Source organism: Beta vulgaris, chromosome 1, assembly GCF_026745355.1.
Source record: "Beta vulgaris subsp. vulgaris cultivar EL10 chromosome 1, EL10.2, whole genome shotgun sequence".
NCBI classification, from domain to species: Eukaryota; Viridiplantae; Streptophyta; class Magnoliopsida; order Caryophyllales; family Amaranthaceae; genus Beta; species Beta vulgaris.
The window spans coordinates 53,702,847-53,753,677 of NC_079202.1; the positions used below are offsets into that span (position 1 = coordinate 53,702,847).

At 34.6% G+C, this 50,831-nt stretch overlaps 4 protein-coding genes across 6 annotated transcripts; 2 read left to right on the plus strand and 2 right to left on the minus strand.

The window, feature by feature from the left end:
• Positions 1 to 2,959: 2,959 nt before the first annotated feature.
• LOC104905324 (serine carboxypeptidase-like 13) lies at positions 2,960 to 12,363 on the plus strand. The gene is made up of 14 exons (XM_010693821.4): positions 2,960 to 3,327; positions 3,747 to 3,895; positions 5,535 to 5,638; positions 5,756 to 5,878; positions 6,412 to 6,514; positions 6,962 to 6,999; positions 7,689 to 7,793; positions 10,007 to 10,087; positions 10,346 to 10,420; positions 10,526 to 10,597; positions 10,855 to 10,982; positions 11,422 to 11,535; positions 11,634 to 11,688; positions 12,035 to 12,363. Exons 1-14 carry the CDS (start codon positions 3,191 to 3,193, stop codon positions 12,116 to 12,118), a joined length of 1,368 nt encoding a protein of 455 aa, XP_010692123.1. The 5' UTR covers positions 2,960 to 3,190; the 3' UTR covers positions 12,119 to 12,363.
• Positions 12,364 to 21,844: 9,481 nt separating this feature from the next.
• On the plus strand, positions 21,845 to 28,434 carry LOC104905323 (hypothetical protein). The gene is made up of 6 exons (XM_010693820.4): positions 21,845 to 22,154; positions 23,476 to 23,626; positions 23,754 to 23,847; positions 24,269 to 26,440; positions 27,575 to 27,671; positions 27,888 to 28,434. Exons 1-4 carry the CDS (start codon positions 21,940 to 21,942, stop codon positions 24,532 to 24,534), a joined length of 726 nt encoding a protein of 241 aa, XP_010692122.1. The 5' UTR covers positions 21,845 to 21,939; the 3' UTR covers positions 24,535 to 26,440; positions 27,575 to 27,671; positions 27,888 to 28,434.
• A 404-nt stretch (positions 28,435 to 28,838) lies between these two features.
• On the minus strand, positions 28,839 to 39,439 carry LOC104905321 (nuclear pore complex protein NUP62). The gene is made up of 10 exons (XM_010693818.4): positions 39,113 to 39,439; positions 36,124 to 37,477; positions 33,743 to 33,839; positions 32,897 to 32,981; positions 32,581 to 32,703; positions 31,561 to 31,638; positions 30,908 to 31,011; positions 30,283 to 30,370; positions 30,095 to 30,193; positions 28,839 to 29,452 (listed from the first exon to the last, which is right to left on the minus strand). Exons 2-10 carry the CDS (start codon positions 37,274 to 37,276, stop codon positions 29,363 to 29,365), a joined length of 1,917 nt encoding a protein of 638 aa, XP_010692120.1. The 5' UTR covers positions 37,277 to 37,477; positions 39,113 to 39,439; the 3' UTR covers positions 28,839 to 29,362.
• Positions 39,440 to 42,939: 3,500 nt separating this feature from the next.
• Positions 42,940 to 49,967, minus strand: LOC104905320 (carotenoid cleavage dioxygenase 7, chloroplastic). Of its 3 annotated transcripts, XM_010693813.4 has the most exons (7): positions 49,025 to 49,942; positions 46,948 to 47,076; positions 46,080 to 46,211; positions 45,269 to 45,550; positions 44,463 to 44,548; positions 44,048 to 44,365; positions 42,940 to 43,223 (listed from the first exon to the last, which is right to left on the minus strand). In XM_010693813.4, the coding sequence occupies exons 1-7, from the start codon at positions 49,773 to 49,775 to the stop codon at positions 43,077 to 43,079; spliced, it is 1,845 nt and encodes a 614-aa protein (XP_010692115.1). In that variant the 5' UTR covers positions 49,776 to 49,942; the 3' UTR covers positions 42,940 to 43,076. The 3 variants fall into 3 exon arrangements, with proteins under 3 accessions (XP_010692115.1, XP_010692119.1, XP_010692117.1); XM_010693817.4 differs by lacking the exon at positions 44,463 to 44,548 and having other exon boundaries at positions 44,048 to 44,229; positions 49,025 to 49,967; XM_010693815.4 differs by lacking the exon at positions 46,080 to 46,211 and having other exon boundaries at positions 49,025 to 49,944.
• Positions 49,968 to 50,831: the final 864 nt, after the last annotated feature.

A 50,831-nucleotide genomic window follows, 5' to 3' on the forward strand; every position in this document is an offset into this window, starting at 1 on the left:
TTCTTTTCAATTAACAGTTTTTTTTCAAATATACATGGTGCACTCGGGTGCATAAATGAAAATTGAATAGCGAGTTTTGAGTTGACTTTAGACATGAGAATAAAGACCTAGAAGAGGCGGATTATTACAAGGGCGGGCTTGGGCCTGGCCCCCCGTTGTTACTAAATAAAAATAATCTAGCTGCAATTTATTGTGTGAAGTTTAATTTGGCGCAGCGATAAGTGTTGTTGATGTAGAGCAACATTCACAAATTAAATGGACTAAGTGTCTGTTCTCTCCAGCTTATTTTCAGTTCAGTTCAATTGAGTGCAGCTTTGAACAATACTTTTACTCTCACATATCACCATTCATTTCAGTTCAGTTTAGTTCAATTCAGTTTAGTTCAGTTCAATTCAGTTTAGTTCAATTCAGTTCAGTTCAGTTGTTTTATGCCGAAGAGAACAATCCTAAGTTCGAATCCCACTGAGTTTAATATTTTGTACTTGGTACTTTTTGAATTCTCTTTAAAAAAAATGTCTTTTTCCTCTTTTTTTTTTCCTTATTCGTTCCTATCTTCTTCTTCTTTCCAACCGTGACATTGTTTTCCACTTCTTTTGTAATATTGTTTTGTACTCTTTTTTCTTCAAATTATTTCCAACAATCATAAAAGTCAAATGTACCTTATATTTTTTTTTCTTTTTATTGTGATTTAAGAAAGCAATTATAGTTGACTTAGTTACTACTATTGCCTTTTTTTTACTTGCTAAATTTTCTTATATGATTGTTTTTTTTACTTACAACATTATTTTAACTTTCTTTATTACTTATTAAAAGACTTGGTCCACCAAGAACTAATACTATTATATTTGTTTTTTTTTTCTTTTTCCACTAAAAAGTACTACTTTTTCACCTTTTCCCACCTTATTTAATGTTAAGAGTAGGGATGGCAATCCAATCCGAATCCGACCCTAGTCCGCTCCGATCCGAAAGAAAAAATCCGAGTTGGCTCCGACAAAAAAGTAATCCGACTCCGACTCCGTTTAAAAAATCCGACTCCGAGTCGGAGGAGGGTCGGAGTCGGATCTCATAAAATAATCCGACATCCGAATCTGACTCCGACTTTGAGTCAATCAATCATTTTTTCTTATTTATGTAATGTATTATTTATGTATAATATGACTTCGACTTTCAGCCAGTTGTATTATATAGGCTTTTCCCACAGAAAAAATAATTAAAAAATTGGAAGAAAAATAAGTCGGATCAGGCTCGGAGTCGGATGTTCGGATTTTAAGTCAGATATCCGGATTTTAAGTCGGGTCGGATCTCGGAGTCGGATGTTCGGATTTAGGTCGGGTCGGATTCAGATTTTCAAAGTCGAATCTCGGAGTCGGACTCGGATTTAAAATCCGACTTTCTGTAGGGTCGGAGTCGGATTATGCATAATCCGGTCCAAGTCCGACCCGTTGCCATTCCTAGTTAAAAGGGTTAAAAAGTACCCAAAAATGATTAAAAGGGTCGTCTCTTAAAAACTAGTGAAAACAACACTATAGCAAAAAAATAAAATGGAGAGTAATAAACTACTTCAATTTCTTAAAATTTACGTACTTATAAGTCATTGTTTCAATTTCTTGGAGATTCGACAATGATCAAACAAATAAATAGACAAAAATCCTTCAAAGTTGAAGAATCAAGATTTACAGCAATTATTTATCTATAACTTCTTTATAGCTATTAATGATAGTATATTCATTCAAATTTGATGTGCTTTTATTAATTTTTTTTCCATTAATTTAAAAATTTTATAATTAAACTTTTTTAATTTATCTATTCGGCCTGATCCGCCATCGATTTCAATTGTAGCTGTTGAAAGAAACAAAAGTTTAGCTTTTATCACATACCACTTCCTACTGTCATTGTTTCTTCTATTCTGTTCATATTTAACACCTTGTTAAGATTTTTTCTGCTTATTATTAGGTTGTCTTCTCCATAAGGACACACCAACTTCGTGGAGCTGTGACCGTATCTGGTTGCGACCTGAAATTAAAAACTTCACATCACTCCTTTACTTATACATCTTCAGTATCATTTTTGTTCTTTATATATAGGCAATTATGGACTTTATTACCTTTTCCAAAAATGACACTATTGTGTATTGTGTATCGTGTATCGTACTGTGTACCGTGTTGGATGAATATAGCCTTCTACTTTCTAGGCTATCTTGACCATTTTTTTTTTCTCCGAAGCATTATTAATGATATGATACGATATGATATGATATATGTTTTTAAAAAATCACTCATTAGATTATTTTTAAAATTTGTCGGATACTTTTTTTAAAAAAAATTACCTTATATCACGTTTATTTTACAAAACTACCTTATAAGTGAAAAAGCTTTAAAAAGCAGTACCAAATGTAGGGATGACAATTGGGCTGGACGGGTGCGAAGGATGATACATCCACACCCACACCCGCATAAAATCCCCATACCCATCCCCGTCCCATCACCCATTACGGAGGAAAGTTCCAGACCTATCCCCGCCCCACTAGGTACGTATTTAAATCCATCCCGCCCTACCACTGCATGAGTACCCGCACCCGCTTTGTACCACTTAATACCCGCACCACCACCCGCATGGGTACCGACACCCGTTTCGTACTCGCGTCATACCCACATATTTATATATTTGCAAGATAAGATTATTAATAATATATGTATATAAATTTTTTTTAATAATAAATATGCTGGGGGAGGGTGTGCAACGAGGCGGGCGAGAATGGAACAAGTAGAGCATAAAATCCACACCCGCTCCACCACCCATTGCGGGTACGATTTTAATCCCCTTCCCTACCTCATCCCCGCCAAAGTGGGTCGAAGATAGGGAGGGTCTCCATCCCTAACCAAATATAATTAAGCATAATTAACTATTCCCTCCACTTATCCTTCTAATATAAGATTACAAAAATACCAATGACCCTAACCACCCTCCTCGTTTATTCCCTCAGTTTTCCTAATCTTTACCAGGTGGCAGGTAGGCCGGTAATACAAAAAGATAACGAACTTGTCTCCCTCCAGGCTCCAGGCTCCACTAATACAAACACAACATCAACATAATTCAATTAGGAAATTAACTCCTTTCTCTCTACACTCCAATAATTTTTTAAAGTGACTTAGTGTTGTTAGAACTTCAGAGTTCAGAGGAAATAAAAGCAATGGAAAAAAGTTCAATACATTTCTTTTTACTTTTATTGATCTTTTTACCAGTATTTGCAACTTGTTCTTCACAATCAAGGGTTGTCAAATCTTTACCAGGTTTTTCTGGGAATCTTCCTTTCAAGCTTCACACTGGGTATGTTCATAATTTCTATATTGTCAAAGTATTCATCTTTTTGCTTCATGGGTTTATTCTCTCTTTAATGATTTTCTTAGAAATTCTGATTGAAATTAACATAATTTGACTTTGTGCGCTATATTCATTGTAGGTTTTTTTTTTTGGAAAAGTTGTAAATACCTTTTATATATCACTTTTTGCCAGAAAAAACCTTAACCTATTTTCAGGTGTTGACAAATTTAGCTCTTTTTTTCTTTGAGATGATATATTTACTGTATGGAATTTAGCATGTTGAACCACAATTACTTGATTCTGTTCAATCTTTCATACAATTCGCTTAATTGGTGATTGTTGTGAACATTACTATATTATGTTACTTAAGTTCACAGTTTTATGCTTGATTTTGCACTTTACATGAACCATAATTATTATTGTAGATATATTGGAGTGGGGAGGGCGGAGGAGGTGCAGCTGTTTTACTATTTTATAGAGTCAGAGCGAGACCCGGAAACCGATCCAATTATGCTTTGGCTCACCGGAGGACCTGGTTGCACATCCTTGTCTGCAATTTTTTTTGAACATATTGGTAAAATTGATATATTCTCTGTCACTGTTGAAGTTGAAATGACCTGTAGAATTATTTTGTGAAATGAGTGACAATGTGTTGAGTGATCGAAAATGACTAACAAACAAATAAGCTAGAAAACTTTACTCTCTCGAGTTTGTTTGCTAAATGAATTCAATTACCTTTGAAATTCCATAACCCTAGAAAGGATTAAGCAAGCGCACTAGCTAGTTCAATTCTTGATGTCTCGAATAGTTTTTACGGCCCGTTTGGTTAGTGGTAATAAATAGTGGTAATGGTAATGAAATTTTGTGTTAATTTGTAAAGAAGTTTTCGTGTCAATGACCATGGGAATGAAACTTTATCACAAAACATGGATTTCCCTTTATAAATTTCCATTATCACCCAATACCACCTTCCCAAGTGGTAATGGATATTAATGAGATTTTAGGAAGAAAATGGATATCTTGGGATGAAATAGCATTACCATAGGTAATGACATTAGATATTTAGTACAAATTTACACTATAATGCATTATCATTCTCACCATTTATGGCCCTTACCAAACGGACCGTTAAGGACATGTGGGGATTGCAACAATTAGGACTTGGACATAGCCACCTAGGTAGGGTTAGGGTTGAGGTTAGGGGTTGGGGTGACCCTAACCATTTTGCTGCCCATTTATCTGCTGAACAGGGTGGGTGAGCTGGGTTTGGCCTATGAGGAAGGTGTTTTTTCTTTGATGGGGATGGAAATGTGTGACCAGGGCTCCAGGCAAATAAGCTATGGTTGACATCAAATCGAGGACTTGAATCCCACTTGCTGTCTTGGACTAGCTGACTTGTTTTTGGTGTCCTCACCTCCTCGGCCTTCAAAGGAAATGCTCTTGGCAAGAGCACATTGCATCAGGAAGATATTTCCAAAAATGATTGACAGAATTACTAGATTTAGTCTAGTTACTTGACGTGCTATGATTGGCACCAAATTCAGGACTAGACCCCCACTTTCCTTTCAGTATTAATTTACTCACTTGTCATTGGCCTTCTAATGAAATTCTTGAATTGCTATTAGTATAGAAGAGTTGGTGAAAATTTCTCAGACATAAAGCTCTTGGAAAAATATGAGGATGACTTGTGGCTAGGGGCTGAAAGGCCAATCAAGGTCAAATATAGCTAGTGGCTATGCTTGAAAAAAAAGTTATACATCCGGTCACAAAACAATTTTTAATTAAATGAAATTGTACTGACATAATTGTAAATTCGTGATAAATTAAATCCCTTATAAGCTATAATCACTTCCGGCCAAATTTTATAAGGGCCATAGACATCTTGACGTGTAGAGTTGCTATCTCCAGTACTAGTCCTTTTCCAAGCCTCCTCTATTGATATGAAAGTCCCTTTTGGATCATGTTTGAATCATGTCTGCCTCATCTTATGCATCTTACTCAATTGAGATCACTCCCACATCATTCTTGATTAATGTTACCTTATTATTAGTTTTAGTATGGCCATATAATTAATGAAACATGCTTCTCTCTGCCATTAAGTGGACTGCAGAGGTAAGTATCTTGATTGCTAACATTATATGAGGTTTTTTGGTGAGGAAGGTTTTTAGTTCTTTGTTTAATATGTAACTGTTGAACTGCAACAATGTATACAGGTCCATTATCTTTCAACTATACAGGAGTATATTTCAACCGTACTACGTCAAATTGGGAGACTAATCTACCAGCACTTCAATTAAATCCCTACTCTTGGACCAAGGTATAGATTTAAAAGATATAATTTTTGTCGTTACCATGTAATGTTAGAACACATAACTACAGAGACGTGATAATGGATTTTTTTTTTCTTCCCTTGTCTTCTATTGCTTAAATCCAGGTTGTTAATCTACTATTTGTAGAGGCACCTGTTGGCACTGGATTCTCTTATTCATCGACTGCTGAATCTTACTTGACTACTGATATAATATCAGGGAAACAGATCTATGAGTTTCTACGGAAGGTTAGTGAAGTGGAATTCAAAAGTAACGAGCTCATTGCCTTGTATTTCTTTTCTTTGGGGGGTATGTCGGGTGAGGGGGTGAAGTATACCTCAGACCTTCTTCCAATTCTACAGTTGAATGGACAAGATTGATGCTTATATATGAAGTCATTATTACTACTAAATATAGTTTGATAGTACAAGAAAGGATCAACTTATGGTGCATTATATAATTACTCCTCCCTTTGTCATGTTGATACTTTAATTTGAACTAATAACATGACAACTAATTTAAGACGGAGGTAGTATTTGACTAGCCCACCGGAGGACTGCTCATCCTGTATATTTAATTATTAGATTTTGTAATTCAGTTCCATAATGAACTTTATTTGTTGGATTATGGCATCTAAGTTTTATACTTAAAAGAACCTGGTGCCTTTTACAGTTAACCAACAGTAACTGTTGGCTCTTATTCCAGGGAATGATGAAACTAACACTAGCTTCAATCTGGTAATTTTCGTTCATTTCATGAAGTCTTACTTGTGTGCTTGCAGTGGCTTACTGAGCATCCTCAATTTGCAACGAATCCTCTCTACATTGGTGGTAGCTCGTATTGTGGACTTATTGTCCCTTTCATCACACAAGAGATTGTTGAAGGTACTGGACTTCTGTTAATTTCAATCTATTATTTTAGGAATAATTAACAATTAAAACTCAACCTCAAAATACCTGAGTACCTGTTAAAAGGGAAGAGTACACGTGTAGTAGTATATACTAAATTGTGTTGAGAGGGCAGTTTTATAAATATGTACCAAACTTGTGAGTTGTGTGTCATTTATTTCTATATTTAGCATGTTACACCCTCTGTTTGTTTCATTGTGACTCTTGCCTTTTGAGGATGATTCATATCAAAAAGTATACATATACTCTGTAGTATTGAGGCTTACATTATAATTCTAATCCAATTATGGTGAGAGAAATCCATGATCGAAATTTGATTTTCAAAAGCAAAAGTGATATTGATTAAGAATGCAGAGATATACCGGCTACTTAACTTTTCTAACTTCTTTTATCCTTACTCATCTTCAAGTATTTGTCATCTAGGGAATGAAGATGAAACTGGATCACAAATTAATATTAAGGTATGACATTACCTTCAAAACTTCTTGTTCCAACTTCGACCAAATCTACATATCTTAAAGCTGACTGGAGAAAATGTGGGCATATTGTGATTTTTACAAAATTATTTCTAACATGAATGTTAATCCAAAAATCATTTAGATATATTTTTATTTTTAGAGCAGAAGATTACAAGTCTATTCATAGTACCTTGGGAAACAAAATTCTCGAGTATGATAAACCTCACTGTATTAGTAACACTATAGCATAACTTTTACACTTCGATTACTTACTTTTTATTCGTCCTGTCTTTAATCTTTATCCACTTACTGTTGAGTTTCCATTGAACCAATTATAACTTTTATGGTGCTTGTATACTTATCCTTTTGATTTCTTATAAGCAACATAAGAAATTCTGCTAGGAAAATAATGTCTATATTTGGTTGATATGCACCTTTATTTTTTCTGTTTATCAGAGGAGTCATTTTACAAGTTCAGACTCGTAAGATCACAACATTTTTTTGGCATTGGTGTACTCTACATCCAGTAGAGACAGTTTATTAGTTTTTTTTTGACATGAGAGTATAAAATACTTGTTAAAAATGATGAAATATATCTATTATTAATTTTTGAGGACATAGAAAATTTTGTTTCATGTGAAATTAAGAAAAAACAGTTATATTCTATTCATCATACCTTTTTATTGATTCAGGGATATATTCTTGGAAGTCCTCTGACTGATCCATATAACACTTACGCAAATGGGCAAATTGATTTTCTGCATCGTATATCCCTATTATCTGATGAGCTTTATGAGGTAATTGCTTGAAACTCAGCATCTTTCATGGTGAAAAACTGATAGGTATATTTGATGTGCAGATGAATTTGATTTCAATAACTTAGCACTAGTTGTTTCAGCTATAAAAGCAGACCTTTTCGTACAATTATAAATCTTATCCGTTTCACCCCTGCTCAAAGCTCGAAATAAAAACAAGTTTGTAAGTTTTCTTGTCCAAAATGTTACAAACCTCAACAATCAACTTAGTAGTGCCCAACAAAAACATCTCAGTAGTGGAATCTGTAGGAACTTCCTTTTGAATCTATCTCTAGATTTGTTTTCTAGAGAGGATTCTCCCTCTAAATCTTTATAAAGCAAGCAACTGTACAGATTATTAATTTTCGAATATATTCTACAAGGCATGTTTAAGAGTTAAGACATGCTTTTTTATAAGAAAGAATAGTTTTCATTTAGATGTAGTGCAAGTCTGGCCATGTCTGAACAAATTAGATTAGCAAGGTATATTATCTTGATGAAGGTAAGTAGTGTTTTATGAGTCTATTTATGTAGTCTTTCTCGGCATCTGGATTCTATGCATCTATCCTAGGCTCCTAGCAGCTACCCAGGTATTCCAAATTCCGTCTATTGCTCCAGGGTAGGGGTCAACTGGGGCCGGATCACCCTATTATTAAATTTGTTCTGAAAAAATACTTCTACAAAAAATAGGGAAAGAGTTGGAGGGAGAAGAGCAAAGCAGCGGTCCATTCTTTTTGGCGACATCCTTCTGCGTTGGTGGCGAGTGGACTGCCACAATCTAACTTTTTTTTTCCATTTAAATATTTATTCAAGCTAGAGGAACTTCCAAATTTGTTAGTTTGAAAGGAATGTTTTGACTTCAAGCCTATTAGGAGTAGTATTTTTTAGTATAAGTAAATATGTCAAATATATGACATATTTACTTATACTAATGTTGAACCCAATGTGTTGTGCACATATGAGTTGTCTGACATCAAAGAAGAGGATAGCAAGTACCAGCCTCCCTTATTAAGCTTAAGGAGTTGGCAATTGGTTTTGGGTTGAAACCTGACTATAAGTGGTACAAATTCTCTTTCTCACTGGTAGTCCAGGATCCAAGCTCATTTTCCCAACTTCACAAAATTTAACAACATTGACAAATATATATCAAGCAAGGTTTGGCCTAGTGTAAAAGGGGTTTGGCCTTATGACTTCAAGATCATGGGATCAAACTGTACTAGGGGCTCTTTGGGGGTGAGGTTTCCCTTATCATCCCCTCTCCCTCCAAGGAGTTTGACCTATGAACCTGGCTGACTTATTTACCTGTGCGAAGTACCAGTTGAGTAGCGTCCTTCATCTTACCTACTCCCTCCGTTTCCTAAAGATCTTCCCTCTTTCCGTTTAAGTGCAATTCCAAAAGATCTTTCCTCTCTTACTTTATTCCTTATTTGGAATTTTTTCCCCTTTTTACCCTCTCATGTCCTTATCATATGACCCACCATTACATTATTAATTCAATTTTACTCCATTTCTCTCTCCTACTTTAATAACTTTTTATTTGTTTATTTATCTTAACCCCTTTCTCTCTCCTACTTTACCCACCCCACACAAGTAGATCCTCCTTGATATCTGTAGGAACAGTAACAAGGAAGATCTTTAGGAAACGGAGGGAGTACCTTATAAAAAAATTGACAAATATATATTGTATACATAATATCATTGTTGTATGTTGATTTAAGAACTTTAGGTTATGCATTGGGTATAAGGAAGGGATAATATAAGAGTGAGGTATAGCCTAGTGGTTAGAGCTTCCCTTCCGGTTCTAGGAGGTCCGCGATCGATTCTCACCCTTGGCAAGTTGGGATCCCCTTTATTCCCTTATTTGTCAAGGTTTCTCCTTACCTTAATTAAAAAAAAAAAAAGAAGAAGAAGAAATAAGGAAGGGATAATATTTTAAATACAAATAATTAGTTTATCTTGTAAGCAAGTAAGATGTCTCTCTATATATATAGGAGTTTAGTGAGAGAAAATGGTATGAAGAATGAACAGTTCATTTCAGTGGTTAGCTTAGGATTGTGTCAAGCCACTCGAATACTTGGCAATCTATCTTTATTTTCTGTAATTTTCATTTCTATCAATCAAAATCTAAATCTGCTACGTCCTTTTTTTTTTTATTGTCCATATATCTAGTTCATTGCACTTTATTGGAATGAACTACTCAATCTCTAATTTTGCAGTCCGCCAAAGTAAGTTGCGCTGCCCCATACTGGAATGTTAGCGATGCAGAGTGCGAAATGAATGTTCAAACTGCATTAGATGTGAGTGAGTCAAAATCATTATCATCATCCTTGGTATATGTTTATTTGGTTGCCAATGGGTCACTGATGGGCTTTCTTTTACTTCTCTTTCTCTTCTTTTTGTTCAGTTTTTTTAAAAAAAAAGAATTCTTAAATTATTCGATTGAAGTTGATATTTTTCGATGCTGCCTATTCTTCTTCCAGAGCTTGAATTTACTACATATAAAGGAAACTGTACAAATTACAAAGTATGGGACTAACAATTTGTTTCTTACACAGTTTATTAATACACTTAATGAAGATCATGTGCTGGAGCCTAAATGCGATGATTCGTCTCCAAATAATTGGTGTCGGGTAATTCCTTTGCTCTTCATCCTTTTTCAAGTCAAGGTGTAGTAGTGTCAATGAATAGCCCTATCGTATCTGCTGTACTCACCTTTCTTCTTTCCTGTGGTGTAGAAAACTGACCATTTGATCATCGACAATTGGGCCAATAATGTTCAGGTTCGAGACGCACTTCATATTCGGGAGGTAAGCACTTGGTCTTTTTTAGTTTTTCTCAATCCAGTCTCTAGCAGTTGATTCTTCTGTTCTAAAAGTGATCTGTAGCTTATGAAATGTAATTTCTTACAATGTGAAACTGAGCTAGTTGCAAGTCCAAGTTTGAGTGTGTATATCACTTTACTAAGCCACGTAAGGCTCTTTTTCGTAAGCCAAAGTACTGTGATTTGCCTGCATCAGTCATTTTTTTCAATTTTATCTCATTACTAACTTTGAACGATGTTCAGGGAACGGTAGGTCACTGGACTCGATGTAACCAAACCGTGAAGTTTCTATCGTACAACATCACGATGAACAACAGCATTGGTTATCATCAATATCTGACAAAGAAGCCTATTAGGGCTCTAATATACGGGTAATACATAGTATTATACTATTATATTTTCTTTTTGACAAATACTTTGAACAATTTGTTATCCTTAATCGACCTAATAATGTTTCCAATCAAATAATGGGAATATGGGATGTTGGTTGTAAGTTGTAACTTATCATTTCCATATTGTGCTTTAATCTAACATTCCAACCTGTTTAAACCAACCTCGTCAATGAAACATTCAACTCCTCTCTCTTCAAAGGGCCGCATTCAATAAAAGAACGAGCCCAGAAAGTTATAACAGATTATTTCAGAAAAATAAGTTCAGATAAATTTAAGTTGTGAAAAGAAACTCTAGTAAGCTCAAATAGGTTATATAGATCAGTCCAGATAACTCAAAGCCAATTGAAGAGACACGCCCTAATAAGTTTCACCTGAGATTTTCATTTCTTATAAAAAGAAGCTCACCTTTGCTTAACAGTGGTGACCAAGAGTTGAGTGCTACATACGTGGGCATACTGAGATGTATTGAGAAGCTAAACGTACCAGTCGTCGATGAATGGAGGCCGTGGTTCGTAAATGAGCAAGTTGCTGGGTAATTTTTCCTTCCAACTTCTTAATTTCTTTTTCTTTTCGGCATTTACCAATTTTTACAGTTGCAATTTTTTGAATATGGAGTATTGTTTTATGCAGATATGTCACAGAGTATTCAAACGGTCACTACAATCTGACATTTACTACTGTCAAGGTATTGATACACTATTTAGTTATAGCATTCTAAAATAAAAAAACTCTGTTTAGCTTGATTTACTAGCTAATGAGATTTTGAGACACAAGTTATAGGCCTTACATAGAGTACAGTTTCGAATATGGCTTACGCTTATAAGACAAAATAATAGCCAAAAAAATTCACTCTTTTAGAACAACTTTGCAAAAAGCAATTTGATTCATGAATAATTTGATCATTTAATGATCACAAATTTGTGGTTGTGGACTTGTGGTTGTTTTATTTTATGGTTATCCTTCAGACAATTACCAGAGAATTATTGCCCCTTTTCTTTTCCAGTACTAATGCTTGAATGTATCTTTATCAGGGAGCAGGACATTGCCCCTCAGAGTTTAACCCTCGCGAAAGTTTAGCCATGATCCAAAATTGGCTTGCACTTAATTCTCTTTAGCGCAGTGAGTAACTCTGTGACATAGACAAGATTACCACAACCTTCAGAAACATGCAGGAAGATTTATTTTTTGCGTGATATAATGAGTGTTTGAGTGATATAGTGAGTTTTTGAATGATATGGTGAGTATATAGTGTTCAGAAATTATGTAGTTTCTGCATGATATATAATATATTTTTGAATGATGTAGTGAGTTTCTTCATGATACAGTGAGATTTTGAATGAGATAATGAATTGTTTAGATATGATGTAGTTTCTGCATGATATAGTATGTTTCTGAATGATATAGCGAAATTTTGCATAATATAGTGGGTTTTTGCATGATATAGTGGCTTGTTGATAAATAATATGTACTTTTGGCTTGGTGCACACTAATGTTAACATAAATCGGGTCCGCGTAAGTTAGATTGGTCTATATAATACTTTCTTATACACTTATATTAGGGATAGGGGTTCATATTTGGCACCCACGAATCACGATGAGCAAGGTTGGCCTAGTGGTTGTGAGGTTCTCCTTCCATCTCTGTAACAGAGGTTTGATTCTCACTCCTTGCAAGAAGGATCTCTAATGACTCTCCTTTTTTGCAAGGGAATTCTCCTTATCAAATAAAAAGAAATTTATTTACCACGTATAGGAATTGGGTTGGCTCAAGTCTTCCCTACCAAAGTCTAGGATTCAATTTCTACCCAAAGCATTTGCTTAGGATTCAAGAGGGGAAGGGGAAGGGGGATTAGGGGTGTTTGGCTTATAATGGGCTTCTGAGTGAGCACTTTAGAGGTATTTCTTCTTACCTTAAAAAAAATTACCACCCATATATTTATACGTGTCGTGTATTTATTTATTTATTACTTTTTTTACCTCAAAAGTATAAAATTTTTAGCTTATATGAACCAAATCAACTTTTCGTCTACACCTTGGTGTAACGGACCATTTTTCTAATTCCACCATGGTGGAAATGGAAAAATATATTATACCATGGAGATCGAAAAAAATATTCAGTTCCATGAATTGTAAATTATTATTTTTTTGAAATTTCAAAGCAAGGGAGGTAGAAGAAGGGATGGGGTGTTGAGTTGGCTATTGCAGGGGTGGGGAAGCTAGTGATGGTGGCTAGGTGGTGGTTATGGAGGAAGAAGAAGTAGAGGAGGGAGAAAATAGAAAAAATTACAAACAAATTCGACCGATATAATGTGAATACGAATGACAAATAGCATAGAAGTAATTATATTAGTTACTTAACTAAACTTTCTTGCTAGAGGTGGTGGGGAACTCACTTTGTGACTTTGAGGACACAAGTTTGAACCCTACTACTTATTGTACTTGGAAGTAAGGATTCCTTTATATCCCTTCTAATTTCAAGCATTGATCTGGTAGTTGGGCTGACTGACTTACGAGAGGTGTTGGTCCAGTAGGGTTTTTTTTACCAAAGGATTTTTAGTGGGGCCAATAAAAATTATTAGGTGCATACAACCTATATAAGAAAATGAGTTAGGGCCTGTTCTCTTCGGCATAAACAGCTGAACTGAACTGAACTGAACTGAACTTATTGGAGCTGAACTGAACTGAACTTATCAGAGCTGAACTGAACTGAACTGAACTGAACTGAACTGAACTGAATTGAATTGAATTTAAATAAACTGAATGTAATAAATATATAAATAATATTTTAAACAAGAATAATATGAATATTAAATAATAATTATAAAGATAAGTAATAATAATGAATAATAATAATAATAATAGTATTTTGGATATTTTTAAATGATAGTTATAAATAAATAATACTAATACTCATAAATTAATAATAATAATAATTAATGATAATTGTTATTTCCCTAGGAACACTACAAGAGGGGGGGTGAATTGTAGGTGTAGAAATAAACGTAACTTTTTGCGGAAATTAAAACTTAAACGAATAAACAAGCTAAAGGTACACAAGGGATTTTTACGAGGAAAAACTTCTTGGGCCCAACAAGAAGAAACAACCTCGACCACTAGGGATTTTAAACTCAACACTTTCACTAATTAGGCCAAACAACTCTGTTACAACCTAATTCTAACTCGAGCCCTACCTTGAGTTCCTAAACTCAAGTTCCTGAACCACTGTTCCCTTAACAGCAGTTCCTCTCAACTTCACTCGAAGTTTTCTCACACATACAAGCTTCACTCAAAGCCTTTCTCTTACAGAACTTCACTCAAAGTTCCCTTACCCCAAAAACCAAAATACAATTGATCGAAATAAGCTTAGTGGAATTAGAGTAAGAAGGCAAAGAACAAATGGCTATTATGAGAGAATGAAGGCACTGACACTTAATAAGTTAAACTCACTTAATTACTTAGTCAGACACGATTTGGAACTTATCTAGACTTCTATATTTATAGTGTTAATCAAGAAGAACGTGGGAGTAATGTTAGAGTACACGTTTTAATCCATTTACCCATGATGTTCCTTCCCCTAATGAACACGTTTTACATCATGTCCCATGATCCCATGAACTATAAATGAACGTGGATAAAATGCAGCCATTACTCCTAAATAATAGGAGTTCCTTCAACATTATCCGAAAATCAGTTTTTATAAACTCTTTTTATCTTTAAATCTGAATTTCTAATCTTTAAGAAAATATATCTTTGAAATAAAATCTTTCTAACAACCGGATATTTATTTTCTTATTTTCCGAAAAATAAAATCTTTTCCAAAACAAATTTTCTTTTTAAAACTGATTTTATCATTTGAAATTAGAAATAACTAATTTCCTATAATCTAGGCATGACTTACTCCATTATCTTTTAATCGTTATACTAAGTACACGCTAAGTCTAGTTCCTTATATTAGTTCAGTTCCTTTAACATATTTGCTAAGTGCCACTGAGTTTGTTCCTTACAGAGGAACAAACGCTTCATTCTCAAATATTCTGCCACAGTTCCTTACCATTCTTTCTTTGTTCCTTTACATTGGAACTAGAAAATAAAACGCCTAGCTTCTATTATTCTTGATCCAATGCTTGCTCCAGTATCAACATAGAAACTTCTTTACTTAGCCTTTGAAATCCTCTCTTGACTTCTTCATTGACTTTGTATTCTCCCAGTTCCTTGCATTGACACCTTAGACACCATACACTTAAATAATTCATTAGTTCACTACTTAGTTTGTTCCTTTGTTTCTTTGTCATTATCAAAACTAGGGTTCAACAATAATAATGATAATTAATAATAATTATTTTATATTATTAGTATTAATATATTAATACTTGATGATGATATATAATAACAATAATATCTAAGAAATAAATTAATATTACTATTTTAATAATTAGATTTAATAATATAAAAATATTTATTAATAAAAATAATGATTGGGTTGGACCGCAAAAACTACATCATAAACCGTCTTGACGCGATTTGATTAGTTTATGGGCAAAAAAAAGTGGGTTTATTTGTGCTTTGACCTAAATCATGTTCCTCCAAATAATAATAGTAATAATAATGAGTAAAGCTATAATAAACAAAATAATATATAGAAACAATAATAATAATAATAATAATAATAATAATAATACTTAATAGTAATGATATATATTTAAATAATAATAATAATAATAATAATAATAATAATAATGATAATAATAATAATAATAAGAGTAATTAGTAAAATAAATTATACCAACATAATAATAATATTTAACAAAATAATTATAAAAGAATGGAGCTGAACTGAACTGATCTGAACTGAACTGAACTAAACTTATTGGAGCTGAACTGAACTGAACTTATTGGAGCTGAACTGAACTGAAAATAAACTGGGGAGAACAGACCCTTAGTACTTTATTGGTGAAAATAGAAATAGAATTACACAATTAAATTACCGTTAATACAAGCCGCAATGTCCATGTGAACAAATGGAATACAATAACCGCAAATAAGTACATGCACCCAAGTGCATGTAGAGCATGGTGCACCCTTTTCTAAACTACGTCGTTTTATTATTTTTAGAGTCTATAATTTTTTTAAAAAATTTGTTATTTGCTTCCTTGAATTTTGCAACTAAAGATTCCTTTTTTAAATTTGAATTTTAAAGGTATAAGTGTAGATGTTCATTTATTATATGTTCTTTTCATTATAACCTTCGTTCTTTTATAAATATAGCGTTTATATGCACGCGATGCGTGCGTTAATTTCAAATTTTGTTATTCTATTAGATACTCCATTCGTACTTTATTTATGATTAAACTTAAATGTAAAAAATTCAACAGTTAGATGAATTTAGATATATTAATTCGCTAATGTAAAAAAATAAAAAGGTTGTGAGTGATTGTTAACATTATTTTTTGTGAATGAATATTGAACAGAAAGAACAAAAATAATGAGTTGGTTTAATTGAATTAAAGAGTATCAAAGGTAGTGAATATTCAGACTTTTCATGTGCACGTTATGTATGCCATCTTTTTTTAAAAGGTATAAATATTTTGTCCATTTAATTTTTGATTGAAGTATTTGATGCATATACCATTTTAAACTTGTTTTAAATGGTAAGTTGGAATGAGAATTTTTAAATAATTTGCTTTTGTAATTTTTTTCATTCCATTAATTAGATCATTAAGGGTATTTTAGTCACTTCAAAAGAGGACACCACACCTCCTCCCTTGGCTTATGTAATAGAGATAAATTTACACGTTCTTTAATTGTAAGTCATGTGTTCTTTTTTAACGCAGAAAAGTTGTTGAAAAAAGTTCGTGTTCTTATAAACGGTATGTTTTTCTTGGGTGCACAATGAGCATAGTGCATCCTAGTGCATAATCCACACTTTGTAGAGGGTGAGAGGGAAAAGCTTGTTATTAGGTATTTTAAGACAAATGATTTATTAGGACAAAGAGAGTAAGAAGGTAGCAATTAGCATATGATTTATTAGGACAAAGAGAGTAAGAAGGTAGCAATTAGCATATGAGAGTAAGAAGGTAGCAATTAGCAAAGAGAGTAATATCATCTGTTCTTTACAAAATAAATAGATATATCAAACTTTCTACCATATAAGCCTAAGTCATAAACTCAAAATCCTCTCTATTCTTTTGGATTGAAATAATGGTATTTTAGTTTAATTTAATTAGTTTTCTCTCATAATTTTAATTCAATTTAGTTCGGACTAATTAAATACAGTTCAGTTTAGTTTAATCCAAAAGTGCAAAGTTTGTGATTGCTCCCACGTCCAAGTAAAAATGTCAACATAAGTTTGTTAAGTGAAAAGAGCTAGGTGTAGCCTATTTCCTTGTAATGGTAAAGGGACAAATGATAATTCAACAACATTAATCAATATAAATTAAATATATGGTATTACTAGATAAAAAAAATTATATCTATTTATTTTGGATCACTCTAGAGAATATCATATAATTTTTATTACTGATTTTAATCCATGTAGATATTAGATAATAAATATTCAATATATATCTGTTTATTCTAGATATAAAAAAATTCCTCAATCTATCTTAGATCTCTTTTTTGACATTAACTTTGAAGGTATGGTGAAGGCGCCACACTTTCTTCATACCTTCAAAGTTAATGTCAAAAAAGAGATCTAAGATAGATTGAGGGATTTTTTTATATCTAGAATAATCTATCTTAGCCCTCACCTGTTGATTTCACGGATTTTTCCGCCCACTTTACATACCAATCGTATTGCCACCGGCACCTCATGGGGGCGCAGAGGTCTGATTCTAGCCGAACGCACTCTTCTCTCTCACTGCACACGTAAAGTTGGGAATGGTGCGAACCTGATCGCATCTGCGGCAAACTGGCTTCATGGCCGCGTTCTGCTCTACCGTGACGATATTCCTCTGCAGGTGGTTGCGCGCCTCAAAGTTCGGGATCTTATCCTTCCACACCAAGGCTGGGACCCCAACAACATAAATACCCTCTTTCCCCGTTCCGACGCTCACCAAATCCTTGCGTTGGAGCTTCCCCTGAACCCTAACACTCCTGACCAAAGGATCTGGGCTCAACACCGTTCGGGCCAGTACACCACCAAATCAGGATACTATACACTGCTGATGCAGCAGGAAAATGAAATACAAAGCATGACAACTACCAGGAATCTGCGTTTCTACCGCATAATCTGGGGATTGAACATCATGCCAAAATGGAAACTCTTCTTATGGAAAATTTGCCACAACAGTCTGGCTACCAAAGAGGGACTCCATCGGAGAAATATAGGGCCTTCCCCCGCATGCCCTATATGCTCTCACAGCTCTGAAGATACCCAACACCTATTCCGCTTCTGCCCTATAGCATCTAGGCTATGGCTCAACTCACAACTATGCATTAATTCTGAATCCAACGCCCACATTCCTATGGAAGCATGGCTGATTAATTGGGTGCTATACTTTAGGAAGGAAGATGGACACCTAGGATCTTGATTACCAGTATTCATAGCTATCCTCTGGGCAATATGGTGTTCTCGCAATGCATATATTTTTCGTCAGCAGGTGCGTGACATGGTCTCGATCCAGGCTTTGCTATCCACGGCCCAACAACAACACGAACATTTTGCAGAAGGATTATCTCTCAACCATGGACCTACACAAGACCCTCTGCACCCCCTGGGTTCCTAGTCGCTAACATTGGCCAAAATCTGCAGGGTACACGGCAAATCCGTATACAAACGGATGGCTAATGGGATCGTAACACCGGGTACGGCAGTGCGGCATGGATTGCAACAGCTACTACTGGCCTTTCAGATTCCATCCACGGTCATGCGTCTTTCCACCATATGGGATCGGCGCTCCAAGCGGAAACTGCAGCATGCCTCAAAGCCATACTATGGGCAAAGACAAATCGCTATCACAGCCTGACTATCATCACCGACTCGGCAAACCTTGTTCACTCGCTCAATTCCAGACACATCCACGACATTGATACACACCATACTATTACGGACATTCGTGCAACGGCAAAGACATTCCAATGGTGTTGTATTACAAAAGTCCCAAGAGAAAGTGTACGCCAGGCTAATGATCTTGCGGTCACCTGCCGCCTCCTCGGTGGCCCTCCTATCTCCTTCTAAATTTATCGTACGTTTCTCCGATGTCAAAAAAAAAAAAAAAAAAAAAAAAACTTTGAAGGTATGTGATAGTAGATGAAGAACTTGAGTGCAAAATTGATCTACAATTGATAAAGCTAGTTGTTCTGCTCTTTTTCAAACTATTACTAGGAGTTCAAAAACTACGAACTTAGAATAGAGTTTCACTAAATTTATACTTCTTTCGTTCCAATTTATTAGTTATATTAGAGCTTTTATAACTCCTAATAATGTACAACTATAACTATCTTAATATCTTTAATTATGTATGAGTATAGATTATTAAAAAAAATTATATTTCAAAAAATCAAGACAAATCTAACGATATAACATTACATAAGACATACTAGATCGATTGTCAAAAGGGAGTGTATGGATGTGAAAGTCCATATGTTACAAGTAATTTAGAACGGAAGAGGTATGTTGAGTAAATAATTATATATCGATTACGTATAAATAACTTAATTACCTCATCTTTTTTTCTAATTAACTTGAAGCGATTTGTTTTAAGCAGATGTGAGAAAGCATTTAAATTGACACTACAATTTAACATTTACTTAATTACTACAATAGAGGTAGACTAATAGTTCAACAAAGCTTAGCATGAAAACAAGCAAACTCTTTTTTCTTTAGATTTAGGTGTCAGCTTAGAGATTATTAAGTGCTAAACTAGTAAACTGTTTCATGTTTATTCTAATACAGATAAGATCACCCATTTGAACTTTGGATGGAATTTACGTTTGCACTTTGTATACACAAGTTTAATTGTAAATTGAAATTACCAACTCTTAGAAAGCTTTATGAAGATATAAAGAGATTCTTCTTCTTTTTCCTTCATCTGATATATGGGTATTTTTTGTGTTTGTTTATTTGATAAACATGGATAGACTTTGCTAATTCTAATTAAAGTTAGAAATTTTTATATAATTCACAATCATAGAATCCTCAAAAAATAACCACAAAGTTGTATTAGGATTCGTTTCAATGCGAATTTCAATTAATTTTTTTTTTTGAAGGGAATCCTAAAGGGCATTAATTAATTATAAATCACTCAAAGCAAGATTTATAATAGAGTCCGGGAAATCATCCACCTACACTCGTTTCCCGCTCTCTCAAGGTTGGAAGTGAGCTAACTCATGTACAACATGGTTTTCCGAGCGCTTAACAACAGACTAATAAACTGACAAAAAGGAAGAAACAACATGAAAAATATCCTCAATAACAAGATGAAAATCACTTGACCCTTGAAGATTTTATTGGAGCGCTTGAATCACCGCCAAACAGCCACTCTCAATCTCCACCCTTTCGAACCCCAACTCCTTCGCCAAAAAAACATTAATTTATAAAAGAAATAGAAGGTTGAGGGAAGCTCCTCTGACCTATCCCCTTGTAAGTAACTAGTATGGGCTGGCATTAGGCGGCTTGGTCCGAACCATTGAGTATTTTTTTTTTTTTGGATCCATTTGAGCCACAAAGGCAGTACAAAGTACAAAGAAGGAAAAGGGAGATTCAGACCTGTGACCTATCATTCACAGCACCTCAATCTCAACCATTAGGCCAAGACATCTTTGATTAGGATTTGAGTATCTTGTAAAAGAAAAGATTAATGTTAGAAACAAACATCTAGATAGGTTACACGATTAATTCGTTTAATTAAATGAGTTAGTTTAGGTTTATATCTTTAACTCTAAAATAATTTGTTTTGACATGTTTAGCTAATCTATATTAAAACATCGCCAAATAAAATATCAAGAAAATGTAAGTTTGGTCATAATTCTATATATATATATATATATATATATATATATATATATATATATATATATATATATATAATATATAATATATATATATAAATATATATATATATATATATATGTTATTATTAATTTATTACATTTGAAAACACTAGACATGCATACTTTTTAATAAAGTTATCCACTTAGGTCTCTAATGAAATAATTACTTTATCTTAACTAATATTTCGTCTGTTTTAAATTATAAGGCATTAAGTTAAAAAATTCAAAATATAATGCATTCTACAATACTAATGTGTAACTTTATACTATCAAGATAAGATTATAGGTTAATGCATTTTATATCATCAATACAATATTTAATGTCGATTCTTATTACCTATGCAAATCTAACTAAAAACTAACTAAATTCTTAATCGTAAAAGTGATTTACATGCTTCATCATTTGAAACGGATGGAATGGTAGTAAATATGATCGAATGAATTCCTTAGGTCACATAGGTAATAACCCATTCAATGAATAGGTAGATTAGGGTTGAGTTTTTCAATATGTTTATTAACCTAGTTAAATTTGGATAAAGAAATTCTTCAACTCGTTTATTATCGACCGAAACACAAACTCAAACATATCCAACATGTTTTATGTTTTACGCCCTAAATGCATTTTATTGATGTTTATATAAATATATTAGTAGTCATGTGTCTTGAACATCATAAAAAACAACAGACACAAAAATTGGAATAGAAGAAAAAAAATTCTTGGCATGATTACAAATTTTTCTAATTATAACTAATGTGACGTTACGGTAAAAAATTGTGCTTAGATTCCCTCGAGCAAAATAGATACCATGAGATATATATCTTGAGTTAATACACAAGTTATCCATTTTCATCTTTTGTCATCATTCACCAAAAACATTGCCTTTCTTTTACTTAATAAATTGAGATACCAAAAAAATAACATTCACACAAAGTTACCTAAGAAGAGATAATGGGTGGAATAACATTTGGTAGACCAACAAATTTGGCTGGAAATTCTTCTTATCCTTCATCTTCTTCTTCATCTTTAAGTAACATTCCAAGGCATTTTAATGGTGATAAAAATGAGATTGAGAGTCAAACATCAAATGGGTCTTCCATTGATTCTGTTTTTGGTTCTGTTCCAACTCGACTCGAGGTCGAATATGCAGTTACAGCTTTTCAAAGGTATGAAACAGTTGATATCTTTATATTTAGACATGTTTGTGATAACTGATAACATAACAGATTAACAGTAGGGTGCTTCTTTTGTACTACCTTCGTGGTTCATATGGATAAAAAAACAGTAGTGTGCTTCAACTATGTTCTGATTATTGTAGGGTTGGTTAACTACAATGCTTTAATATTTTCTCTGTTTTTTGATTGTATCATTTGTTTTTTTATGTATGTGAAGACACTTCTTTGAGGTTTAATTTCTGTATAAGAAAATTATAAAAAGTTGATATATATAGTTAGAATTTTCTTATTGAGACAATGTTCATATGTCAAATGGTGCAACTAATAAAATAGATCTAATATGTGTTGAAGTTTAAGGCGATTTTCATATAATTCCTCCGTTCCGTAATAAGTGTAACACTTTTCCCTTTTATGTGAGAGCTTTTTTAGAGAAATGTTTCACTTATTATGGAACGGAGTGGAGGTTTTGACGGGTGAGGACTGACAAGAGGAAAAGGCGAAAGTATCTCCTACAACAGTTGTAAATCTGGAGTGGAAAACTTAAAATCAAATTAAAGGGGAAGGGGGAAGGGAAAAGATCCTCCTCCCCTCCCCTCTTCTTTGTTTTTCAAAAAGTAGATTAATCAAAATAGACAATACACAAAGAGCATGTTGTTGTTCTACAAGTACTTGAATACAAGGGGTAACAAATTGGGCCTTTGAGGCAGTGGGTTAGACTTGTGTCTTTCTGAAACTTTTGTACCAACCATCATTCATTTAAGAACAAAAAAAATTGACAGAAATAATCCCAACTATGACAAATCTGCTCAAAATAATTCCAATTTTGGGTTATTCTTGAATAATCCAAACTATTTGAGGTAGTTTCCCAAAATAATTCAAACTTCGAGAATAACCCATAGTTAGGATTATCTTGAGTGGAACGATGATAGTTTGGATTATTCTTGTCAATTTTTCCTTAAGAACTAGTTATTAGGCTCGGGCTATGCTCCGGGTAAGGAAAAAATTTCAATTATTTATATATTACTTTATGATAATAACACTAAATACAAGTTAGTCTAGTGGTCAAAACTTTAGTATATGTATTTGAGGTCTCGGAATCAAACCCTATACTATGCACTTTCTTAATTTTTTTATTGTACATGGATTACATGAACTAAAACTCCTTAGGGAGAGTGCCACGTGGCACAGTTTCTTATTTTCGCATGCCTTTTCATATATTTGTATAGATATCATTTTTTCATAAGATGTTTTATGCGTTCTAATCTCTGTTCGAGATGACCAACTCTAATAGAACTTCTGTCAAATTTTGTAGTTTCATGATGGAAGGTCTTTCTTCATCAATGTCAATATTGAATCGTCTACAGCCTCTTTTGAACCATCATGATCCAACAATACTACAATCTACTGGATTTCAGAGAGTTTATGATGCTTTTCTCCTGTTACAATCAGTGCCATCTGTTCGAGTAAGTAATCGCTCTACATTGTTTTGCTATTGCATTGCAGCTTCTTAGCATCAGCCCCTGCCTATTTTTCTTTCTATTGATGTTAAGAAACGAGGAAATCGAAGTTAAATTTCTGAATGACATGCAGAGAATGGTAGTATCCATATCATCTGATAGAACTGTGTGGGATGCTGTAATGAAGAATACAGAAGTTCAGGAATTTCGCCAGTCATTCCATCAAGGTAAGTTAGCAGATAGTGTGACTTAATAGTGTCTTCAAGCATTATAGTTTAGAAATTCCCCCCATAAGACAAAAATCTAGTTGATTATGCAGTGAAATTTAGCCTAATAATCAAGATTTAGCCATATTCCCCCACTAGAGTTCTCATGGTTTAATGTTACATCCAATGCATTGAACTTTCTATCTCGTCGATGCCTCTATCGCTTTTTACTTGCTACATTGGCCTTTTTACTGTCTTTAAGATTACTTGACCATCAATATCTTTATTCACATATCGTAAATATTTTTTGTTGCGAAAGAAATTGTCAAAGTTCATGTATTTCGACCCTCAAAAAGCAAATGTAGCGGAGAAAAGGTGACTGTTGGAGTAATTAACATCATGTACTGATGCAAGTTGATATAAAATATGGTGTTGCACGCAGCTAAGGCAAGCAGAACGCAGAGGTCTGATGAAGAACCTGACTTGGTTTCAATCATATTGAGATGGATTTTAGACAACATGAAGCTTAAAATTTTGCAACTTATTGAGAATTTGAAGTCACTGATTAGCAAGAGTCTTGAGTCTCCTCAAAATGAGAACACAAATGCCGAACTGAAACATGGTTTTGAAGAGATGATCGTCTCTACTGTACTTCTTTCCACCATCACTCTCATGATTGTGCTTGTGACTCGTGCCTATGGAGCGTAATCCTTGTTAATACTCGTTGATTTGAGTTTATTAACATAATAGCATGATAGATGTACATATTTGTGTATATTGGAAATTAGTCATTTGATTTCAAAGTTGTGTATTGAAGCCTTTTGAAAGTTGATTATCGTGGATCATGGCTTCCCAACCCTTAAAAGGACTTGGACAATTATCCAACGGTTAGACAACTAACAGAGGACGAAATGTTGATAATATGTGGCAATTACATTTGATATAAAGCCAGTGCATTCTCCATTCCATATATGTGCATGCCATTCCATCAAGAACAATAACACGATATCAATACATGTCAGTTGTATCAACGTGTACCGCTTTCCATGCTGAATTAGATGTGGGTCTAAAATACTCTTACTACAGACATAACTCTAACGTCGTTAGGTTTTCCTCTCTCCCCTCAATTTTCTTTCTATCCACACATCATCCTCTATTGATGAACCTTCAAGCTTTCTATTTCCTCCCACCATCTCCATTTGTGACATTTTAACCTCGGAATTTTGTCTCTCTCCTACCATCATCGTCCACTATTATTTTTCTTGAATTTTCAGGTAGTTTCTTGAATTTTCGGGTAGTTTAGTTCTTTTCTCTCCCCTACCCCCACCCACGTAGACCCCCCACCCCATCACCCCCAACCCGCTGCCCCAACCCTCCACCACCCCTTTGAATCATGCAGCCTCACCTCCCTTGCCCCCTTTGAAATCTGGCAATGCTCTTCGTGTTTGCGGTGTTCATCTAGTGCCGGGGGTGCTGAGTAAGGGGCTCTTCGATTTTCGCTGCTGTTCTCATATCTATTCTTGTTGGATGTCGAAAATCAAAATGCGGTGGGGGTGAGGTGGGGGTTGCGGAATTCGAAGGTGGGAGAAGGGTAAGGGGCTGCAGAATTCGAAGGAGTGGGGGTTAGGTTGGCGGTGAGGTGGGGTCGGTGCTGGGGTTGAAAAGGAGATGAGTAGTAAGATTATTTTAGAACCAAACACAAACCCCAAAGGTATCTGAAGAATTTCCTAAATTTAAAGGATAATTTGAAAATGACGACAAACATCAGGGATACTTGAGAAATTTTCCAAAAACAAAAGAAATGCTTGTAACCTTTGCTAAGTGAACAATATGCAATGAAAGGTTAAATATTCAACTTTTAATCTAAATCTTGAAGGTTTCAATCCAAGATCGGCCACTACTATATATATTGACTTTTACTTTTCTATACAACAGGTCACTTTGCACACCCCCATCCTCCTAAGTATTGTACCCATATACATGTCATGTGGCCAGCTGGCTACATCCATTTACCTTTCTTTCTCTCCACATGACATGCATAACATATTTCCTCATCGTACCAAAATCTGCTGGTCGTCTTTAAAGAGATAAGATAACTGGTAAGTGGTGTGAGCAAGATTCTTTCCTTAAAAAACTAATCTGGTTAAAGACGAAAAGTGGTTAGACTCATTCAGCAGCTTTAGCTTTTGAGTTTGCAAAGTCCATATATATTGTACAGATACTTGAAACCACACCACTAGCATCATTAACAAAAAATAATTCGACAATTTTATTATATAGGAGTACTATACAAATATATATTATCTTCCTTAATAATGAATGCATCCTAGACAACATTAACAAATCAACCACTTTCATATTTCATTTTTGTCATCCTTTACTGAAACTATTGGCACCTAAGAATGGATGAAGAAACTGGTGGAAGATCAATGTTTTCAGCTGCAACTGCAAATTCAGACACTTCCACCGTTGTTCCCGCCTCGATTTCGCCATCATCATCAGGTGATAGACATGAGATTGAGAGTCAAAGATCAAGAGAGTCTTGTTTTAATTCTGTATTTGAGTCTGCTCCCACCAAAGCTGAGGCCGATGACTCGATGGTAGCCTTCCAAAGGTATTAACAGCAAATAGACCTTTTTTTTCTGGTAGGCCTGTTTTGACTGCTTTGTTTCCTCTCTTTTTTCTTTTCTGTTACTACTCATTTTCCGTCTTTGGTTATATTATACTAGTCTTATATGCACATAATGCATGCGTTAATTTCAAAACATGTTATTCTATTATATACTTGATCCGTATTATAGTTATGATAATGTGAAAGATTAATAGTTAGATAAATTTACATATATTAATTCGCTAATGTAAAAAACCAACAAAGGTTAAAACGTATGAATAAGAATCATGATAGAAGCAGTAACAAGATCTCATGTTATTTGTTTGCTCATCTGTAGAACTTCAAATAAGTGAATAAAGAGCAATAAGCAAAGAAACTATCTTGAGTTTACACTTTACAGTACACCTAGATGTACTACTATATAGATAAGTTTTGCAAACGCCATGTAAACATTACTATCTTACCTAGTATTAAAATCGAATGCAAAAATTACCATCATAAATCATGATATCCTAATACATGGTCAGGATTATTTTTTTTTCTGAACCATACCCGGTTTTCAAAATCCATTTTTGGATCCAACTGATCCGGATTCGACCCGGGTCAGGCCCCAATTGGGGGAAAAGCTCTCCCACACACTCTGTTGCGTTTCCAGGGCTCGAACCCGAGACCTCTGATTAAGCTAGAGCAACTCCCTTACCAGTTGATCTAAGCATATGTTGGTATGGTCAGGATTTTGATAACATAAGATATTACCTAGGAGTCTAGAAATATTGATGTGTTTGGTATGACACTTGCTTTGCTTTATTACTTAATGTTGCTTATGTCAGACCTCTACTATTCATCTAAAAGAAATTTTTGTACTTCCTCCGTTTCGTTTTAAATGCAGCAAAAGAATATTTTATATCTCACAAATAATACCTATTTGTTGCATTTAAAACGAAACGGAGGAAGTAGAAGGGATCACAAATTTTCTGCTTAAAATTAAGCAAGCCAATTAAGTTGAGCCGGTTCGACTCATGAGTTATGATTCCCCCTAAGATGGAGTAGTAGAGGTTTGGGTTAGGCCTAAACCGACACTTTGACGTAGATGATCTTGTTCCAACAAAGTCTAATTGAGTTTCAATCCGATTGTAGTTTCATGAACCATGAGGGACCAAGAATGCTGGTGGAAAATCCCGAATTTCAGATCGTTCAAGATGCTTTCCAGTTTATGAAAGTGCCAATGGTTCAGGTAACTCATGAATACAAGATTGTTCCATCACTATGTTTAGTGTCCGGCTATATACCTAATTGTTCTCTACACAATAAAGAAAGAGGGTAAACTGTTATTTCAGTTTAAAGCAGGCTCTACCATCGTTTTCTCTATTAAGAAGCTCGCTCACTACTCGTGAATGTATCGCACAAGCTTAAAATCTAGTTGCTAATGGAGTATATTATATGCATGCAGGAAATGGTAATTTCTGTAATGTGTGATGGAGGTGTCATCGCTGCTATGTTGAGGAACAACGCGGTTCAGGCGTTCTTACAGTCTCTCATGTTTGGTAATTCAGCAAGGTTAACAAATGGTACAACTGCAGCAAACACAGAGGGGTCCGACAGCATTGTTTTAGTGATAATGAAATGGCTCCTAGAAAACATGGAGTGTGGAATTCTAGGAATATGTGGTGGTTTGAGGTCATTTATTAACAGTGCTACTTTTGAGTCCCCTCAACTCGAGAGCATAGACTCGGCTAGTTCCAAGCGAGCCATCGGCTTGACGCTCTTTCTCTCCGTCACCAATCTCTTGATCGTGTTCGTAGGGCGTGCCTTGAAAAGAAACCTCCTGAGTTAGAAGTCCTCCTCAACTCATTACTCATCCAAATCACCCATCCTTGTACTAGTATTTGACTCTTTCATTATGGTTTTGTTGTACTATTGAGTGTATTCGTACTTTATTTAATAAACGTATTATATCCTATTGAAAAATGGTATCGAAATATTATTAAATTTTTATACTTTCTTTGTTCTATTTCAAACGAAATGTAGAACCGTCGCACAAAAATTTAAGAGATGAGAGAGATAGAGAGGAAGGAAAAGAATAGACTCGTGTCATGAGGATAAAGATAAAGAGAAGTGAATATCAAATAAAGTAATATTTCATTTGTTTCAAAACGACCTAAAATGGTAAATATTTCATTTATTTTAGAACGGAGAAAGTATTTTTTTTTTAGATCAGTCTTGATTGTTTTACAACATAAAATTTCTATCCCACTTCATCTGGTTGGATTAAAAATACATTTTTATTAGAAAACTAAATTCTAGGTAAAATATAATTAGAAATTAATTGTGCTTTACTTTGTTATGACAAAAAAAAACATTTCAATAGAAAAGTAACTACAGAGATAAGAAGGAGAGGATGTAGGAAGGAGGTAAACAAGAAGATAATAAACAGAGAAAATTTGTCATTCTTTACTTTACAGAGAAAGATGATTTTACTATAGGGATTTGGGAAGACTAGTTTCCATCCGTTACAAATCAAACTAGTAAGAACAGGAAAATCAAATTTCAACGAAAAACATTTTCCTATCAACCAAACTCTCGTTAGAGACTTTTTTTTTTTGCCCATTTTTTCATTTGAGGCTGTGTTTACTCATTTGAACCTATTCAAATGAGCAAATAATTGTTGTAAAAATAGCATTGGGTACACCGTACACCTACGTTAGCGAGGAACAAAAAAAAAACATCAGCACAAAATCTAGGACTCCAATAGCATCAATATTTACCTCCTTCCCTATTGAATCGGACGGAAAATTTAAATGCTTAACAGAACTGATCAGGTGGATAGAGTACTGTGTGATGAGTTGAACTGGCCTCTTGGGGAACCCCTTGCAAAAGACCACACTTGAGAAAGTAAACTGCTCCTATCTAAGAAGGCTCCAGAAATCAGCTCCACAATCTTGGGGCCACTAGTTCACGATCAGCAGCTGAACCTTGACTTGCAAGATTCTGGATGCGAACTGAAAACTCTTCCGCCTAAAACGATTGACAGACATTAGAAACCAATACAAGTGGTAACTTGGATCAAATGAATAGCTAACTTTCATGCAAAACTGACAACGATAAAAATTCTTGTCTCGAACAGTCCAACAAAGTGGGACCGTCTACTAACACACAAAAAAAAGAATTTCTTACCCATTTGCTTTTTCTATTTCACCGTTTTCAAGACACATCTTTGACCATTGATATCTTTAATTACATATTAACATAAATTATAGAGATTATGTTTAAAATATACACATTGAAACTATCTAACAAAATCTCAAATGAAAAATAAAATTTCTTAGTGAAATAATATGATCAAAATGAACTTTGACATAGAGAAGTAATTTATGAAGCTAGTTCTCCATGTAAACTCGGTGGTCAGGACCTTCATTCACACATAAACATAGAGTACCTCATGTCACATGCATTGCAAAATTTTAGAGGTCTAGTAAACAACAGTGTCATAAAAACAGAAAATTGATGAATAGTATGTTTGAAACAAGTAAAGAAAGCTCAATAATTCATCTACACATATCATGAAACTACCAGGTTATATTCAAATTAAAATTCAGAATGAGCTTGCCAAATAACCTGTCACGAGATACGAAAAAAGAAAAGCTACAACTTGCTAACCTTTTCATCAATCCACATCAGAGAACTCAATTGATTATTCAAGATCCGCACCACCACATCTAATGGGCCCATCCCCTCTGTTGTATCAAGTTCTCCACCCTGAAATAAACCAGAAAATTTAAATGTACAGTTCCAGGAAGATGTTTGTAAAGTTAATTGGGCATGGACGGGGGGAGAAAGAAACATACCTGACTAGCATTCAGGGACTGGATGATCGATTTAATCTGCTCGGTCATATGTTCTAGTTCCTTTTCAAAAGATTCTGCCTGCTCGTACCTGCACCCAGGACACGTAAAAAGAAAGCTGTCAATTTATTCAATGATGCCATCAGACAATTCTAGTACTCATATCACCACCCTGAGATCACATATATTCCATATGTTCATAACAATGTATCTCACGCCATCACCTGCTTGGAACGGATCATTTAGGGATGGCCTCTGACAGGGACAACACACATTTTGACCATCAGGCAACCCCAGCTATGTTACAGAGTCTGGTGGTGCCATATGCAGTCCTTATGCCCATCAGGCAACCCCAGCTACTACAGGGTTATTGTCCAAATTTCCTGCCAAGCCAAGCCCGTGTAGGGTTTCAGGGGGGTGAATACAATTTAAATGGGGTCAGCATGACCATAAGAAGCCCACTCTCGTCTTTGGTCTAGATGGCAAATACGGACCCCAGCCATTTATTTCAAGGGAGACAAGAGCTAAAAAGACTCCTCACTAAATAATGGGACTTTCCATCTTAGAAACAGATGATATAAAAACCAATAATTGTGCACGAGATGGATCAATAAAACCAATTACTTACATTGCATCTCGAGTGGATGCAGCTTCATCATCGAGAAGTGATACACGTTCATCCTTGTAGATACGCTCAGCTTCTTCTTCAATACTTTCTAGAGCTTTATCAACCTGGATGAATCCAAAAGTACAAAATTATGGGAGGTCTGTATTAGAAAAGGTAGGAGCTCGTATGATACAGGCTCAAAAAAATAATTGGAAAACATAACAACAACAAGGGTAAGACAAGCATCAGTAACCAAAGTTAGCTCCTTAGGAACTATCAGATGCTGCACAAAAGTAAATGAAGCCAACCCTGAGAGCACAGGCCAAACCAACTACCACATGACACATCTTTATGTCTTGTATCTCCTATAATAGTAGTAGCATCTAGTCCATCATATTGATGTAACAAAACAAATAGATTGCAGATTGCGAAGATCCTAAGACCAATGTCTTCCATATCTACGCTGATTAACAGCTCATGCCACACTCAGTGCTTCTAATTACTTCATATCCAAGACAAAGTCATAATAAATTGATAAGATGGCCAGGAAAGTACAGCATTCAAGCTCGTGACAAAGGAATGTTATTTATCTTCAAACTACTACTACCATTGCACTATACCGAGCCAACGGACTCTTGAACAAAAAATATATAGCACAAAGTTGGTAGGATTACCTCTTGTTGATGAGTCTCTATTAACTCCAGTTGTCTTTCCAGGTTGGATTGGGTCTCAACCACTTTTGCCACTTCTGTCTGGTCCCCAAAATGATACAACATCAAGAGGATAAAAATATAAACATAGAATCAGAATACAGATAAGCTATGGAGATTAGAGCAGTTAAATAATCTGATGAGATAATTGTATCCACTTGTGAAAAATCTTAGTTATATATAGAATTTTGATAGTCTCAAGTCTTGCTGTTGAAATATCCTCTAATCTTGGTAGTCGCATGCTTTCCTTCATAGACATACAAGCATGCCTTACCTCTGTGACCCCAGCCTACATATCTGTAATAGACTAGCCTAGGGGAGCAGGGGAAATATTGGTAATAAACACTAGTTACTATGTTAGGTTGAGGAGTAAGGCAAGTAGACTATAAAATAGAGGAGATTAGGGAGAAAGATCATGAAGAATATTTTTGGAGAGTTTATTTTAGTGGTTAGTTTGGGAGCATGACCAAGTCACTCGAATACTTGGCAATCTATCCTTATTTTATGTTATTTTCTTCTCTGTCAATCAATCAAATATTAGATATTAGTTCGTAGTTTTCCTCTAATTTGCCAAAGCAATGTCAATTCATTACAATATCCAATCTAGGCACCCATTATGATAAGACTTTTGCAACAAACGCATTCGAGATGCTTGTCCCTCTTCCCTTAAGAAGGGGTTGGGACTTGGAAATCTGGACTTTAGTAATAGATATCCTTGATATCTTTCTTAAGGAGACATTCAGTTCTACACTTCCCCTCCCCCCCCCCCCCTTTGGTACATCCTTTTTTTAGTTACTAAGATATTATTTTCTTATCCGAAAATAGAGGAGAAAATCTATCAGCAGGCATATTATGATCACATAATAATACAAATTTATAACAGAGATCATCAAAAGCAACATAGATAAAATATGTAAACCTACTTTTTTTGTTTCCCTAATAAGGCTGAACAAGCAGGTCAATGCAAAGACATTAATAGATCACCTCAAGTCGTAGAAGGACATCTCGATTTTGCAATATTCTCTTGTCCCAATCAGCAATTGCATTAGCCTGCTTCTGGAACTTTTTCGTACGATCTTGCAATTCAGAGTTCCAGTCCTTGATGATCTACCAGCACATAAGTCCAAAGAAAAACCACACATGTTAACTTTTTAGGAGCCCAGCAAGGGAACATATGAAAATATCAGCTCCCCCAATATAATAAAACTGTCAAAGCAAAGATAACTCCACAGGGATATAATGTGATAATTGATTCTGTCAGCATGTTTCCATGCAGCAAAGAAACAAAAAACTCAAGTACCTCCTCAACAGTTTTTCCAGTTATTTCAGAGGGCATCTTGGGAGTGGGAGCAGATGTTACTGGAGTGCTCACAGCAGGAGTAGTTCTACATAAGAGATAAAACAAGAGAAATGTCAGATTAAAGGCCAAAGATTATTCCTCAACAGAAACATTTGATCTGATAATGTTGACTATCACTCCACGCAATTTATTGGCACATAGCCAAAAAGTTGTTTTTGTATGGACAAAAGAGAAAGGAAAGAAGGGTTCATAACCCACAACATCAATCCATTGATTTTTGTGCAATAAATGATGAAAGTCGCAGTTGCGTTATGGATAATCTGTCCTCACGAGTCAACGACTTGTCTGGTTGACCATAAATAATGCGAGAAATGGATGTTCAAGAAAACTAATGGATGGCATAGTTGTTTGGATCTTACCAAAAAGTAAAAATAGAGGAAATAAAAATTCATGGGAAATATTAACTGCACATTCTCGCTAGGTCAATCAAAATTCCATGGGATTGCAAATTTCTTTATGCCAATGAAACAAATTTACGACATATCCTAGGAATTGTATGAAGAAAATAATTTACAGTGAAATACAACAACTTAGAGCAATGTAATTCCCATGTCAACCAAACAAGCACCTAATCTCCCCTCCCCCTACCAAACACATCTTCACACCTTCAAAAAAAAAAGATGAGGGTGACCAATTTATGGTACCCCCCCCCCCCCAAAGAATCTTACCACAATTTAGAAACAGCTCATAATCATCATTGTCATCACTAAAGAAAGCAAGATGGCAGCAGAGAATAAAATCTTCAATTATATTAGAGCATAGCTGCAAAGATCAACGGGCACTAACCCACTACTTGAGGCTACAGCAAGAGATGAAGATGTTTGCGCTGCAGTTGTTGTAGAGCTGGGGATGGACGCTGAGGCAGAAGTTGAAGCCAGAAGACCTAAAATAGAAATCTCACAATCACATAAACAATACAAGCTTCTCGAGTACCATATGGCAAATTGAAAAACAAATAGTAAAGAAATTATGTTTCAAGGATCATCAATATGTACTCTTCATCCTCAGTGGCATGCTTCAGGGTATTGCAGGTGCATATCCTAATTGAGATGTATTTTTTTCTTCAAAGATAAAACTCAAACAATAATAGAGCACAAATTGCAGAAGACCGTAACAACATAGGATCTTTGACACTTGAATGCAATTAGAAAATCACAAAATATCATTTGTACACTTTTGAGTAAAAACTCACAGCGTCACACTAAGGAGCAAACACATTATTGCAACACATCATACATAATATGTTTTTCAAAGCAAACGACAGTATAAAGCCAATATGAACTTGTTGACAGAGAGAGAAAAGCGGAAAAAAAAAAAATTAATTCCCACAAGATCCATGAAAATTACTAACAAACACAGTTACATACAGTTCAAGGTGCGTTCTCTTCACCTTAGAACAAAAAGTATGATGAGCTCCAATCAAGAGTAAACATAAGGTGAAATCGGGAATGATCGGGTCTAATCAAGTCCAATAAGTTCTGTTCAAACGAATAGAACACACACCCTACATCTCCATAAACCCACATCCCATATATTATTTTGTCATTCGAAATATCCCAAATATCTAAGTTCTAGCTTGCCAGATGCCCTCCCCGCTCCTCCCCTATTTTGCTCCCTTCTAAAACAAGTTCTTCAAACCCCATATGACTTAATAGGCAAGGAAATCATTTGGCACAGAAAACACAAGGGGGCCCAGATTGACATGAAACAAATCATGTATTTCATGTATTTCAAACCAATGATCCTAATACTTGGCAAGCATGCTCAAACTAGAGCTCTGCCATCAGAATCAAACAGCCAAACAGGTTGCATAACATAATTAATTTGTGACACTTGTATTGGTAGGGGCATAAAAAACTTCACTTCAGCCACGTCTGAGGCAATTGTTTTGCAATATTAGACCATATGAACAAAAAGGTTACATGTTTAACATATTATAATTAATTCAGCCAGAAGTATGATAAATGTGGCCAGCAGCAAGAAGAAGAAATCATAATTGTCATTTTATGATTGAAAACTTAAATTCTCACTATATGATTCATTTTTTGACTAACTAGAGTGCATGAAAGTCTTTGAAGAAATCTACTCTTGTTTATGATGGTCTTCCCTTTCTTTTATTGAGATTAAAACAATCAACTCGATCAATATCGGAAGATATATCCTATATAGAGTTAGACACATTTGTCCAATACTGGAAGCTATATCCTAAATTAGAAACGATAGGTCTGTTCATGCAAAGGCCAATTTAAGATAATGAGAGACGGTGCATCTGGCATCCGATACTAGCAATTCCAAACAAAATAACACATCCCCAAATCTCCATCCTACCTCCACCAATTTTATTTCAGGTTTCCATTTCCATATTCCTCTCCTTTTCAAAACTTGATGCACTGAGCTTCGTGATTAGCATCTGATTACCAATTTTGGCGACCTTTGAAAAACATATATATATATATATGTTTTTGCTTCACTTAATAATTGGCATTGCTCACATAGTCACAAACTTACATTTCCATGATACCTAGATGCGCTCCATGCCACATCTATAGAAACAAACACATTGTTTACATCATTCCAACAACATGCATTCATGAGACGTGTAGAGAAATAAACATGGTTACCCATTTGGAGTAAAAGAAAACCAAACTGGCCTAAAAGAAAGAATAGAGCTTCTAAAATATCCACTTACTAGGGTTTGGATTCTACAATAAAAATGCTCTTTTCAAGATCTTGAAATGTTGTCAAGGCAATACAAAGTCAATGACTATATAGCTAGAGCAGATTCAATTACCACCAAGTCTATCAACATAGAAAAGTCTCTCATATTTGAGTTCAATTTAGATTGGTTGATAGAGCAATTGATTGGATTATTACCCATATTCTCTCCCTCCATGCAGTTTCCAGAAATCACCTAAACGTACTATCAACTATATATAGAAAACTCCAATTGTTGCATAAAAACTTAAGTTCTAAAATTAGAGGAAAGACTCAGCATTATTCAACTATATGCATTCTTCCACATCACAGTTCATACAGTCATTGCTCCAAATCCATGATGAGAATACAACTAAACATCATAATGTCAACTAAATTGTTACTCAAGCAACAGAACTATATGCAATAAAAGCTGAAAGGTTGACGACACAACAAAGTTGAGCAAAGCTCACCAGTAGCAGCGGCAGTAGTAGTAGTGGCAACAGTCCCAGTAGTAGCAGCAGTAGTGGCAGTGGTAGGAGTAGTCTGCTGAGACTGAGCAGGGGTAGTAGTCTTGGTAGTAGGAAGAGTAAAACTCGGAAATGCAGCAGTAGTTCCAGAAGAAGTCGACCCAGTAGAGACCCCAAATCCAGAAAACGCACCGGCTGCCGGTGAAGACGAAGCTGCTGGAGTTGCAACAGTTGACGAATTCAGAGAAAACCCAGTAAACGGTGCTGGTGCAGCAGCAGCGGCAGTAGCAGCAGGGGAAGGGGCAGAAGAAACAGGCAGAGAAGACGGGGTTGTTGAGGTGGTAGGAGTTGAGAACAACGACGCAGCAGCAGCAGAAGCAGTAGTAGTGGGAGTAGCAGCCGCACCAAATAACGGCTTTGAAGCTGAAGCTGAAGCAGCAGCAGGAGTAGCAGCCGCACCAAATAACGGCTTTGAAGCTGAAGCAGCAGCAGGAGTAACAGTAGGAGTAGCAGCCGCGCCGAATAACGGCTTTGAAGGTGAAGCAGCAGCAGTAGCGGGTGCAGTAGCAGAGGAGGTGACATTGTTGAAATTGAATAAAGATGACGTAGCAGCAGGTGATGCAGAAGCAGGTGGAGTGAAGGAAAACGCTGGTGTTGTTGTTGTTGTTGTTGTAGTAGTTGTTGTTGGAGTTGAGGGTTTAAGAAAAGAGAATGCAGCGGAAGACGAAGAAGATGAAGATGATCCGAATAATGGTGACGGAGCAGTAGTAGTAGCGGCAGCAGTAGTAGTAGTTGCTCCGAATAAGGAAGGAGCAGTAGAAGAAGATCCGAATAAATTCGGAGTTGAAGAAGAAGAAGTAGCAGCGGAGGAGAGAGAAAAAGAAGGAGCCGATGATATTGGTGATGCGCCGAAGCCGAATGACGGAGCCGATGAGGTTGAAGAGGCAACGCCGAAGCCAAATGACGGAGCCGATGAAGCTGAAGATGCGGCGCCAAAGGAGAGAGATGGTGAAGGTGAAGCTGAAGAGGTGGCGCCGAAGCCGAAGGAAGGAGCCGATGAAGCGGAAGAAGAGGAGGAGAGAGAGAAAGAGAAAGGGGAAGGAGAAGATGATGCGGAAGATGTGTTGGAGAAAGAGAATCCAGTGAATCCCGCCATTGTTATGGATTGATTGTTGATTTTGTGTTTGTCTGTCAAATTTTTCAGATTGCGGAAATTGGAGATTGGAAGTGGAGAGAACTGAGGAGGGAAGTGTTCATTTTTTCTAGGGGTTTGAAATTTGGGGGTTTTAGAAGGTGGTGCAGTGCTCCGATAGTCCGATGGTATCAATTGAATTGGGTCAAGTGAAAACGTCCAAACCTGTTACAAAGTACAAACCGTTAAGGAGGGGTGAGTTAATATTTTATCAGATATGACCAACGGTTTGCAGTGGCGGAGCCAGGATTTTAAAATTGGGGGGTCATAAAATAAGACAAAAGATATCAATATTAAAAATTTCACCACGCAAAGAAACATTATCTAATATCGGGTTGTTTTCTCATTGCCTTTAATTTTTTTGATCTAGGTGTATCACTCGTCGTTTCCTATATTCATTATTTAATACAAATTAACACATATAAACTAACTATATGAAAATCAATCAACAAATTAGCATCATACAACTATACAAGTACATAAGAAACCTGACATGGCTTAAGATTCAGATGATGTCTATTTTACCAGGAAGTAAATTGACATTCAGCAAATAATAACATTATTAAGAGTTCAAAATGGACTAAAAATTGACACATTTAAATTACTAACATTGTAGCATAAAAGAATGCTTCCTTAATTGCCATTGACTTTCTTTGATAATAGACAGTTTTAATGGAGTCGATTTTGCAGGAAAAAACATAAATAAAGAAGTTTCGCTTAGTGATAAATTGAACATGAGTTATCATACAAAATAACAAAAACAAAACATATATTGAATCAAATCATACACAACGCATTACGTGAACATAATATAATTTCTACCAACAACAATAAAATTCCCACATTCAAACTGCAAAGATAGGGGGAAACTTCAAAATCCCCAATTTGCAAACCCTAGAAAAATCAAAATCCTATAATTTAATGATTCAGATGTTAAGACTTACATAGACCACCGAAAAAGCGCGATGATTATGTCGAACACTGAAACCCGCCGTGAATTCACCAAACGAGATGACATAGTTTTCTATTTCTTATGAGATCAGGTTTTGTAGCCCATTTTTCTATTACTACTACTTAATTCTTCATTTTCGATGCAAACATTTAGCCACTATCATCCTACTATTTTAATCTGCTAAAATTCAAACTGAAAAAAGAAAAGAAAAAAAAAAGAACGCAAAGGGAGAAACCTGAACAAGTTGAAACTCACCACATGTGGTGGTTGGTGAGCAGTGGCGAAGCCAGGATTCTCAAAGTGGGGGGACAAAATCCGACCGTCAAACATTCGGAAAAAAATATGTAAAAAAAAAAAAACAATACACCACAAATTGTTTAATACTTAATGTTTTACATTCATTCTTTTAAAGAGAAATTGTCGAAGATCGGGTTGTTTTCCCTTAGCTTTGGACTTGTTAGAATTAGGTGAATGTGAATCACTTGGCATTTCCTATTAAATTGATAAACATTAATCAATTACATATCAAAGTATTCCTCTTCAAACCAAACTATTCAATATTTCAATTATAAATCAACTCATATTTATAATTTCCTAATTAGAAATTTCAAATTACAAACTAACAATTTCCTAAATCATGAGTTCATGACCAATTCCAATTTCCAATTTTCCAAACCAACAACAATTAAACAAATCCATCAACAACCATAAATCCACATTCCACAATCACAAATTAACATTTCACAAATATCATATTTCACACAACCAAATAATGTAAATTGTAAATATAAAATATTACCTTTAAAACAAACTTAAACTAAAACTTAGGGTTAGTTAAGAAAACTTACAAACTGACTGAAAAATGTAATGGCCGTCGGTCCGTCGAGTCGTCGACGTCGCTTCAGACTTAGGGTTTCTACTTTCTCTCTTCCTCACACTCTCTCTTCTCTTAAGCGTCTCTTTTTTTTTTCAGATATGACCAACGGTAATGGTGAGGTGGTGACCGAACAACGAGATGATATACCTGGTGGTGCAACAGCTCCAAGAGGAAGGGTGAGAACTACAAAGAATCTGGTGTCTGAGCCGGCAGGTTGGAAAATGTAGAGTGTGGGAGTGGAGAGCCCGGTGTCTACGTTTTATTTCGGCTAAAATTCAAAAATTTTGTTTTCTTTTTCCTACTATTACCAATGTGGCAAAGTTCTTAAATTTTCGAACATTTCAGATATCTGAAACAAAGCGTGGATTATGGACTAGGGTGCACAATGCTCATTGTGCATCCAAAAAGAACATACAATTAATACAAAAGAACATGAACTTTTTTCAACAACTTTTCTACTTTAAAAAAAAACACACGGCTTAAAATTAAAGAACGTGTAAATCTATATTTATAAAAGAACAAATGTTATAATGAAAAGAACATATAGTAAATGAACATCTGCCCTTAAGGTAAAAGAACATATATCTTTTAAATTTAAATTTGAAAAAGGAATCTTTACTTGCAAAATTTAAGGAAACAAATAATAATTTTTTTAAATTATAGACTCTAAAAATAATAAAACGACGTAGTTTAGAAAAGAGTGCATCATGCTCTACATGGACTTGGGTGCATGTACTTATTAAAATCTGAAATCGAAGAAAATTGGATTGAATATCCTAAATTTTGGATCGGGGCGACCATATGGCGTGTCGTGTCAATCAGTTCAAATATTTTAAACAGCTCTGGTAAGTCCAAACTCATTCTAGTTTTATATTTTATCCCTCAAAGGCTCAAATTTTCACCAGATTCTATAACTTCAATTGTATGTTTTTTCACCAGTTATCCCTTTGGTATTTCAAAAATCACGAGGTATCCGAAATGCACAAAATGCTCTTGATGACTGACAATGTCATTATTTCATTAATCATTAACTCTAATTAATCCTTCTTATACTAATTAAGCCCTTTAATCCTTACCCTAATTCCTAACACACAACCCCCACCCTAAACCCTAACCCTAACCACCCCTTCCTTCCTCTCTCTGCCCTCCCACTCCTTCTCTCTAATTTTAGCCCCAAAATGCAAATTAGCTTAAAGTGGTGTGAAATTGGGCAACAATGATGTGTTGGCATATTATTGGGAGTCTTTCTCAAATTTTGTACGCTCAAGAGTCAAAACTCCCTCCAAGTTGTTTATATTTTATTGCAAGTCATAGAGGAATCTTGTTTCAAGATTCCTCTCCTATACCATGGATAATCTCACCTTTAGGACTCAGCTTGGATTGGCAAGAACAAGAGGGCAATAATCCAAGGAGTAAAAGTCAATCATTTTTATTTGCCTAGATGTAAATATTACTGGGTAATATATTCTCCAAAAAAAATAGGGGTACAAGTTCCCAAGGGTAACTTTTCCACCCCGACTTATAACTGTATATTCTCTCTCTTAGTTTGCAGTTACTTTTTGTCTCCTTATTGAAGGAGCTCCATAGATTCCCACTCTTCGTCTTCTTCCCATGCTTTCATTTCTCCATTCTCTCTCATCCACCTCTTATCCTCTATGTTTGACATTAAATTACATATCAAGATTTCTTCATAAATTCATGGAATTGAATCTTTAGTCATACATGGTTTGGCAACATGAATGATACCAAACTTAGGGAATGGGAAGATTCGCCACCCCCAATTCATCCTATAGCAAAAATTTCTCTAGTATATGTTACTTTCCTAACTATTTCAAATATTACAGGAGAGCCCTTAAGGTGAGTTTATCCATCATACTCAACTTTGAACTTTAGACTATGCCACATTAGTTTTTCACATTTCGGATCAGAGGAATTGCAATCTGAATCCGATCCAAAATTTTTGGATATCAAACATTTCGGATCGGATTACCGGATTTTCAGATCGGTCCGTTGGCATCTTTGAAAAATTTCGATCCGTTTCCAATCCGAAAACCCGAATTTTTCCGGGTATCCGATCCGAAATATCTGAAATCTTAAAATTGGATCGAATATCTGAAATTTTGGATCGGCATGTTTTTGGATCAGTTAATTGGGATCGGAGATTTTTGAACAACCCTATTTACAAGACTTGTGATAAGACTCCTTACAAGACTCATCTTAAGACCTGCGATATTCATACCCTTAGTTTGGACTAGAGTTGATCAAATCAGTGCGGCTCGACCCGATTTTTGGGCGAGCATGGGTAGTTTTTTTTCCCAATTTCGGCCCTCCCCGGTTTCTTTTCGTCATTGGGACGGACTTTGGCATGCGAAAATGACTTTTCAGTCTATTTTTTTGTCCAGTCCGATTTTGACACGAAATAGTTGGTTGTTGGCACAAAATTTTGGACCGACCCGAGTTTGGCCTGACACATGATCACCTTTAACCTGGACCAAAAATCCAACAATAATAATTTTCATATATCGCCGATTTTTAATCAAACGATTTGATCTAAATATCATAAAATATATACCAAGGTCAAATTTGGGTTTAGATTAAGTTATACACAGTTGTGTTAATAAAGTTATATGGCTAAAGAAATTATAAGCGTACTATATACTTCCTCCGTTTCTTTTTAGTTGCAACGGTTTGATTTTTACACTATTCACCAACTCTACTTAGTTTATGTTTGGTGATTTATAGTTAAGCAAAAACATATTCATGTGGGATCTTGTTAGATACGTTTGAATGTATATTTTCCGAATATATACTTTTTATAATTTTTATCTATCGGTAATTAAACGTATTGATGGTTGAAATTATGCATTGGCAAGCGTGAAAGTCAAACTGTTTCAAGTAAAAAGAAACAGAGGAAGTATATATGTACATGTTTTATAAGCTATTTTTTTTTTATAATGGTATCACCTATTGAAAAATTAGCGGTCTTTTCTATTATATAAAAACAAAACATTATAGCTCATATGTTCATTTTTCTATAAGGTAAGAAAAATAACATTAGCTCATAAAGTACACGAGCTAATAAAAAACAAACAAATATTTTCCTCTATTTTATAGTGCAATGTTATAATATTTACGTTTTTACACTACTTTAACTATTAATATCTCTTAATATTATCTATTTGTGAAAAATATAAAAAGTTTAAGATATAAATCAATCACCTTTCATGCTAAAGTTTGTATTATATATTTTTTAAAGGTAAGGAGAATGCGCCGTAACCGGACCGGAACCTCGCTCAGGACAATTCGGACCGGGTTTGCAAGCAAGGTTCCTTGGAAGTAGGGGGAAAGGTAAGGGGAAATCCCCACCCCCAAAGTATCTTTAGTGGGATTTTATCCCACAAACTCAAGTTTGTATTATATGTTGGCTATGTTTGGGGAAGCATTTAAGCTACCTTAAATGATAAGGTGCTAACATATTTTAGGTGCTAAAATGATTAGTAGCGTTTGGGAAGCACCTTAAAAAAAATTCAAGTGGCTAAAATGACTTAAATGATAATTTAAAAAATTTACCTTTTCAAAATCAAGTGATTGAAATTTTGGAAAATCTTTCCAAAATTTTGACAACAAGTAATTTTGCTAAAACAATTTATCAACTTAATCAACTAATTTTGCCAAACAGTTAAACTAATCAATTACCTTATCAGTTCTAGCACCTTATCAGTTTCAGCTTTATCTTATCAGTTTCAGTTAATTTATCAATTTCAATTTATTTTCAATTAGTAATGCCAAACAGAGCCGTTAGGTACAAATTATATGTCAAATAAAGTAAATACATAAATAGTGTAAAAGTTTCTTAAAAAAAAATGCAACTTTTAGAAAATGGAGGAAGTATCCAATTATTTAGTTCCTCTATACATTGGGTCCTACTTTCATCATCATTCTATTGGAGTCCAAGTGCCATGAAAGCCAAGAGGGAAAGTCAATGACCTTGGCACTTCAAGTCTTGCTATCACCGCCCTTACTCCACCAACTCGTTCAGCATCTAATATCACAAGATTACACATTCGACGTGAAGCTACATACTGCAAATTATAAAGTAATTCCATCAGATTTCTCATATAGTAATTCATACCAATATATTATTATAGTATACACTTATTAATTTATCGTTAAGGAAGTACTAATTACTTTCTTCGTTTTGTAATAAGTGACCCACTTTATTTTTTAAAGGGTTCTTGGCCTATGCAATCACGGCCATAGAATAGGAACCCAATATATAAGGGTCCCATAATATATCTATTTTTAATTATATGAAAATTAGACAAAATAAAATATTTGGATTAGTAGTAAAAGTGTAAGGGAAGGAACAATGAGAACATAATGTTAATCAAAGTTTTGTTGTTTAAGCTTTTAAAGATAGTCGTCATTATTGAGCTTTAAGTACAAATCTTATACTTCTATTTTTTTTAACTACAAATGAAGGGTCTTATTAGGAACTGGGGTTGGCTCAAGTGGTGAGTTTTTCCATCTTCTAATAGCAAGGTCTAAGCTTCAATTCCTACCCCAAGCACTTGCTTGGGATGTAAGGGAATATAGGGCCCCCATTATTTTTTCCCATATTTGTCCCTCCCTTGTTAATTTTCACATTTGTCGATTCACAACTTTGATCACCATTAATATTTGTTATTATATATTTATAAAAACATTGATATTGATGGAAATATCAATTGAAACAAATCCAACAACATTTTATATTATCATTTTTTATTATAAATATTAGTAAAAAAAAATAAGAGATGTATAAATAAAGTGTTTCACTTGTGAAACCGATAAAATTTGTTGAAATCACTCTTATAAATTGTATTGTCTTTTACAATTGACAAAAATTAGGACAATAAAATCTCACCTCAATCACTAGAAGATATCCATTGTCTTCCACAAACGATCTCTTAGAAACGAACATTGGCTCCCCAACAAATCGACGACTACCAGGAGACCATATACTTACTCTTTTAGTTAGATTGTCAAATTTCAATATTGAATCAAAGGGAAAATGTGATAATGTTTGATGAGAACCAGAAGAAGCAGCTGCATAAACATATCGATGTTTATAACCCGAACATTGAGGATTAATAATAGGAAAATCAGAAGATTTAGCTTGTTTCTTTATACATGCCACAGAACACTCTTGACTCCTTTTGTTCCTATTTATTTTGATGGAAATCTGTGGATTTATAATCAGAGATTAGTATATATAATAACTTAGCATGCATGCTTGTATAGTTGTTTAGTATATGAATGAATTGGGGGAAGTATGGAACCTCAACAAGATGAGGCAATGTTTGATCTTTTCCTTCTTTGCAATTCATGATTGAAGGGTCTAATATGTCATTTTGCCAATTGTATCCTGTCAAAATACATGTAATAATAGTTAACCCATTTGACTATTTTTTTTGGTAGCTGAGATGAATTACCCTAGCAGACTTGAATTTCGCATAGTAGGTCAATATGACCCCAATTAGTAGGTTAGACACTATGAAAGTAGGGGTACCTTCAAAGTGTCCCTAGACACCTTGAGGTTGGAAGCATAATCCTAACCACTAGGTATTCCAAGCTTAGCTTGGTCCGTTTGACTAATATAGCAGTATGTGTCCGTGGGCAGGTAATATGTATGCGTACACTATAGTGTAGAACTGTTGGGTGTAAAATAAATAAATAATGCAAATTACATCATGTACTAGAAAATCATTATGGACATTCAATTTCTCAGTTTTTTCGACAACTGAAAAATCAAGCATATTTTCATGTAAGCTAATAGGACAATAGATTGAATTGCGAATGTGGGCAATCTAGTTAATACTTCTTTTGTTAGTAAACCGTATAATAATTCTAATTTATATTCTATACTTGTAAATGATGTATTATATAAGAGTTCCCCTTGATACGAGGGTCTCCTAATGTTTTTCTTTTTTCTTACAAATTTTTGGTTAGAAAGGTATATCATCTACTAAAGTCAATTAACTTTTTTTTCCAGTAAATTTGACCTAAAAATAAGATAGTATATAATTTTTTTGGAACGGGTACTAAATGACTAATAAAATAAAATAAAGTCCATTAAATAACGTACCAAACATTTTGTGAAAGTTGAACCATTGATAAGAACAAGCAGTGGCGTGTATTTGAAGTGCAAGGTTTCCATTATCATCAATGCTCTCGAATGCATTGGCGACATGTAGTAACCAAAGTTGTGGAGCTTCAATAGGTTTTCTCCAATAATCATCAGATTGGGAATTGCTATTATTGTTGGTGGAAAATCGAGGAAGAAGGTAAATGGAGGACGTTGGCTTGCTATGGTTAACTGAAAGCGCCGATATCATGGGTGCTTGTCCACATATGGCAGCCATTGATCCTGCATGGACCAGTTCATAATTTAAAAAATGCAACAATAAGTCATGAATACATTATTATACACCGAGAATTATGCAGGAGCCCTATGGTCGAAGCTTCCACCTCCCAACCTCATGGTCGGAGCTTCCACCTCCTAACTTCATGGTCGGGAGTTCGATTTTCATCAACTCCATATCTAAGGTATTTGTGTGAATTTATGCTTGTGGGTATAACCTAAACTCTAACCTAAACTAACTAGATGACTTTTTGATCAGCTTCAATATAACATGTTATGTTGTAATTTGTAAAGACCCCTTATATTCCAAATCCGATGACTACACATTTTTTACAAACTTTCAATTATTATATATAATTGATTTGTTTGTTTACTTTGTCTTTTATCCTTCTATAAGTAATTAATAGTTTGATCAAGTAATCTGAAACGGAAAAAAACCAAATTGAAATGGTTGGAATAGTTCCGGTAGTCGATTGTCGTATGTAATGTGTAGGCTTAATCAATAAGTCTATGTAAAGTATCAAAATTAATTTACCTAAAATGTCCAACTTAACATGATTAGTGAATATAATGTAATGTGTATCGGTGAAAGCCCAATCATGAACCATTGAATGATCTGATATGGTGAACTCTTTCTTCTGCAATAATCTGAATTCTGGATCATATTCTACAAAAAAATAAAGAGAAGGGAAAAAATTATCGTCAATTAAGTGGTTGATATAATGATCATACTACTTTCTTATTATTACGGAACCTTTGTTAAATAACTTAGTTCTGCTTGATTCGTTAGGAGTCTCCCTTGAGAGAAGGGTGTCCTAACTTTCATTATGTACCAAAAAGAAAATAAAAAAAAATAATGATCATATTACTTTCTTAAAAAAAGTATATATAATTATCATATTACAATATGCTTTATTAGATGTCCACCATCATATGTGTGTGTGCATTGAAAACAAATAATCAAAATATCATGAGTAAAATGTAAACTATAGATGTTGATCACATTATTTAGGTGAAACTTTTAAGAGAAAAAATAGTCCAACCTTTTAAATAAAGAAATATTAATATTAAAAAGAAGCAAAATACCATTATTAAGACTTTTTTTTACGGGTCATTAAGACTTTCTTGACTTTGTAGGAACAAAAACAAAAGTAGGTGACTAAAAAAACACCATAAAACCATGATTCAACCTTGAACAATTGCATTATAAAAAAGAACAAATAATTAGGTCATTCATTGATGTTTCTAAATTTGTAGCTATATGCACTATATTTTATCTTATTTTCTCTACTAGATCAAAGCAAAAGCTCTCAATATATAGCTTACTAATAAACCAATTTCTATTTTTGTCCGATGCTCTAACAAGCTAAGTGAACAACAATGAATGATGAAATTTTGTGTACCATAGAAAGTGTAATGACTTCTAGGAAGTACCATGTCCTCAGCATTACATGCCATGACTATAAGCCTTCGCCTTTGAGCATCAACCTTGTAGTGAGACAGTAATCGCTTTGGGGGCATCTTGAAGACTCCTGTTCCATGCATAACATATATGACAACAAATACAACATTATAATTTATTATTAATAAAAAAATGTCCTCCATCCCAAAAATATATGGCATTAAGGCCATAATCTAGATTTAGAAAGTTAAAATTTAAAGATATATTTATTATCCTTTATAAATAGTTTTACCTGAAATTTTGAAAAAAAAAACAAACAAGAAAAAATGTTACTTACTCCCTTCGTTTCAAAATTTAAAGCACATATGATGTTCGAGGTCGAACTTTGTTACTCTCAATTTACGTGGATAAAAAAATTAAAAAAATTTAATGTTATTATAGTATTTTTCATGACGAATCCAACGGTATAATTTTTATAATTTTTATACAAAGCCCTTAGGGATATGTATGAGGTGCTTAAAATAAAAATAAAATATTGAATCAAACATTTATTATCTCAGTTGATGTGAAATGTGTCTTGAATCCTTAAACTGCTTCCATTTAGAGAAATATATTTAATGCTTATATGTTGCCCTTAGGGCTACATATAACATTACCCAATTTTTATTTATCATATCATGAGAGATATATGTGGTCAAAGCAAATTTTCGTAAAGTTGAATGTCTTACTCCCTCCGTTTCCTAAAGATCTTCCCACTTACGGTTCCTACAAATACCAAGGAAAATCAAGTAGTGTGGGGCATGGTGTGAGTAAAGTAGGAGAGAAAAAGGGGTTAAGATAAATAAACAAATAAAAAGGGGTTAAAGTAGGAGAGAGAAAGGGAGTAAAATTGAATTAATAATGTAATGGTGGACCATATGATAGTGACATGAGAGGGTAAATAGGGAAATTTGTTTTGCCAAATAAGGAATAAAGCAAAAGAGGGAAGATCTTTTGGAAACACCCTTAAACGGAAAGAGGGAAGATCTTTAGGAAACGGAGAGAGTATATTATATTGTTCTCCACAGAATATAAAGGTACTTTACCCTTTTTTTTTTTGAGATACTATCTCTATTTCACAATACATGGACCAATTACTTTTTCACGTATTCCAATGTCTTTCTTTGGACATTAATATATCTAATTGTATATAAGTAAAAATTATAAAAAGTTGATATTTGAAATCCTCGCATTGAGACGAATTTTACAAGATCCCACTTGACTATATTTTTCTTATATAATGGTGAGAGAAAGATTGTCAAAGTTGATTGATAAATAATAACCAAATAATAAATGGTGCATATATTGTGAAATGGAGATAGTAATATATAACTAGTAAGAACAAGAATTTCATTATACTTCTTTGTTATGCATAAAATCGTTAGCTAAATAGCCTTATTCATAAAACAACATCTCTATTATACTCCCTCCGTTTCCTAAAGATCTTCTCACTTACTGTTCCTACAGATACTAAGGAAAATCAAGTTGTGTGGGGCATGGTGTGAGTAAAGTAGGAGAGAGAAAGGGGTTAAGATAAATAAACAAATAAAAAGGGGTTAAAGTAGGAAGAGAAAGGGAGTAAAATTGAATTAATAATGTAATGGTGGACCATATGATAGTGACATGAGAGGGTAAATAGGGAAATTTGTTTTGCCAAATAAGGAATAAAGCAAAAGAGGGAAGATCTTTTGGAAACACCCTTAAACGGAAAGAGGGAAGATCTTTAGGAAACGGAGGGAGTATAAGAGGAGGGGAATACCAAAAATGATAATTCCTTTTATACCCTTAAGTAATAAAATACAAAATTCACCATCTTTTATCATTATATCCTCAATTAATAAAATTTTACATCATCATTGATTTATTGACTTTCAAAATAGAAGAAAAATATACAATGAACTTTATGAATAATTTTTCGTATATATTATTACGCAATTGACCTTCTGTTTGGTTTCGCACGCATCGCGTGCATATAGGACTAGTGGTTATAATGCAAATATATTTATATAAATTTCTAAAAGATATCATATGGTGCTCACCATGGAGTATAGGCTTCACTATACGAGCAACAAGATCCAAAGCATGAGATTGATTAAAATTAATTTCATCTTCAACATCATTATCATCATTGATAAAATTGAAACTCCCAATTGTATCCAACGTTTGAGGATCAATCTCATATGGTATTCCACCTTCCCACAAGCAAAATAAACGTCCACCCCATTTTAAGATACTAGTATTTGCCACATTTTTCATCACCTTAATATTTGACATCATTTTACTTCCTTTCAACACAGAAAATGGGCCTCTATGAGTAAACTTCCAAGACCCACTAATAGGATCACATTCTTCCTTTTGGGCCTCAGTCTTCACATACTTGGTTGAGAATCTCACTTCTCCATTTGGCCCATCAATTTCAAAGGCCCTTAAATACCCATGACCATCTAGCGGGTGGATCTTTGATCCATAATCATCAATGAAAAGGCCCGGCCCAGTAAGATAATATGTACCACAAGGAAAGTCTTTAGGAAGTGCACCTTCAATGAGTTTTAGTTTAATAGGAATTGGTACTTCCAACCTTTGTGACATGAACAAAAATTGGTAGTCCCATAATGCGACTAATGCATCATCAACAACTTCTTGTGTCGGAACTCGATTATCGGGCATCGAGATGGGTATAGGTTGGGTAGTGGTGGCATAAGGTCGAAATCGGATTTTACGTGGTGGTGGAGATCTTTTCGAGGGCCGGAAAATGGACGGAGTAATTATGTGGTAAGATTTAGCAAGCATTTTAAGAAACTGTTTTAGAGGTTTGAAGTTGTTGGTAAGTATAGAGAGCTAATTCAAGAAGTTGGTGTTGCTAACTTGCTATGTAGAAGTATATGTACTACTATATTCCAAGCAAGTGCCACTAGTGTTTTAGCCCAATTAGATGCTTTCCAATGGTGTTGGGCATTATTTAGGTGGGTCAAAATATTTTATAATTGAATGGATGGGCGCACTAGCTTGTGTCATTGGCAGACATACTAGCTTGTTTTGTTTGTTTTACTTGCCATGGCCTAAAAGTATGCTTGTTTTCTTTAATTAGGAGAGAAAAAATAAAAATGGTTTTGGCCTTTGAGCAAAGGATCTCCTTAAAGTATTTTTAGGGATAATAGAAAGAAATAAAGGATTAAAGAAAGAAAACCAACAACAAAGGAAACCAAAGCAGACTCGTATCTTCGTGCGTCATAAAATCCACTGCTTAGTTAGCCTCCCTAAAACAATGATGGATGGATGTTATACTATGTGTAATAATATCTTAAACGAAATCTTGGGCAAAAATTATTAAAAGGGACGATCTACTTTTAATATAAAAGTAGACCTAGTCACTAAATGAATTAAATAGTCACCGAAAGAAATTAACCTAGTCACTATTAGACTTATTTTCTTTTTAATATTGGGCTTACTATTGCCTAATTTTAATTTAAAAATAGGCGGTCTCTTACAAGACAAACTCAATCTTGAGGAGTCGAATATGATCTCATGACTATTGTTACGTAGTGTAAAACTAGTAATTAATATCACAACTCCCAAAGATAGGTTCTAAAACTGGAGACTTGTGCAACAATGATTGACTCGAATCCCAATGCAAACTCCTGACCAGCAACCTGCAAAAAAGGGACCCACCCTGGAGGGTTGGGTGGTATTTCCCCCTCCGATGCTTAAGTCAGATATCAGGGATGTAAATGAACTTTTAGAGAGAGAAAGTAGAGAGAGAAGAATTTATGACAGAGTAACAATACTATGCTCTGAAAAAAGTACCTTTCACCCTGAAATCAAGGACTATTTATACTGTTTGAAATG

Excerpts from the sequence above, each read along its gene's own strand:
- LOC104905324 (XM_010693821.4), top strand. The coding sequence starts at position 3,191 with ATGGAAAAAAGTTCAATACATTTCTTTTTACTTTTATTGATCTTTTTA. Across the intron at positions 6,515-6,961 it reads CACACAAGAGATTGTTGAAG|GGAATGAAGATGAAACTGGA; the intron begins GTACTGGACTTC and ends TTTGTCATCTAG. Across the intron at positions 10,598-10,854 it reads ACGCACTTCATATTCGGGAG|GGAACGGTAGGTCACTGGAC; the intron begins GTAAGCACTTGG and ends AACGATGTTCAG.
- LOC104905320 (XM_010693813.4), bottom strand. The coding sequence starts at position 49,775 with ATGCTTGCTAAATCTTACCACATAATTACTCCGTCCATTTTCCGGCCC. Across the intron at positions 44,549-45,268 it reads CAACTTTCACAAAATGTTTG|GATACAATTGGCAAAATGAC; the intron begins GTACGTTATTTA and ends GTATTTTGACAG. Across the intron at positions 43,224-44,047 it reads GATATCTTCTAGTGATTGAG|TATGTAGCTTCACGTCGAAT; the intron begins GTGAGATTTTAT and ends TATAATTTGCAG.
- LOC104905321 (XM_010693818.4), bottom strand. The coding sequence starts at position 37,276 with ATGGCGGGATTCACTGGATTCTCTTTCTCCAACACATCTTCCGCATCA. Across the intron at positions 33,840-36,123 it reads TACTACTGCCGCTGCTACTG|GTCTTCTGGCTTCAACTTCT; the intron begins GTGAGCTTTGCT and ends TTTCTATTTTAG. Across the intron at positions 31,012-31,560 it reads TAGAGACTCATCAACAAGAG|GTTGATAAAGCTCTAGAAAG; the intron begins GTAATCCTACCA and ends GGATTCATCCAG.
- LOC104905323 (XM_010693820.4), top strand. The coding sequence starts at position 21,940 with ATGGGTGGAATAACATTTGGTAGACCAACAAATTTGGCTGGAAATTCT. Across the intron at positions 22,155-23,475 it reads GCAGTTACAGCTTTTCAAAG|TTTCATGATGGAAGGTCTTT; the intron begins GTATGAAACAGT and ends CAAATTTTGTAG. Across the intron at positions 23,627-23,753 it reads AATCAGTGCCATCTGTTCGA|AGAATGGTAGTATCCATATC; the intron begins GTAAGTAATCGC and ends AATGACATGCAG.